Consider the following 72,089-nt stretch of genomic DNA (forward strand, 5'->3'; position numbering starts at 1 on the left):
TTTGATGGATTTCATGTCATGCCATCAGATATAGAAACCAAAGTAAAAGAAACCTGTCCTACATAAGCTTTGCCCTCATTCTAGTGTAAATAATGCACTAAGATGGATTTGTACAAAATTTATCAAAAATGAGGGGAAAAAAATCCTCCTCCTAATTCTATCTACAAATCGGATTAGAAACCTAGCATAAGAATTATCATGTATCTCAAAATATGAAACAATTGCAATGTTTCAAAACTTACATTTAGCAACATTTTTGGAAAACATACTGTGTGCCTTTAGTTATAGGTATCTTTGGAATGAGGAGTGTACAGAATTATGTAGATAATTTAAAAAGCTGAAGTCAGTCTTTAGCTCTAAAACACCCACAAATTGCCCCCTTCATAGTTAAGTATGCATCATCTCTCAAAAATGACTCCCTGAATTCATTAAACTAAGGTGATATGACAGATCACGATTTTGCAGCCCCTATTTCACCCAGCATGTGATGATCCCCACTAATTACCTGAGAAAATATGAGTCAGGCATGCAACTTATCAAAATGCTTTTATACCATGAAATTTTTTCCTTGGGTTAGAAGGAGATGAAATTAAATTTCACAATTGAAATTAATCACAATTAAAAATGAACTTTACTGCTTCATGCTCATTGTTAAACTATGACATTCAGTATGAAATATCTAGACATTTATATATATATATATATATATATAGTTTTTATGTAAGTAGATCCCTAAAGGTTTAATCACTTTGCTAAATAATAATTGCTGTTGTAACACAGAATAGTACAAAAATGTATAATTTCCTAGCACTCCTGCATTACAGTATAATTTTAGAGGTTGTCTATTTAGAAATAATTCAAGTGGTTTAATCATGCAGTAATTAATTACAATTAGTGGATTTCTCAGGCACCTTCTACTTAAGTGCACAGCCCATAAACATATATTTCCACATGAGTAACAATATCAACCTCAAAAGTTTTAAATTTACATTTTTAAAATGTAATGGATGTAAAGGAGTCATACTTCTCATAGAGGAGTGTTAAAATACTATGGATCAGAGAAGGTATGCATTTGGTGTATATTAAATGTATCGTGATGTGATCTCAATCTGAAACTTAAGAGTACAGAGGGTGAGGGTCAGTGAAGGGTGCATTCCAGAGAAAGAGATGAGATGCAGATGAAGAGTGAGAGGTACATCCTATCTAACTCCAAAAGATTCTTCAAAGTGTGTTTTGGAGGAATAACTGAATTAGTCAATGTCCTAACCCACATATCCTAAAAAGTCATTACCAAGGAGTCCACGGTTGTCACATGGTTCAGTTAAGGTTGTTGAAAGAGTGGTACATATAGAGTTAAACAACTGGATTTCATTCTAGACCCTACCATTTCCCATCTTTGTATTCTTCAGGTTAGCTATCAAAGTGCTTGTTTTTTGTTATTGTTTTTGTTTTCATTTTTTACATAGAATAATAATACTTAAACTCCTAGCTGGTATTTTTCTAAATCACAGGAGACAACATAGTGAATTATAATATGAATAATATAAAAAAGAATGATGAACAATAATTACAATAATAATAGCAATAAGGTTTTTTTAGCACTCATTGAGTTGGCCTGCTAAGCACTGTTCATGTATTTCGCTCTTTACATTACCAAAACTATCTGAGATAATAACTGTTACCATCTTCAGGTTAGAAGGAAAGAGAGAAAGATTAAATTATGTCCCCAGATCACAGGGTTAGTAAGGTAGGCATATTCAGGTCTGTCCAAGTCCAGAATCTAAGCTGGTTACTAAATAGTCTGTGTTGCTCTCCCCACTCCCTGTTGGTTGGGTATTGTTTACATACTTCTAAAGATAGACCTTTAAAGAACAATGTTATTCCCTGTTTACTGTCTACTCCTAAAGGGGCTTGCCTTCTGGTTCACTGTTCAGTAAACATCAGCTGGAGTAAATGAGATGGTGAATGCTTGCAACCTAGGCAGACGTGTGGTCTGTTGTATTGAACCTCTACATGGAAAATTCACACACACACACACACACACACACACACACACACACACACCAAATCTTTGTTGTTTCACATGTAAGCAGTTTATTTAACAGAAATAGTTCTTATTTTAATTTTTATATGTTAAGTGGATGGTTCTTCCTAATTTTACCTATATTAACATCTTTTTGCAATGTCTTCCAGATAGTAGCATCTAGAAAATGTATTACCATCTGGAATAATTAGGTACTAGAGGGACAAATGATGATACTTCATATGCCTCCATGATTTTAAATGATTATCAATTAAACTGAAATTTGAATTAAATGATATATTCTATGGATGATTTTTTTATTCAAATAATTTACCAAAGAGATCTGCCCTATGCCCAAAGTAATACCATCAGTATGATCAGAAGAAAGCCAATATTAGGAGCCAATATATTAGGAGAATTTAGTGTGATGGATAATCCACATACAGAATGACCCCTGGTCGTCTTTTTTACTAGAGATTCTTGGAAAGGACAAATCCAAGGTTTTATAGTGTTAAAACTCTATATGGTGAGAGAATATAACATTAAATTTCTTAAAATGCATTTTCTTTTAGAGGAAGAAAAGAAGCAGAAGATTTTTTTGTTGTATGCAAAATTCCTAATTCTTTTTTTCATAAATGCAAGATTTCATTCTGGTAGGAAAATGTACGTGCATAATAATTCCAATTCACCAGTTTTCCAATTTTATTTACCAATAAATCTATTCTGGTTTCCTAAAATTATACCTAGTAGTTTTTGGTTAAAAGAATGATGACATCATTGCATTCATTTAGGAAATGAATTATTGTCATATGCTTTTAGTATGCCTTGAGGCATGTATTTTAAGACACTGTAGTTATGGATTTTCATTGTAACACATAGCTCGCTATTACTGTGAATATGCCTTGTCTGATTGCCCTATGGATAACCTCAAATATACTTCCATAAACTTGGAAGTTTAACAGAGATATATTGATTTCTTAATTTAATGGAAAATGTCTGTGTAATATAAAATAATGGATTCATTTAATGTAGTTACATCTAAGAATACAGATCTCTAAAACTCATGCCTTACATGTACTTAAAGTGATTAATAATCAGAAGAGAGGTAGCAAGAACCTGCCCATGGTAAGACTAAAAGAATTAGCTCTTAACATTTGGAATTCCTAACTACTGAAACTATGCATTTTTATTGACCTTGCCTTCTTCATTTGAAAATTTCTAATTCTAAACAAGTTCAAATGCTAGAAAAAATATGTTTGGTTTTTACTTGTGAATTACCTCCTTGTGTTACTAAACAATAGAAGCAAATGTTTTTAAGGTGACTGCAAAGTATGTTTTCTGGTTTAATTTTAGAGCTTTCTTTCAATACTACATAGAATGGCATGTTTTGAGTGACTTCAGAGGATAGAACTAATGTTCACATCATACATCATCTATTTCATTCTTTATGAATCATTGCTTCATGTGATCTATAAAAGTGGGGAGTGCAGATCATTAATTTGCTTTAATCTTTAAAAAGCAAAAAAAATACTTTTAATCTTAGACAATTTTATCATTTTATTAGTTATATAATGTCATTAAGGTTATTATTTCTGTAGATTTGACAGTAGCGCTAACAGATTTGTTAAACTATTTGGCAGCATTTCATTGCTAAAAGCAATCCCAAGAAAATGCCTGTGCATAGAAGTTGCTTGTATGCACGTTAAAGAGTTTAGCATCTAAGAAACTTATTTAATATTGTTTTCTTTTATAATAAATGTTGTTTTGTTAACACCAAGGGTATCCATTAAGATTGGTTCAGGATTAAAGACCAATACCCAATGATTGTGGCTTACTGAAGAAACAGCCGTGCAGAGGTGTTCGCAGGAATGAAGGGGGAATTTTACAGGCAGCCATTGGGAGGGATTGGTTCAGGCACAACATCAGCAGGTGCTCTTGGGGACCTCTTCATATTACTCTCTCTCTTCTTGTCTGTGGCTCCATTGAAGCTTCCACAGTCTCTGATTAGCCTAGCTTGAGACAGGGGTCTAAACAGTTGGCTCAGGAGTCTGTGGTTAGGGGACATAGTCAGGACCATCAATAAAACCAATCTATAAATCAATATAAATCTGTCACTCAGTCTAATTTAAATTTGCATCTGCCATCAGCCGCTCAACTCAGATGCCATTTAGGCATTTTATTTGGTCAGTGGTTCTATTTTTTTTTTAAAGATTTTATTTATTTATTTGACAGAGAGAGAGAGACAGCCAGCGAGAGAGGGAACACAGGCAGGGGGAGTGGGAGAGGAAGAAGCAGGCTTATAGCGGAGGAGCCTGATGTGGGGCTCGATCCCATAACGCTGGGATCACGCCCTGAGCCGAAGGCAGACGCCCAACTGCTGTGCCACCCAGGCGCCCCAGTGGTTCTATTTTTAATCAGCGTGCTGAGGTACCTCAAAATTATTAACGTAGAAGAAATTTTTGATTATTTAATTTCTAATCTTTATCAAGATATCGGATAGGTTATATAGATGCATCTGTTATGGATGAGTCTATTCTCTCAATGAGAGAACTATTATTATTATTATTATTATTATTATTATTATTATTATTATTTATAGTTTAAAAGAAGTAAAATATACACCTAACTAATAATACAATTTGAGAGTTTTTTTTTGACTCCCCAGAAAATATTAAATCCGACAGTTACCCTTGTGATATGCATTTAGCTATTATGGAACTTACAACGCTGTGAATGTTTATGGGGCTTGCTTACCCCTTAGAGTCTAGCCCAGCATCTCAACTTGAATCAGTTTGTATTACTTCTTTATATTTTTAGTACTTGGCAGAGGGCTTGATGATATGGTAGCAGCGCATCCCCTGTTAAAAGGTTTGTGTTCAAAATGGTTCTTTATCTGGCTGGAATCATCACTGAGTAGGATTATTCTTTATTTACTAAACATGTTCTGAGCGTGGAGTCTATGAACAGCCCCGTGGGAGTGGTGGGGATACAGTGATAAAGCCTATGCAGGTGGCCCATACCCTTAAGTCTGGGGGTGGGGGAATATAGACAGTCACAAAGCCCTACAAATAAGTGGAAAATTAGTTACATATACTCTGACAAAAAGTTATCATGATGTGAGCATTCATGAAGGGGTCTTCATAGTTCTTATCTAATAATTCTTGACAACAGTAAATAAATTGCTTTAGTACCTTAATTTTCTGATGGCTTTTAGCTCCATAAGATGTACTCACTGTTTCACATTGTCTTATTTATCCCATATTATAAAAATTTGAACACCTTATGTTTCAACAACAAAGCCAACAGTACTGGGAGCACATTTATGAGTGTGTGAATTTGGGGGAAACAATTGCCAGTTTAAAAGTTGGTATAAAATATAATTTATGAAGATAGTGCTATCTCTAAATATATTTTATTCAATGGTCATGTTATCTTATACTGCTTCGCTGCTTTCAGTGTCCTTTAATGGATCTGAAGATCCTGCTTTAATAATAAAGCAGTGAAATGCAAAATTTAGTAAAATTATAATAATTTAATCTCAATGTCCCCAAAGCATATAAACTTGCTTGCTTGAATTTTAGCATTGTTTGATTACAAGGAAACAAGCTTTTAATAGTCTACAGGTATTTATGTCTCCATGTTCATGGAACCACACAAAATTGTTCTATTTTGCTAGTGCCTCTACAAGGAGAAAACTTGTCAAAACTGTTTTCTGCTACATAGACATGGTCTCATAGACCTGACATTATTGGATAAGGAGATTCTGGTCTAACGGATCTTCCGTTTTTCTTTATTTTCTATGAACTTGCTTACTTAAGTGCATTGTTTAGAAGTATCCGTAAAATATTTGATGTTTTTAATATTAGTTTCAGAGTGTGAATATGGGATAACTCTTTTTCCTAGTAACATTAATCTTTAAAAGGACCTTTACAGCTAGTGGTCAAGTTCATTGATGGAGAGGTGATGAAAGAACTCTGGAGACTGAGTTCATATTCACTTACATAAATAATTTCTAAAGGTACCATTAATAGGTATACTTAATTATCTATGGTTTGGTGGCATCTGGTGAACTTAGGTAAATTAGATACCCAGGTCACCTACACATCTCATTTTTCCTTATAGTTAAAAGTAAGCTCCCTAGCAAAAACTCTGCAAGGTCTATTATTTGCAGTAAAATCCATTGCATCAAAAGTACATTAATATGAAATCTGTGTTAAAATTGCTCCTGGATACAAAATTTACCATTACTCAGTGAAGAAATAAAAAAGATACAAAGTTAATATTAATCAGGTAAGCAATAGTGTAGGAAGTATATTTACCAAGGGCAGCCTTTTTAAGACTATAGTCTTTTAAAAAACCAACAAAATAAAAATGAAGTGCAAGTACTTTATATTCATTAAGGATTCCAGGAAGAACCTTCATGTTGACAAAAATTGTTACTGTGCTTAAAATTACCATAGGTGTGTGGAAACAATATAATTGTATTTGTTTAAAAAGAAATAATCAAGTTTGTGTTTAGTGAAAACACTATGAAATATTCTTAAGAAGTAATTATCCAATTGACAGTATACAATCAAATTCTGTGTTGCATAATTTACACCTAAGGACAATTATGATTGAAGGAGAACTGGAGGCAGCACAAAGAGCTGGACTATTGACAATTGGCTTATATAAAGAATGTATGAAATATGAAAGACTGCTTTATAATGAAGATTATATCAGTCCAAGGAGGAAAGTGAAACAATTTCCAGAGTCAAAAATTACGAAGACTGTAGCTATTTTGGAGAGAAATTGGTAGTGAGAGAGTGGGTTTTAGGCAGTGCTCAGAAATGGCATTAGGTATGGAATATAATGCAACATTTTGGAGTACTTTGAGAATTAGGGAAATACATTCAGACTTTATTCATATGACTAAAATTATGTTTTAGTAAGCAGTCATGGAATGTGGCAAAATTCAGACCCCCACAGATTTAAACTGGACATTGATCCAGTCATTCTCAATCTATTATGTCTGCCCTGCAACACCGGCTTGAGAGGATTTATCTACCTTTATTGACTAGAGAATCTGTGGTTATGATAACATGTACTATCATAGATGGTAAAACACAATTAAAAATCTATAGTAACTACTTGTCTAGCTTCCTTTGTTGCAGAAAGAAGGGGTGGCTCTTCCATATACATATATAAAAATTGTTTCAGTGAAGGTATAAGATGCAGGAAGCTTCCTAGATGAAACCTGTTAGGGGGTAGAGGCAGTGAATGTGGCAAAATAGACACGTAGCAGAGGATAGGATTTTTTTTCCCCTAAAAAACGCCAACGTGTATCCCAAAAAGAAAAGTAAAAGGGGAAAATGAAGGCATTGTGTAACAGTCACAGAGACTTATTGTTACTGACCAAACATTTTCCTCTACTTCCTTGACTCACAGGGAGCTTGCCTTTCTTTGAGGTCTTTCTGAGAATGTTGACTCCTAGCTGAATTTTAGCTGGTGAAATGTAAGAATGGTAAGCACTATTTCTGAGCTTCGATCATAAACATCCTCCTCTATTCGAGTGCTTCTCAACCTGGGGAGATTTTGCTCCCTAAGGGACATGTGGCAATATCCAGAGGCATTTTTTTAATTGCATCTGATCTGTAGAGGTTAGGGATGCTGTTCAAACCCTACAATACAAAGGACAGTCCTCACAACAGGGGCAATCTGATCCTAAATGCCAGCAGTCCTGAGGCTGAAGAACACTGCTCTGTTTGATTTTCCCTATTGCCTCCGATGTATCTCATGTCTAGAACAAACTTGAAAACCAGATATTCAGAAAGTTGAGAAAAAGGTAAATTTCTGTCATTACACTTCTTAAAAATATTTTAATTACAGTAGTGATCTTAATTGAAAGAGAAATCGATTGACTTATTGATATGCACATGAGTATCATAAGGAACTTCCTCCAGTGGAAGGTGGCTGGAGGAACAACACAAAGCGAAGATTCCACTTGATCTAAAACATTGACCATTTTAATTCTGAATGATATTTAGGGTACTGTCATGAGAAGTGGAAAGAAATAAACACTCACATTACTGAGATGAGTGCAAATTAGAATAAAAAGTCTATAGGTTATTTTAAAAATATATCAAAACTTGAAAAGATGTGTAGTCTAGTCGGAATTCGTATCGAGGAAAGATTTATGATCTATGTCTTAGTAATATTTGTCATAGGGAATACCTGTAAAACACCACAATTTCTGAAAATAAGATAGCTTAATAACCCTGTGTGGAATATATCAATATGAGGAAATATTTTCAACTATTAGATATCATCGGTATTTAAAAATGTCATCTCAAATTATATAGAAATATATACATGTCAACTAAAAAGGATTTATAACCCAAAAGGAGAGCAGTGGTTATGTCTGGGTGATAGAATAGTGAGGTCTTTTTTTTTTTTTAATTCTTCTGTATTATAAATGTTATGAAATTTATTATTTTGGTAATTATAAAATCTTACTCTAGAAAGGAGCCTTTAAAAAGCTGCTGAGTCTACATCCTGCTCTAAGTATGAGGCCTCAGAAAAGCACTGCAGATTCCTGGGTGGCTCAGCCAGTTAAGCGTCTGCCTTCAGCTCAGGTCATGATCCCAGGGTCCTGGGATCGAGTCCCGCATTGGGCTCCCTGCTCTGCTGGGAGCCTGCTTCTTCCTCTCCCACTCGCCCTGCTTATGTTCCCCCTCTCACTGGCTGTCTCTCTCTCTCTGTGTCAAATAAATAAATAAAATCTTCTTAAAAAAAGAAAAGGAAAGCACTGCAGGATTTTGCTTGTAGTGCCCCTCACCCGCTATTTACTTACTAACTTATTTTTGGAACTTTGTCCTGCATTTCACCCTTGCTTAACTCCTGTCACAAGCACTATGGCCAATGGTCACATTAAAAGGCCAAGAAAAATGGCTTAATCAATAGTGAAAATCAATGCATGGAAGAATTGGAGAGGTGATACAACCAAATATATAATGTACACTCTCCTACACTTCATAATCCTGACCTCTTTCTGCACCATTATTAAATTAGTGTATATTGGAAATAAGTTTAGTGTTCCTAACGCATGACCCAAATCACAGTGGCTCACATAATAGAGAATGTTATTTTGCTCATATAAGAAGATATCTTGTTCTTCCATGTTGTCACAAATGGCAGGATGTCCTTTTAAAAAGCTAAATAATAGTCCACTGCACAATACTACATTTTCTTTATCCATTCATCTGCTCATGGACACTTGGATTGTTTCCATATATTGGCTATTGTGAGTAACGCTGCAATGAACATGAGGGTGCATGTTTATCTTCAAGATCATGTCTCTCTCTAGATCTATCTATCCATCTACCCATCCGTCCATCCATCTATCTATCTTCAATTTTTTTGGATATATACCCACAAGGAGAATTGTTGGATCATATGGTAGTTCTATTTTAATTTTATTTTAGGAACTTCCACACTGTTTTTCATAGCTGTTGCACCATTTCACATTCCACCGACAGGACACAAAGGTTCCAGTTTCTCCATATCCTCATGAACACTTACTATGCTAAATGGAATAAGCCAGTCACGGAATGACAGATATGGCCTGATTCCACTTACATGAGATACCTAAAATAGTCAAACTCATAGAAGCAGAGAATATAGTAGTGTTTGCCAGGGGGCAGGGGGAAATGGAGAGTTGCCATCCACGGGCATATACAATTTCTATTATGCTACTTGACAAAGTTCTAGAGAACTATACAACATGCATTTGCAGTTAGCAATATGGTATTGTGCCCCTTGAAATTTGTTAAGAGGGTAAATCTCATCTTCAGTGTTCTTACTATGTGCAAAGAAAAACCCAACAACTCAAGAAATTAAAAACAGGGGGCATAAGGACACAGTAGGAGGTGCTTATATATTTATTATGATGGCAGTGATAGCATATGTGTTTGCATATGTCCAAGCTCATCAATTTGTACACCTTAAATATGTGCAGTTTTTTTGTGTATCAATTACATCTCGATATAGCTGTTAAAAAAAAAAAAGAGGAGGAGGACAATGAGGAAGAGGAGAAAGAATAATCTGGGATGTGTTGAACCAGTTTTGGTTCTGGGCTGCATGTTGAAATGAAAGACCAGCAATATCTACCATGTTTTTACCATTATAGTAAATTATACAGTATCAGCTCTTCCTTTGCATTCAGTCTGCAGGCGATAAGGGAAAGACAAAAGGCAAATGATTCTGTGCCTTTTAGAAAAGTTTTACTGGGAATCAGCAAGACCCTGTTTACATTTCATGGTAATACTTGAGTCACATGGCCATCTTTAGTTGCAAGAAAGACCAGGCTTTTTCTTGCATGTATTGTCACCCCTTAATTTCCTTAGGAAGGAAGAAGGGGTGAGTATATTTTGGGTGGGCCACAAGCTGTGTCTGCCCCAAATGCACATCCTCTGAATCTCTAAGGCCTCCTCTTTTCTCAGCACTCTTCTCCCTCTGTCCTTACAGAAGGTGTCTCCAGTTAACCATTTTTTTTTAAAGATTTGATTTATTTATTCGACAGAGATAGAGACAGCCAGCGAGAGAGGGAACACAAGCAGGGGGAGTGGGAGAGGAAGAAGCAGGTTCATAGCGGAGGAGCCTGATGTGGGGCTCGATCCCATAACACCGGGATCACGCCCTGAGCCAAAGGCAGATGCTTAACCGCTGTGCCACCCAGGCGCCCCTCCAGTTAACCATTTAAAACTATTACTGTTTCCTTCAGTTTTGAATGAGCGAGTTTGCCTAGTACTAGTTCCTAAGTTGTAGCTTCGTCTTACAGGTTACATAAATTACTATATTTTCACCAATCCACAGATCTGTTTAAGGAGAAAATATATTAGTATGCTGTGTTTGAGAATGTGTTCTTAATGAAAAATGGCTAAAGGGGAAAATGCAATTTTATTTTCATCAGCTAGAGGAAAAAAAGCAAGTGTTATGATAACATATTTGAAGACCTATACCAGTAATGAATCCTGGCGCCTCAAGTTAAACTATAAATGCTGGCATGATTAAAAATATTGAGGTACCTAAAAAACGTGAATACAGAATCAAACCCTGTGTGTGCGTGTGCATGTGTGTGTGTGTGTGAGAGAGAGAGAGAGGGAGGGAGGGAGGAAGGAAGAGGGAATGAAGAAGAGAGGAGGGAGAGAACAGCACAGATGATAGAAAAATAGAGAAATAAAGTTAAAAAGATTATATAAGTTTTATTTTTTCTATAATTAAAAGCTAATAATAAAATAAATTAGACTAAACAGCAGAACTGAAATGAGGGGCAAAGGGAGAGAATGTAGCATTTTTATGGAAAAAAATGACAAAGTAGTGTTTCCATATTTTTGCTGAACCATTATGGATTTTTAAAACCCTGCCTGATTTAAGCAACTAGAATGTTTTGTTCTTAATATAGTCTAAATATTCTCTTTTCTTAAAATACACAGAATGAAATAATCATTTTGATGTTAAGTACATTTCTTTCTAATTTCTTGATACTACCTAAAGGTACATTTATGAATGGGAAATGAAGTAAAAGCAAATGAAGTAAATTGCTGGCAGTGTTTATTATCAATATTTACATCAAGCCCGGGACATATTTATCTTTGGAGTACACTTCAGACCTTCAGAGCAAATAGGTACATAGTTTCTTAAATTTCTAGGAAGCTTTTCATCATTAAGTTAGAGGCGTTGAGAGAAGTCAGTTCATTCTGGACATGCTGGCACTCATCCAGCTCAGAACGTAACTGTTCATGGTCACCTAATTATAAAGTATCACTTAGATCCTTAGAGCAGAAACCATAGTCATGCGGATCAGATCATTCTGAACACACAGCCTCAAGTTTCAGAAAGTGGACGGAAAGAGCCCTAAGCCCAATGGGGCTAAAACATATCAACATCAGGCTGCTTATTCCTAACTATGGGTGGTGAAAACTGTTGCCAAAAATCTCACATTAATCCCATTGCCTAAGGCAGCTGGCTACTTAGAATAAAATTCCAGTGTGTCTTCATATCAATATATATGTCCAACTCACACACATACACAAAGATTAGAATACAGAAATGGAAGAGGAAATGGGAGGCTGATAATTCATTGAGAATTCATGAAAGGAAATCAGAGGTAACACAGCGGAAACCCTACTAAAGGGAATTTGGTCCTAAATAAAATGCCAAGATATATGATTCTTTTCTTTAGAGAGACACAAAATCCTCCTTGAAGTGCTATAGAAAGCAGAGAAAGTGCCTGTATTTAATTCTGAAGTTTCTGCTGCACATTCTGTGTAGAAGGGCCATGAGTGCCAGCTTCCTTACAGGAGGGGTGAGCGGAAGAGGGCATGACATGGCCGGTGCATGGACGGGACGATTAGCCGAAGTGCAGGGTGAGGCAGGGAGTCGGGGAACAGCATCTGCAAGGTCTTATAGGCCATATTAAGCATTTTGTTGTTTACCTTGAAGAGCTACAGGAAACCACTAACTTTCTGTAACTTTAATAAAATGTTATATATTCAGTGTGCATGTGCGTGTATAACTATATTACATGCATTAATTATTTTATTTGCCATTGAAGTGTTTTAGATAGTTTGTATGGCCAAATTTTTGTTTTGAAAATAGCACACTTGGTGATGTTTGTAGAATATAGTGAAGGCAAGGGGCGCCTGGGTGGCTCAGCCGTTAAGCATCTGCCGTCCGCTCAGGTCATGATCCCAGCGTTCTGGGATCCAGCCCCGCATTGGGCTCCCTGCTCAGCGGGAAGCCTGCTTCTCCCTCTCCCAGTCCCCCTGCTTGTGTTCGCTCTCTTGCTGACTTTCTCTCTGTCAAATAAATAAATAAAATCTTAAAAAAAAAAAAAAAGAACATAGTGAAGGCAAGAAGGCATCAATTTTTAAAAAGGATCAATTAGGTGACTTTTGCAGTAGCCTAGATGAAACTATTCTAATGGTTGAGGCTAGCCAGGGATGGGAACAGAAGGAGGGTATAGAAAGCAAATAATATTACACGAAAAAAAAGCCCCAAAGTGATTTGCATATAGGCTAAACATGAGTGGTGACAGAAGGAGGCATTCAGAATTAGTCCCAAGTGTGTGACCTGTACAATCACATTTGTATTGGTTTCGTTTTCTGAGTGAGAAATGTAAAAGGGAAAACAAGATGTAAAGGAATACCGTATTTGGGAGGTTTGAGAGGGGATTAGTCCTTGAGATGCTGATTTTGAGGTTCCTATCAGGCATCTGAGTAGAGATAGGTAATATGTAATTGAAGGATGAGTCAGAAGACATCTGGGCAGGATGTTTATTTATTAATTTTTTAAAAGATTTATTTATTTTAGGGAAAGAGAGAGAGTGGGGAGGGGGGCAGAGGGAGATCTCCAGCAGATACCCTGCTGAGTGTGGAGCCCGATATGGGGCTTGATCTCACCACTGGACAGGAGGTTTAAAATGAAGTCAATTTCTGATGATGATGAGATTGTCTAAGGAGACTGTCCCTGACAAAAGAGAACTAGCTTAAAGATAAAGTAGGCAGAATTCTCAGCTTTTTATACCTGCCTGAAAGAAAAAGAGCAAAGGTCGAAAAAAGGCTCACTGAGGGCTAGAGGAAAACAGAAATATTGGGCCAAGGAGAAATACTTTGCAAGAAAAGGAGATGGTTCAGATGGTCAATGGCCACCAGAAGGAGCAGAAAGATGAGTGAGGAAAAAATATCAATTTCATGCAATTTAGCAAAATGAGATAACTAGTTGTCTTCGTGTGCCGAAGCCTTTATAAAGTGGACAGAGTATGTCTAACTGACAAAGCTCTATCAGTTCAGATGTCCCCTAAGTGATGTTTTTATTTAGGGATCTGGAGAGGAGGGAGACAGATGTATCTGAAAAGGGAATATTTGTTTAAGGAATTTTCCACTAAGATGAGGCTGAACTAAACATTAGAAATACCGGCAGGAATCATCCTGTGAGCGGAAGAAGTGGGACATACATGAGAAAAAGGTAACAATCCCAGAGCCTAATGTTGGTGAGAAGATGGGAAGCCAAAGCACAAAGGAATGAGAAACATCTCCTTCCAGATACCATTACTTGTGTAAACAGATTTCAAAGTAAAAACCAAATAAAACACAAAAACAACAGTATTCATATGGTGTATTCTGAAGATCTTCAGAGTGCCTTAACCCTAAGGCCTAGAGTCTTTCTGAAATTTCTGTGTTAATATTTTTGTTATTGTTATTAAATTAAATCTGTTTAGAGCATATATAAATAATTAATACAATTTAGTATAATATGTATAATAGCTATACATATTTAAGCTGCATAGTTTTTTAAAGATAACCGGATATCGAATGAATCACTCAAATAGTATAGAAATCAAGTCAAACAGGGGTAGCTGGGTGGCTCAGTCAGTTAAGTGTCTGCCTTTGGCTCAGTCCCTGATCCCAGGGTCCTGGGATTGAGCCCCACATGAGGCTCCATGCTCAGCGGTGGCTCTATTTCTCCCTCTCCCTCTGCCCCTCTGCTGGCTTGTGCCCTCTCTTGCATGTGCTCTCTCTCTCTTTCAAATAAGTAAATAAAATATTTTTTAAAGAAATTAAATCAATCAGTTTTAAGCAATTATTTGACCTATATAGTATAAAAACACCCCTTTTCTCACATCTAAAATTTGTGACCTACATTGAGCTAAATTCTTTTTTATTTTTCAAGTAATGTAAAATGACTTCTAAGAGCATTTTTCCTTATTTCCTTTAGGCAAAATTACATATAAACCCAGGTTGAATTTCTCTGGGTTCAGTGTGTAACGCAGACACCAGTATCATCCGGGGTATCCTTGACCCCTGTGTCTGTTAACCTTAAAGATAACTCAACATTCCCCACATGCATTGGGATACAACTCCTCTTGTATTAAAAGCAGGGAAAGCACTGCTGATTTCTCTTTTGACAATTTGAAGAAGAGAAAAAGTATGTGAAGTATATTTCCTGACACATGACAGCTGTAAATCTCATTAGACATTTCTTTCTGTTCATTTCTAATCTAGCTTTCATTCTCTGATAGTTGTGCCATCTTCTGGCCCTACTCTTTATACGACTTTCTTCTCTGCTTGTTTGCACTGCTTTCTCTTACATCTTTCTCCCATAGACTTTGGGGAATAAATTTTTCAGCCAGAAAAATTGCTTTTCCCTATAAGAAGCTGGAACAAGATAAACTTACACAGTCGACATGTTGAGGAGGATTTAGAAAGACATCCTCTTGGTGGGCTAATCGTGGGGACAGGAGCTATGATTGTGATGATTATGATGGGAAGCGAGCCATGGTTTATTTCTCTCTGTGCTGTATTATCACCCATAGTTTCTTGGAAAGGTTGTGAGTTTAAAAAACAAAAACAAAAAAGCTGTTCTGTGAGTAATATTGTCCTATCATGTAGACATGTAGCTACATTGAAAATAAATCCATTTAAATGAAACCTAAACTGTTCTTACTAACTTCATAGCATAGCAAACCTAAGCTGTTCTTACTAAATTCATAGCAAATAACATAGCAGGCTAAAATGCTTATTTGAACTACCTAGGTTTGCAACCTGCTTATATAACCTTAGACAGATTGGCTAACCTGTCTATTGCTTGATTTTCTCACAAGTAGAATGGAGACCACAATGTTACACAGTTGTTAGGGGTTAAAGGAGACAAATGTGTGAGGAACATAGTAAATATTCAATTAATGTTATTATTACTATTGTTGAGAATATAGTGTAACCATATATATAAGGCACTTAATAATAGCAGAAATCAGTGCTTATAAGCAAATGCTCAGATCATGCTCTATATGTTAGAGATGAAATGAATTCAAAACTCAGAATTTACTGTTGAAGTATGAAAATCCATTAAATATTTCAATTGTATTTTAATGCCTTTTAATACTATGTTAATGTATGCTAATCAACATATTTAAGAAGATTTTTATATCTTACAGTTCTACCTTCTTCAAAAATTAAGACACTGAAACTCAGGTCCCTTATGTGACTTATAAGAAAAGCTCACAAAGCTGTGATAAAAATTGTCTAGGTTAAGAAAAATGTAGCAAGTTTTAAAATAGTGAAAAATGACCAAAATGAGTAATTTTTTGATTAGTTTGGGGTTTATATGTAATTATGTTACTTGAACAAATATTAAATGATAAAAATTCTATACCAAAAAAATTGAATGTGATAAATTTGACTTTTTTGTTCTGGAAATTTGCTATAATAAATAATTCTCAAAAGTCAAAAACTTCAAATAATAGGAACAAATAACAATTCTCTTTTGGTAACATTTTATGTGCCTAGTTCACTTCACTGTGTATGCTTTACATGTGTTATAGCTGATGCCCTGGTCTCACTGTTGAAATTGAATTTAGTTTTTCTCTCTCTTACTCTCCCCTACCCCCTCCTTTTTAGTAAAATATTACCCCTATCTGTCTTTGCCTTCTTTCAGCCAGGTTTCTGCAGAAAAAAATCCAAAATATTTGGGCATATCTGGTTGCAATTTGTTTAATGTTGTAACATGAAATCTTCACTGAATTAAACACAATTGTTCTTATAAGACACCATGGCTCTTTATGTATGATCCTAAAATCTATATGGATGAAATTAGGACTTCAAAAGAATACACACTAAAGTTGAAAGAAATCTGTGGAGATTTAATTAAAGTAGGTAATGAACTGTCATTTTAACCAAATATTCTGAATCAGCAAATGTTATGAACAGGAAATAAGGCATTATTACAGTAAGCACTCTTATGAGGCACCAAACTTACTTTCGTAATAAGTACTTTTACTTGTGAGCAGTAGTTTGCTTTAGAGAATGTAGATTATTTACTATTCTTCATAGTAGGCTTTGGCAATGTAAAGGAGAAATTTCTGATAAAAAAACAATATTCAGTGATGAAAAAAGTAAACTAAAATTAGCGAAGTTTGGGACTTTAGGACATAGGCGGACTGTCATCGTTACCAGTTGCATGACTGTCTTCAATCATGGTGAGAACGAGCTGTCTTATTTGTAAAATGCGAAGACTAACATTCAGGAGGTTGTTGGGTGCAGTATGGGAGATTTTTATGCATGAGCTAGAATAATTGAATGAAAAGTATGGGATATGTCTGACTCTCTGAGAAATATAAAATATAAATATTTGTCAAATATATATATTTGACTAAGTTCACAGAATAAAAACCTGATCCCAGGTAGATAAATACTTTTTTCAGGATTGTTAATTTAATTATAAATTCCATGTTATTTATTAATAGGACAGGAGATTACAAATGGTCAATTATGGAACAAAGACCACATTGTTTTTTGCCATTGTTTTCCCTGACCTTGTAAAGAGATATACAATCTGTGTGTTCTCCCAGTGGGGGAAGAGTGACTATCTAGTTATAATTATGCAAATATTGGCAGCATTCAGAGTTGTTTCTCCTTTTGTGCCCAGCAGTCCGATTGCAACATATGAACAAACCCTTCCCTGTGAAAAGATATAGAATCCTGTGCCAGAACCTCATCTTTAGGGAACCGCTGACAACAAATTTCATGAACGTTTTAAAAGACATACTGCTAATTAGCAACATTAAAATAACCTGTTTATACCTTAGCTTTATGCTATTGCTATAGAAATGAAACATTCGTGTAGGTCAACTGATATTATTTATTTTCTCCTTTTCTGACAGTTTGACATTTTTTTTAATGATATCTATTTGAGAGTGAGAGAGAGAAAGGAGGAGGAGCAGAGGGAGAGGGGAAAGCAGGCTCCCCACTGAATGGGGAGCCCAACACGGGGCTCCAACCCAGGAACCTGGAGATCATGACTCCAAGCGGAAGGTAGATGCCCAACTGACTGAGCCACCAAGGCGCCCCAGTTTGACTTTTTGTTTTAACAAAATGTTGGCCAAAATATGTCATTGTTTCTTTTACAGGACTGTTGTTAAGGTGCTAATGTCCTCCTTCACTTTTATTTCATGTCCCTTGGTTATGGCTTACATTCCCACACAAATGCACTCCCTAGTTCCCCGGTTTCTGCCTGATTCTTCACATGAGGTTTTCAGGCAGCTACCCTTCTCCCCTCCCACTTCCTCTCTCTGAATTTCTCTCTCCCTCAATTAAATCTTGGTATCACATGCCTTAATCCCTTAGGGCTCTGGTCTTCCCTGACCCCAAATGACAATATCCTTCTAGGTGACGATGGTATCTCCTAAACGTAAGGTTTAAATTGTAAAGATAATCTCTCTTTTCTCAAAACAAAGGAGTAATATTGACAATTGATTTCATGTTGCTCTTCAGCTTTTTTCAGAGTCCATATTCAGAATCCAACTAAAGAAACATGTGAAGAGAAAAGAAAATTAAGAATTATAGTTTATTCTCTAGAAGTGAAAGAATAGGGGCGCCTGGGTTGCTCAGTTGGTTAAGCGTCCGCCTTCAGCTCAGGTCCTGATCCCAGGGGCCTGGGATCCCAGTCCCATGAGCTCCTTTCTCAGTGGGGAGCCTGCTTCTCCCTCTGCCTGCTGCTCCCCTGCTGTGGTTTCTCTCTCTCTCTCTCAAATGAATAAATAAAATCTTTTTAAAAAGTGTTTAAAAGTGAAAGAATATTCTTGTTAAATATTATTGTATTTAAATGTCCATTTCTTGTATAGATTGATCCAGTTTACTAATGCTAGTAATTAACTTTTGGGAAAGATATCAGGGAGAGTAAGCGTGTTGTGGAAATGAGTGCCTTGGGAGCCCAGGAATCTACATTTCTGGCCAGGGTTTTTACACTACATAGTAGAGTGACCTGATTCCGTATTCTGTTTCTTTGATCTATAAATTGAGGAATGGGTGACATGGTTTCTAAAATTATTTTAAGATCTTAAATCTACAGCTTGGGCATATTTGAAAGCAAAGTGATCTTAACTAGTTTTTAAGGTTAAAAACTAACTCTTGCATAGTTTAAAGCAATACAGTATTTCCTAAAAATATTATCTGCACTCAGAATGTACACTTGGAAATTTTCTTAAAATTCTGCATTAGAGTAGCATCAAATAGAATCATCTGTGATGAGACTTTTAAGGAAAACAAAATGGATGATTTGAAAAGAGGGACAGGTACTAATAATGAGGTTCTTGCATTCAACCCAGATCATAAAAAGACAAACAGGAAAGAAGCTAATTTTGTTCAGGATATTCACTTGGCTGCAGCTAATTCTTTGTTAAGAATTAGACTAAGTGGTGGAGTTGTAGCTCTGAAATGATCATGTATTCACATTGATTGTACCATCTCATTAGCTTTCTATTTGTATAAACAAGGTTTCTTTGCTTCCTCTAATTGCACATTAGAAGTATCAGGCTCTACTGGGAAGCAGAAATCCAAATTCTAATACAAGGTCTGCAGAGATGTAATTGCAAAGAATTTAGAAAGCTGCCCAATTCAGATTCCTCAATTCCTTAACGTAATAAAAACTTGAAGCTGGTTGTTTTTTTGTTTAGGCTGTTTTTCCTCCTGGAAAAGGAAAGAGCAGTTAATCAATGCATTTTAAACAGTTATTACTACATCAAAAATCATATTTAATTTTTAAAGGGCCACTGCAAACCAGTGGTATTATTTAAAACCTCGTATTTTAAAAATGTCTAAATGGAAACATCGTATTTAAATCTATGAGTAAATGAGGTGCAAACTATGTTTTAAAAATAAGGCAATTAATAAAGCATAAAATAAAATTAATGTGAAAGTGGTATTGAAGACTGAAGGTGAAAAATTCCCTCTCCATACTTTTTTGAGTTAGCAAACAAATTTTCTGCGTTGTCGTTGTCGTGTGTGTGTGTGTGTGTGTGTGTGTGGTTTGTAACATTATTTTCCCAAAGCAAATATTATCTTAGACCTTCTAGTGTCTTGGTAGATGGTGCTAGCACATAATTGGTTAGTATCTGTTGTAGCTAATATGTATAATTTCTAACATAGCAGACTAATGTGAGAGAATTAAAAAGTAATAATTACTGCCAGTTGGGTATCAATCTTTAAATAAGAAACCAGGTTGCAGTTTTAATGTAGTGAAGAATATGAATTCTTGTCTGTTATACATCCTGCTGTATAATTTAACTGTCAATGCACAGTAATAAATGATTGGACCAATGCCAAGCTTTATAGTTAGAGTAACCCTGAAATAGAGCAACTTTTCTAAATACATTTTGTGTGGATTTTTATTTTTAGAATATGTGTATTTGCATATAAATGTATGCTTACTTTATCCAGTTTTTATGTCAGTGATTGTGAAATGAGTTCCAAAGATCTATTTTTCAGGGCTTTTGAGAAATATATCTAATATAATCAATTATCTTTTCCTCGAAAGCATATAAGAAATGAATCCATTTAATTCTAGTGCATTTTTTTTCCCTCATTTACAGTGGATTAGATCCTGGTCAGCAGTAAATTCCTATAAAGACCATTACTGGAACACATGATAATATTTCATGATAGAAATTCAGTTTAAACTGTAATTTAGATAACAGCGTGTTTAATTTTAACATGTTAAAATTTCTGATTTGCACAATTGCACAATTGAGGTAATGTAAGGTAATATTTCTATTTTTAGAAAATCACTGAAGTATTTAAGGATAAATGTGAATGATGGCTGCAACTTAAATTTAGTAGCTCTAAAAGAGAACACATGTGTATTCATACATTAGTATATATGCATGTGTATATACAGAGACAGTATGTGTGTGTATACATACATACATACCTATCATCTGTCTGCTATCTACTACTATCTATCTACTATCTATCTACTATCGAGAGAGACAGGGATAGAGGAGAGAGGCTATGCTGCACAAAAGTTAACAGTTGGTGAAAATGCAGTGATAAAGTATATATGGGGTGTTTTTGGTTCCATTCAAGCAATGCGTCCGTTTAGTTTTGAGATTATGAATAAGTTACATATATATGAATAAATACATAAGTATATATATTTTTTATTCTGGCTCAGGTTTTCAGACAGTGTATGCATAGAACTAGAAAATCCCATTGGAACATTTTCCCAAGTACAGAATTTCTTTCCATTAAGCAAATAAAATCCACGCTATCACAGTATTCTCTAATTTGCTAAATGTCTTTCATAACAACACTGTGAGTCAGGTATTCTATCCTCTAATCATGTGTATAATCCGCACTTTGAGATGTAGGTAATTTCACCAAGTTAATAAATGGTGGAAGTAGACTTGATAGACAGTTGTAGATTCCCAAGTCCTCTTTGTGTGCTTTTCCCCATGTGTGGATAGGCTCAAACTTCTACCTCAAACAGTACAACTAAAACATGGCTGAGGTCTGTTCCATTCAACATATGGGAAAAAATTCTGTTTCATGATGAACACCGAGGAAATTAAACAGATTTAGATCTTTATTTAAATACTTCATTCCAGTTTTATTCCCATTGATGTTTTCATTCAAGGACCTAATGTGAAAATTGCCCCTTTGGGTAATAAAGAAGCTAGATAAATTCATGTTACCCTAATTGATGATTTTTTTTAATGGAGATATATTTGAACTGTTGAACTCTAAATGAAAAATATAAAATAATCGCCTCTCACAAGCCTTTGCTTTGGAGAAAATAATAGTATCAGGGAAGACCGTTTCCTCCGTTGAAATGTACCTAATTTATGGAGAAAAGCAGCTCTCACTTTTGCTACATAGCAAGTTTTTTTTTTTTTTTTTTTTTCCTGAGTCTGACTCATTCAGCAGATCTTGACAGAACTATGATATGAAGGGATTTTATTAAGGGGTTGGGCAATAAAGATTCAATAGAACTCTTGAGACATGGTGATTTTTTTTCTGATGTGGAAGGATGTCTTCTTTCTTAGAGACTCGGACCAGCTGGGATTATCCTATTTGCTGCCTTTGCATTACCTCCAAGACAAGCATAAACTAAAATGAAAGATTGGTGAGGATTGCTTTATTTCTTCCAGAATAAGAACATTTGTTTTATTATAAGTGATTTCTTATCATGCTTTCTTTTAGTCAGAATTATAAATTCTATTGAATTTAAATAGATATCTGTAATATATCAGCTTTCTACACACATGCTACAGAAGCAAATGTATAACTTTTTGCATTAAAATCACAGGCTAAAATTACATATGCAAAATGATTATACAGATAAGCTATATTTGCCCCATCTCAGTGTTTCAGAGCACCCGACTGAAGGACATAAACCCAAAGGCAGTGCCAATTAAAAAAAAAAAATGTATATATATATATATATAGAGAGAGAGAGAGAGAGAGAGGGAGAGAGAGAGAGAGAATATCATGAAATAAGCACATGCTCTCTTAGAGGGTCTCCTGCACTAAAGAACTTTCCAAAACATTACTTACTGTTGTGTTTATGTTGTTTACATGTCTGTATCTAGTCTTTTTTTTAAGCCTAATTTGGGTCTCAAGAGTGTAAAGAAACTTATCAGTCCTTGAAATTCATTATGGAGACAAAGAATATAATTTAGCATTTTTAAAGAAGAGCAAAAAGAGAATTCTATTTAAGATGAGAAAAAAAATTCCATTGTGATAGATGAACATATCCAGCCACTTATGACCGTCTATGTCCGATTCTTCTGCTTTCTTTCTGATTTCTCTAGATGAACTTTCTGAGCTCTTATCTGAGGCTGACCTCTCCATATATGTTTGAAAAGCCAACACTTCCATACTCAAGGACATTGTTTTAACATTTTTCTTCTTTCTCAATATTATTTTCCATGTGTGCTGAATGATTTCATTGACATGTTTACATGCTATTATTCACTTATTTACAAAATAAACTAAAGGTGAAATAAAATAACAAAATAACTTTTATGTCCCTACCAGATGCCACTACATTTCTTCCAACTCTCAGGAAAACACCTAAAACAGTTGCTTTTACAGATTACGGATTAGTTCTTCTCCTCTCATGCTTTTCTTTCTTTCTTTTTTTTTAACTTTTAAGAAAAGGATTTATTTATTTATTTATTTATTTATTTATTTATTTATTTATTATTTTAGAGAGAGTGAGAGTGTGTGTGTGCGCATGTGTGTGCACAAGCAGGGGGAAGGACAGAGGGAGAGAGAGAATCTCAAACAGACTCCCCACTGAATTCAGAACCCAACACAGGGCTCAATCCCAGGACCCTGAGATCATGACAAAATCAAGAATTGGATGCTTAACTGACTAAGCTGCTCAGGCACCCCTGATGTTTTTCTTTCACTGCTTTCAATCTACTTTCTTCCCCCCAATCCACTGAAATTGTTCCTTAATGGATATCATAGTTTTTCACCACCTGCTGTTATCGGTTCTCAATATTCATTCCAACTTGGCCAATGAAATAGACCATTTCTCATCCTGACTGCCAGTCTTCACTTAGCTTCTAGATCACCACAGCCTCTTGATTTCACTTCTCCTCACTTTCTGATGTTATAGTGTCTTAGGACTTGGTCCTTGGTCCTCTTTTCTATGTACACTTCCTTTATTGGTGATGTCATCCAATCTCCAGGATTTAAATACCATCTGACCTAGATGATTCCTATATAGTACATAAGAATATGTTATATTCTTATTATATATGTAGGTATATATCTCTTATATATAATATCTCTTATATATAATAAGTAAAGTAATATATATTTTGTTAATATATATATATATATCCCTGGCCAAAATATCTAACCTGAACTCGAGCCCATGCATTCAAAAGCTTATATATGCTATCACTGAGGTGTTGAAGAGACAGTTCAAAATATGTATGTGGTAGGCAAAACAATGAGCCCCAAAATGTTCACATCTTAATCCCCAGAATCTGTGGTTATGTTACCTTACATAGCAAAAAGGATTTTGCAGATGAGAAAAGCTAAGGACATTGATAGGGAGATTATTCTGGATTATTTAGATGGGTTCTATATTAAATCATATGGGTGCTTATAAGGGGAGAACATTTCCAAGCCTCATGGAGGTGTGCCTACTTATGAATGATCAGAGACGCAACTTTGTTGAATTTGGAAATAGAGGAAGGGGGCCACAAGCCAAAGGATGGAAGTGCCCTCTAAAAGTTGGGGCTAACTGAACATAATAAAAATGTGATGACTTAAAATAAAATAAAATAAAATAAAATAAAATAAAATAAAATAAAATAAAATAAGTACAAAATGAAAAAAAATTAAAAAAATAAAAGTTGGAAAAGGCTGGAAAATGGATTTTTCCTTAGAGCCTCAAAAAAAAAAAAGCAGACCTACTGACACCTTGACTTCATCTCCGCTAGTTCTGAAGGTCTTTTCCCCTCTATAGCTCTAGGATAATAAGTATGTATCACTTAAGTCATGAAGTTTGTGGCGATTTTTTATGAGAGCCTTCAAATACAAATACAATATATAAAATTAGAACATTACCTACAAATTGCTACTGGAATCAGTGACAGGTAAGATGACTAATTTGCAAATCCTATCACTACCCTGAAATATTAGGTTTTATGTTTATTCTTTTCAGATCACGAGATTTGAAATTATTTGAAGATGATGAGTTGTCTTTCAGTTTCTGAGCCATTTTGAGTCTTCATTTTTTTATTTTTCTAATTTGTAAGTGAGAAATGCTCCTCAAAATTATATTTAATCAATCTAAATGTCATTGTACTTGAAGGACAAGTTAAGAGAAAAATTGTACATAATATTTCTTGCTTTTTTTCATCAAATATTGTTACTTTCTGCATTCAAATATTATTTCTTCCTTATCTTTAATTTGCTTTATTTTGAATGAACTTAAGTTTGTACTTTAGGAGATTCTGTTATAAGGCATTATGGAATAAATTTAGATTTATAATATATTTGTTGGTGAAAACTGGCAGAAATATTTTTGTATCAACTTAGTTTAAAAATATAGACTAGCTAAAAAAAATAAATTAATTAAATTAAAAAATAAAAATATGGACTAGCTAACTAGTAATACTGTGAACAAGAAAGTAATAAAAATTCATGTATCCGTGGTAATTAACTGGGGGCCCGAGAGGGATTTAGTAGTAAGTGATATAAAATTGTGTAGAGAACCCAATGATTTCTATGCCTTAAAAAAAGAGCTTTGTTTTTATTTGTTGTTTTCTACTGTAGTAAACTACTAATGTTCACTATTATCTAGGGTTCACTTATATATAATAAAATACACAAATCCTAAGTGAGGTGTCATAACTGTTAAATGGGTAAAAACTCCAGATTATGATATGGAGCTCTGCACCCCTGAAGTACGCCGTATGGCCACTTCCAGTCAATACTTGCACACATCTCTCCATTCCGTCTAATCATTACTCTGAGTCTGTTTTTATTTTTAAAATTTCATATGGAGGTAATCCTAAGACAACATCTTTTCTCTCTGGTGCTTTTACTTAATAGTTTAATCTACATGTTTTCATCTAGAAATAGTTTATTTTAATGCTATATATAACAGAAAAATGTATTCACTCTACTGTTAATGGACACTTCTGGGTATTTCTAGTTTTGTCTATTATAAATAAAACTTTTATGAGCATTAGGATATATTTTGTGTGGGGGGGCGTATATGCACTGAATTCTCTTGATTTTAGGAATAGAATTGCTCAGTCATAGGGTAGACTTATGGTTAGCTTTGGTAGATAAGGCCAAACATTTTCTTGAAGTGATTTTTTTTTTATCACTTTACACTTCTATTAGCAATGTGTCCGAGTTTCAATTTTTCACATATTTCCTAATATTCGATATTGACAGTCTTTCTTTAAAAAAATGAATATCAGCTACTCTTATACTCATAATAATTCTTGTGTTTTAATTTTCATTTTCCTGATGATTCAGTGATTTTGGGCATATTTTCATATGCCTATTGGCCATTTGGAAATTTCTTTTGTCTATTGCCCATTCATGTGTTTTATACATTTTTAAAACAGGTGACTCATCTGGAATATACTTTTAAAAAGAAACTTCCAATTTGAACTCAGTTTTTTCCCTCCAAATATCAAGAGGTTGTTAGAATAATCACTTTTTTTTAGTTTAAAATTATGCAGAACAAATATACAGAACATAGTAGTTGGACTAATATAATAAAACTCTTGAAACATAAGTATTTAAATACAAAAAAAAAAAAGCACAGAATACAGAAGAGCCATGGAGTATAAGGAAAAATAAATCACATATACACACATACACATATTTATATCAACAGAGTCTTGAATACTAAGCTCCAACATATAAAACAAAAATAAGTTTGACTGGCTTTAGTTGAAGTCTGAGGTGATCCTGAGCAGTATTTGCTTGTCTTCTCTTCCAGAAGGGATACTTGAGAAATTTCGAAACCAGTGCTCTTTGTATTTCGGTGTATTTAAGCCATACATAAGACACATGGTTAGACTTACTTAAGATTCTGGTTCCCATATGTAGAACATCTTCAGGGATCTCTGTGTGGCTGAAGGAAGGGAATTGTGAGATGACAGGTGATACTGAGCATAAATAAAGGCAAACGACGGGTCATGTAGATCATGTAACCCATGGTTAGGACTTCCAGTATAATTCCTCAGTCCAAAATGCAAAAATAATCTCACGTGTTAGGTCCTTCCTGAAAGGTGAAGTAACATCTACAAAGACAAAATGGGTCTTGTTTGCTTAGAGAAATGCAAGTAATTCGGTATGGCAAGATATTAGTGGAATATGGAAGTTGGATTATGAGTGAAGTAATTTATGTGTTAAGTAATGAATGTTTTGAATAAACTAGCTATTCTAGGTGCCTTTAAATATTTTTAGAGGTGAGGGGAGTATAAGGAAGGATCATTGAAAGTTTTTGTAAGGATGTGACAATCTCTGCATTGCATATTAGAGTGATCACCCTGGCATGGCTTGGATCACAGCAGATTTGGACATAGCGATATTGGTGAGGAAGCTATCACCAGCATCTAAGGAGGAAGTAACATTGAATTATCCACAGTGTTGTCAGGATGGGAAAAAAAAAAATAAAGCAAATTGAGATATATTCATGAGTTAAAATTATCTAAAGATAATGAATGATTGGTTGGTTGGATAAAGTCAACTGACATAAACAGTTAATCATGGTGCTAGTAAATGAACACAAAGACTTTTTGGCAAGACAAGGGGAAGTTAGAGAGGATTAGTTAATTTTTATAAGACTTCCAGAGAAATTGCTCATTAGGAAATTGAGTATTATAATATAGAGCTTAAAAGAGAAGTATTGGATGGAAATAAAAGCTTAGAAATAACACATTGGTGATATTTCAAGCCACAAAAATGGATAAAAGCATCCAAGAGAGATTGTGTGTATTTATGTATGTATTTAATACATAATAACAAATATGGGAAGAATAAATTTAACATGTCAAAGAACAAGCAAGATCAGAATGGAATACAGTGAGTTAAGTGAGCCGGAAAAGCCCAGGTAGGTTAAAATCCAGCCTGATCACACAGCTACATGTGGACAAGGGCATAGAGTTGGGATTTTATAGAATGTTATGGGAGCTATTGAAAGGTTAGAAGCAGGGTTCTGACATCATCTAATTTGCATTTTTCAATAGCTATTTTGGCTCTGGCTGCTTTGTGGAACACTGGAGGCAATGGGCTGCGTTACACGCATCAAGCATGTTAGGAAAGTATTGCTCTAGCTGAGGTGAGGGATGACAATGGAGGACAAAAGGATTAGTGGTGGCTTGATATGAGGTTCTGTAATTATATATATATATAATTTATATATATATATATATAATTTATATATATATATATATATATATATATATATATATATTTAATTATAAAGGTAAAGCTAATAGGACTTGTTGATAGACCTGTCACCATTTATGAATTCTGGGGGTGAATTCTGGGTTTTTTTTTCTTTTTACTCAGAGTTACGACATGAATTACAGTTGCACTGGGGGGCCTTAAGAAGAGCAGGATTGTGGGAAGGTGGTGTAATTAAGAATTTAATTTTTAAATGCCTATTTTTCACCTCAGTGAAGATGTTAAAAAGGTAGTTGAATATATACAAATTTGGAACCTAATGAAGAGCTGTAGGCTGGTGATATTAATTAGAGACTACACTTAGGAGTTATTTAAAGCCATGGGTCTGGGCAAGGTGACCCACGTAATGAATATGTATAGAGATGAGAATAGGCATGCATAGCTCTGGTGAAGAGAATAATGATGGTTATGGCAATGCTATTTATTATTTATAAGCCATAGAAAAAATCTACCAATCTGAAAAAATATACCATTCTCTCTAATATCTACAAGTAAGCCTTCTTTTCTGAATATTTGTGGGTTTACAGGAAGTGAGTATAATGCAACATGTTTAGTGTACCCCTCATGAAATTTCCATCTAATATTTGGTTCCACTTTACTTTCTTGGGGGAGGGCATATAGCCATTCAGCCCCCTCTTCTATCATGAATAATATCAGTCTTAATGCTCTCACATATAGAATTTTCTAGGTAGTTCTCAGGAAGATTTAGATTCCTCACTGGTTATTCTGCAGATGATTGTCTTTTACTGTCGGACCCCCTCACCATTTCTTTTCTCACTTGAAGCAGTATATCTAATTACTTCTTGCAAACACATACATTTTTGAGGAATGCTTGTGTATTTTCAGACATATATTTCGACAAAATATGTGATTTTCATTCTAATTTGTGCTTGTGAAATCCTGTGTTTGATATAGCTGTGTGATTGACATACAAAGTTTAAAAATTAAATCTAATAAAATTTAATTTCATCTACACTGTTTACTGCATCTGAGGAGTTACTGCAAGATGAAATTATAGAAAATGGTGAGGGAAGAGAAGTAAGAGGTAGGGCAGATTTTATGGAATTACTTAGGAGTTGATCTAAAATGCAGCTACTCAAAATACTGTCTCATAATTCAAGAACCAGTTGTAGGGTGTATAATTCAGTTTGACTGATAGTTCTGGTGATATGCCTCACTTACTCTTTGATAACAGTGAGCTAAAGAGTGTCAAGAAGGAGGCTCCCTTTTTCATACATCATATGTAATTCTAACTCTGGAAAACATTGGTGTTGATTACCGTTGTACCGTTGGATGTTATTATTATGTCATCTCTTAAGTGCAGTGCAGGGGACCATTTGCATAATGAACTTACTCATCTACTCACTCTAAATCCTCACTGTATTGTTACATTGTTACTCTCTTATCTCAGAATATCTGTTACATCCTGTCTTTATTACCTTGGCCATACTTCGCATTTTAAGCTTTCTCTATTTCATGGTTTCTATGTATATGAATTGCATCCTGGAAGTATTCAGCAATCATTCGGAGCCTAGAGTTTAATCATCTACCATTTTCGGACTGTATCTTACTTTCACTGTTGTAGCTCTGCTTGATTGTTAGTTTTAAAAATTCTCGTTGCTATGGACTGAAGTTTGTGTCCCCAAAAATTTATAGGTTGAAACCCCAACCCTCAATGTGATCATATGTAGAGTGAGGACTTTGGGGGGGTGATTAGGTCCTGAGGGTGGGGCCCTCATGATGGGATTACTGTCCTTATAAGAAGAGACAGTAGAAAGCTTGCTGCTGTTCTGTCTTTCCACCATATGAGTATACAAGGAGAAACCAGGAAGAATGTCCTCACCAGACACTGGATCTGCTGGTGCTTTGATCCTGGACTTTCCTGATACCAGAACTATGAGAAAGAAATGTTTGTTGGGTAAGCCACGCAATTAATTGTATTTTGTTATAGCACTCCACACTAAGACACTGATTTCAGTGTCAGAGAGGGAACTTCCCCATGATCTTCAAAACTTGGAACTTAGACCTTGGAGAGATTTATTCCTTCATAATTTTTTAAAAGATTTTATTTATTTATTTGACAGAGATAGAGACAGCCAGCGAGAGAGGGAACACAAGCAGGGGGAGTGGGAGAGGAAGAAGCAGGCTCATAGCGGAGGAGCCTGATGTGGGGCTCGATCCCAGAACACTGGGATCACTCCCTGAGCCGAAGGAAGATGCTTAATGACTGCGCCACCCAGGCGCCCCTATTCCTTCATAATTTTTAACAGTTTTTTTTTGAGATTTTACATACCCTATGATTCATTTCAAAAATGTATGTATACCACTTAAAACTATACTACTCAATGGCACTTAGTATATTCACAAAGTTGTGCATCTGTGATCACCGTCAGTTTTAGAACATTTTATTTGCTCCCCAAGGAAACCCTGTACCACATTGGCATTGGTATTTCAACAGGAGAAAACTAAAGCAGGGAAGTAATAACAGAAGTGTGGGTTTTGAGTGGGGAAAAACAGTATGCAATTATAGAGAGAGTGGTCAGGGAAGGCTGAGAAGGTAACATTTAAGTCAAGACTTGAAAGAGTCAAGCTAGTCCTGGCTTTTATTTAGAGTGAGATGGCTTTCAAAACCCTCCTCCATAATCTTTTAAAACTATTTTGGGTGTGGTGGCACTTGAGGATATAAAGGAACTAAGTCTCTCTCTATACTCTGAAGAAGGTGTCTTATAATTGGAGTTTTCTGCTAGAAAGACTTGTCTGATAATAAATATGGAAGTCCACTAAATATAAATATTAATTGTAATAGTAACAATAAAAACACACGCTGTGGATATTGGCAGTGATCTCTCTTCACCTGTCCTTTTCAGATAGGCTAACATCACAATGCTTGTCTGCTTGTAACCTACTTGCAATGGCTGATCAGGGCCTGCCATTTCCCTTAGCAACAGGAAGGGATGGCTCATTACCCCGATCATCTCATACTTGTTATCTCTCTCTCGTGAATGGAGGGTACACAAAGAGAGAGGTTAACAGGCGCAACTGCCCTAGTGGACGTAGCTCAGTGCTTAATGAACAGAGTATCTCCTGTCCTTTAACTTCTAAATGCCTGTAGCAATTATCTTATCTTTGTAATGATTCTTCTGCACAGGTATACATATGATTTTGTGTGCAAAGAACATTTCTAAAGGAATAAGGAATTGATAAGCAGTTGCCCCTATAAATGGCACTATGATTATTAAATATGCAGTTTAAATGTCTCTAATATTCCCAAGGACTGCTTTATTGTTTGTTTATACAATGCCATCACAAAATATGCATTCAAAAACTAGATATTTTTATGTGTATCTAACAACAACAACAAAAACTTAATAAAAGGAACAAGCACATATCCAGTACCAAGCGTAAGACAGAATATAAACCCTTCCTTTGAAGACCTCTGAGAGTCCCTCACAAAGACTTTGCTTTCCTGTCCCCTCAGTGGTAGCCACTAATCCTGAGTGTGTTGTGAATCATTTTCTAGCATTTCTTTATAATGTTTACCTGAAGGTGTGACTATCACTGAGTAATGTACTTTTTACTTTTTATTTTTAATGTTTGTATACGTGGAGGCATGCTTAAAGTATTCTTTTGTGATTTAATTTTATGCACATTATCTTGATATTTATCTGTTATACAGATACACACACATATATGTGTATACGTATATATGCATATGCACTGAAATAGACTGAATGAATATAAATATAACGTTTGTATTTTGCATGTGTATACATATAACTTATTTATACATTAAAACAGTGATGCAATAAATATTCATGCATGTTCCTGGTGAGAATTGAGGTTCTCTTGGAGTGGATGTCTGGATTTTATCATATGATTCCTCTTTAGTTTGACTAGGTCATGCCAAAAATTGTTTTCCAGAGTGATTGTAGCAAACTTGTACCATTATCAATTCATGAGATATATACTCTTAATAGTTTGGCATTGTCATATTGTTTTCAAATAAACCTGTTTTTTTTTTAATGCTGTTTGTTTAAGAAAGATAATAACATGTTATGTAGTCAAATGTCAAATTACCTAAATGCCATATGGTTGTTCTTATCTGTGAGATCATAAGTTTTCACAATGCTAAATGACACAGAGATAAAACTCAGTTTTGTCTTCCTGCTATTCATTCTTTTTTTTTTTTCTGCTGTCCTATTTGGATTGTTATATAAAGAAATATGAGTTTCTTTACTCCTACTCTCACATGTATGGCAACAGAGTGCGTGGGAAGAAAATTGTCATTGGCAAAGGAAAACATCCATCTGACTCAGAGTTCTCCTACCCTTGGGCAATCACCTAACCTTTCATTGACTCAGCCAGTTCATTTATAAATGGAAAGTAACAAAGCCTATTCATAATAAGGGTTGTTGTAAATACTGGAAATATTGTATTCACAAGCCTGGCAGACTGCCTGATACATTTCCAAACAGTTAATAGAAGGTAGTTAACATTTTTATTATGAGGATTTCATGTCAAAGACCTTAGCCCTCATTTTACCTGTTAGCTTCTTTGACAGTCTCTTTTTTCCTTGCCCTTCATTGTCTGGTTTTATTTTATCCTTCTACAAATAGCTTCACAATTGGGTAAATTTTCACTTTGTTTACTTATTTTTAAAGATTTTATTAACTTATTTGAGAGAGAGAGAGAACATGAGTGGGGGGGGGCGCCAAGAGGCGGGGAGAGGAAAAGTGAGAGGGAGAAGCAGATTTCCTACTGAGCAGAGCTGAATCCCAGGACCCTGGGATCATAATCTGAGCAAAAGGCAGGGGCTTGACTGACTGAGCCACCCAGGTGCCCCAGTTTTCCATTTTAGAGATTAAAAATGTATTTTCATAATTGGGCTCCCTTCGAACTATGTATATGCAGCTTGACTCCCAATATTTTCACTTTCTCTTTCTTTTTGTGAGTCATAGATTTTTGTTGTTGTTGTTAAGCTCAAGTAATTGGCAAGAAAAGGAGTTCTCATTTTAAAGAGAAAAATATCATGGACACATTACGTAATTCTGGGCAGAGTAAAATATAGTTGTCAGAATCTCCCCTTTTATGCTGCGTAAATGGTGGACTCTGCCTTGAAATGGTAGATAAAATAGGCCCCTCAAGAAGCAACTTCAATTTATAAACATGGCTCCGAATACATTGACTATTGTGTTTGGTCAAAATCATACAGTCCGGCATGTATCAACATGAAATGAAAGCAGACTTCCAGGTTTTAGTTATAATTCAGCGTGTGTGAAAAACTAGTGGGAAAAGTTATAAAAAGGTATTGGTAGGGACCCAAGATAATACAGTCAGATTTTCCTAAACCCATAACAGTGACCTCTAGAGAGCATCAGACCCTAGTCAGTGGGGCAGCATGGAGTTGCTAGGGGTCAACTCTGTTTGGTACCCAGCTACTTTGATGCCTGTGTAGGTTGTCAGGTAACAGAGCTGAGCAAAAAATGTATAAGAAACGTATCTGTAGTAAATCCCTGTAGGAGATGTTGCCATATAGTCTTGAGCATATTAGACCTCTACTCCATGAATCAGTAGGACTGAACATGATGGTGGAAAAGCACCTGAGGAGATCACTGGGTGAAGAATTATGATATTTGAGTTAGATATGCTATACTTGGTAATGCCCAGGGGCACCTGGAGGAGGGAGGGTGTCTGGCCTTCTAAGGGACCAGAAGTTCTGAGCAGCAAGTGAATGCAATGAGCTAATTAAATTTCACTTTTGAAAATAACTACATTTATATGCATAATGGAGTCTAGGGAAATCTGTGTTAACCTGGACTATGAAGATTAGTGGCATATTATAATCAGCCAATTCATATACAATAAAAGGTCAGCTGTTACACTGCTATTTCTGACGTATAATTCCATATTTTAGGTAAACAGCTGTACTGAAAACAAAACAAAACACTTACAACAGCACTTGTCAAAATTTATCCTCTGTTTCTACATTAAGGTGGCAGGTAAAATAAGCTTCTTAAAAACCACTACAAATTATGATAAAGCAGATTACTGGCAATTCACGAATGTTTAGTTAAGAATTCAGTGTCGGAGGGGTACCTGGGTGGCTCACTCAGTTAAGCATCCAATTCTTGATTTTGGCTCAGGTCATGATCTCAGGGTAGTGGCATGGAGACCCATATAGGGCTCTGTGCTCAGCAGGGAGCCTGCTTCTCTCCCTCTTTCTCTCTCTCTCCTGCTCTGCCCCACCCAGCTCTCTAAAATAAATAAATAAATCTTAAAAAAAAAAAATCCAGTGTTGAAAGGAGCTTTCAAAATGTTGATTAATCAGAGGTTGTGATGTACTTAAACCAAAGTCTATTGTTAAACACACACATGCACACACATTAATATTGGCTCATTTTCAACTTAGAAGAAAGGAAACACTAATAAGATAATATTAAGTGAGACCTTCTGTAGAAATATGAATGCAGGGATTATCTAGGAATGAAATTTGATGGAATGTTGGTTAGAAGGAGTTGACAAGGAAATAACGGTAATTATAAAAGAAAATAGCATCAGCATTAGAAAATTTAGTAGGAACTTGATATTTACTAAAATATGTCTCTCCCAAATTCATATGTTGAAGCCGTAACTCCCAATATGACTGTCTTTGGATACAGACAGAGCCTTTAAGGAGGGATTTAAGGTTAAATGAGGCCGCAAACATAAGGATCTAATCCAACAGAACTACTGTCCTTATAAGAGGGTGAGGAATCACCAGATTCCTCCAGTGTGTGATACAGCAAGAAGGTAAGACCTGTCATCAGAAACACACTATACTGGTACCTTGATCTTGGATTTCATAGCTTCAGAGTTCTCAGAAATAAATTTCCATTGTTTAAGCCATCAAGGTTATGTTACTTTGTTATGGCAGCCCAAGCAGACTAACAGAGAACTAAATTATTATTCAAAAAAAAACAAGATTTTATTTCTTTATTTGAGAGAGAGAGAGAGAGAGCATGAGCAGGGAGAGGGGCAAAGGGAGCAGGAGAAGCAGACTCCCCACTGAGCAGGGAACCAGTTGTGGAGCCCAATGCAGGGCTTGATCCCAGGACCCTGGGATCATGACCAAGCGAAGGTAGATGCTTAACCAAGTAAACCACCCAGGCGCCCCCAGAGTACTAACTGGTTCACTTAGTTACATAGCTTATCACTGTCAGAGCATGGTTATAACTCAGAACTGTTTTAAGAACCACTCATGCGGTTCTTCTTCAGGAATTGAAATCATACCCAGTTTATGCCTGAGTGCTAACCTATCACTTAATTCTTAGGGCATGTATAAAAACTAGAAGGATTGATTGATTGATTAAGGGATTGATTTTCAGCAGTTGTATTCCCACTTATCCCTCCCTCTTCTCTGAGAAAAAAGACCAGAAAGTACATTCTAATGTGGATTTTTCCACTTCCATAATCAATATCTTTTATTTTTATCAATGGATGCATAAAAGTCATATGTGAGTCATCTCCTTGACTTTGTTACAAAATATGTCTCTCTGGGTAGAACAACCTATTCCTTTAAACCAAGAAGGGTTTTGTTTTTTGTTTTATAAGTTTGCTGAAGCTATTTCAATTCTTAGAATACTTAATGTGCTCAACTTTAAATTCTTTTGGCAAGACCTTAAAATTGACTTGTTTTTCTACATCACCAATAATGTGCTGAATAAGTTGTAGACATGATATTGCCCACAATTCTGTCCCAAATCAAACCTCCATTTCTTGTATATTCACATGTAAGTATCCAAAATTATATTTATGAAAAAAGACATTTTCTTTTCCCTTCATCCGAGCTATTTTACTGATTTATTGAAATATAGCGTTTGTAGGAAAAGGAAGCTCTCCTTTGAATCAATGATAGGTAGATCACACAAAATTCAGGAGCTCAATTAGGACCCCAAAAAAGTAAATCACGATAGCAAGTAGACATTAACGTAAAACCAGATAACTTGCCAGAGTGAATAATTGACGTTATTGCAATATAGACTTACGGGCTGAGAAAATGATTGGGAGTTGTCATTAAATGCTGGATCTACTTCATCTAGTCTTAATATTGTTAAATATTTACAGTCCGTTTCAGTCTCCCTTGCACTTTTTTTTCCCCAATGCTAGGAGAGTCAGGTATCTGTGTGACCTTACTTTAATTTGATTTAAGCGTCAATACAAAAGCTTCATAGGCACATTGTGAAGTAAAGTGATTTATTTTTCCATTATTACCTCTGGGAATTGTGGGGCATCCTGGACATAAATTCCAATGAGAGTCCCATTCACTTGCACAGTAACAAAAAGAAAAGTCAATTCTGGAGACAAAAAACTCATAATAAGGTAGGGATGAAATTGGATTGTATATAACCATTAAATTATCCCTTTTAAGGTAGAATTTTTATCTATACTTATTTTTATATAATTGTTTCAATTTAACTTTGGAAAGTTCAGTAAATAGATGTTTTCTAGTGGCCCTTAGGAAGCAATATTTTGATGATGCAAATATTAATAAATTCCATTCATTTCAAGCGTTGTTTTTAATAAAATATAACAAAATGATGAAAACTTTGACTAGCTCTTTTGATGAATTCTTTACTGCTACAACTTATATTTCTGGCATTCTTCTATATATAACTCATGCTCACAAATAAGGTGAACCATAAATATCATGAACTTTATTCTTTTACAAGTCAGCTACCTTTTTTTTTTTTTTAATACCAGAGTCATGGATTTTGCTCTTAAATCCATGTGACTTTTTTTCAAATGAATGTCATTCCAAGGTCATAGGGAAAAGAACATTTACGAAATCACAGAAAATCAGAGCAAATGAAGCAGAAAGATATAGAGATCATGCCTCCTAAAGAAGCTGCCCCAAATTCTTTATCCTCATGCCAATGAGCAAATTGTGTTATTCTAGTAGCCTAGGGACATGAAATATTTATACATCATTTAGCTCAAGAGTAAGCCATGAATGTTAAATCACTTATTTTTATGTAATATTTTATTTATTAGTGGGGGAAGGGTAAACTACAAATTATCATCTTTATTAAAAAGTATTTAAAATTATTTGCATTAGTTTACTCTGTTATTGATGTAATACTGGTGAATGCTATACTGCTTTTTCCTATTGTGAACAGTGAGTTTACTTAGATATTTTCTGACAAGTATTTGAGATCTTAAGGCATCCCAGATCCTGTGCATAAAGCTGGGCTACGAAGATGGAGGCCGCATTAGTTTCTGGTCTAGCAGGAGACAGTGCTGTATAAATAAACAACTATATCCATTCATTCACCAGAACATGTATTGAGTTCCTCCTGTGTCAGACATTCAAGGCACAGGGGATGCAGCAGTGAACAAGGCTGAGAAGGGCCTTCTGTCCTGGATTTATATTTTAGTGTGAGGAAACAGATGAACACATACAAATACATTTTAAAATATGAGAAACAAGATCATGTGGTTTTGGAAGGCATCTTTCTGGAGACAGTGCTTTGCCTGATACCTAAATGACAAAAGGAGCTAACCGTGTAACTGTCAGTGAGAAGAACATCCTAACAAATAAACAAATAACAAAAAAGAAGAGCAGCCTAGCCAAGCTTTAGTTAGTGCAAAGATCCTTCAAGAATAAGCTCAGTGTCTTTGAGGAAAGGAAACAAGTCTAGTCTGGCTGAAGCGGTACAGGGAATGGTGAAATAAAGTAGTGGGGGGCAGGTAAACAGGGAGCACATCAGAACGAGCTTTAAAATAAAAAAATTAATCCAATTTCAAGTGGAGGCGACTTAAGGACTTTAAGCCAGGAGTGAAATAATTGGTTTGCATTTTACAGAGATGACTCTAGTGGCTGGTGGAGGATGTATGAATGATGCCAAGGGAAAAAGCCAGGTGACTATTAACAGTTGTCCAAGCAAGACGTAATGGTGCTTAGATAACAGTAAAGATGAGAAGTAGATGGGTTTTGTATATTTTGCTCATTGATAAGATATGGACGTGTGAGGCAAAGGGGAAGTTAAAAAAATACATATTTTCCAGTGTTGTTGGCATAATATGGATGATCAATGTTGTGGGAGGAAAATGAAAACACTTTTCTCATAGGAAATTACAGTTGAACTATTGAAAATTCAACAACAGTATAAATAGGATATTAAACTATAGGTACAGAAATGAGCCAAGGATGGAGATATCATGGTCAGAGAATTCTGGGTACTCCAATGTGATGAGAACCAAGAAACAGAGCTGAGACAAACATTATAAAATAAGACTGTGATTAGGCCAAGAAGTTTGGACATAGCCTAAAGGAATTCAGAATATAGAGAATACATGTTTTTGAGATTATTAAAATAATACATAAAATAATATGAGCGTTTTTATAATTATTTATAATTTTCAAAGTCTTCTTACATATACTGTTCCATTGGATTATACTGTGGAGCCAGAGAAAAAAAGAAATGGCATCCTCTCTCACAAGGGATGCCAGCAAAGAGAATCTGCCATGGAAGTTGGCAAAACTATAATGAATTTCTGGGCAAAGTGTGATGGAGAGGATCCATATCAAAAGAATCAACTGCAGATATGTTTTCACTGTATGGCTGTCAGCCACAAAACAACATAGTATTAAAGAAAATTTTGTCGGAACTCCCTTTGTTGTTTATTTTCTGCCTCTGCCTCCCCCTTTCCACTAGAATAGAAACTAAAGATGGTGGGAGTTTTTGTCCATTTTGTTCACAAATGTTTCCATGCACCAAGAACAGAATCTGACATATGGTTGGGACTCTTAATATACTTGACAAATTAATTAATGTCTTTATCTGAAAAGAATGAAGAAAGAGCAGGGGAAAATGGTTTTATTTGCATAAATTAAGGAAAAGATTAACCTAAGTTAAGTCTTCTGGATTCATGGGTTGAATACCTATGAATCATTGGAGACCCTGAGATGATAGATATTTGAGGGGCTCACCCATAAAATTCTGAATCAGCTGTATTGAGGTGAATCAGAGTGAAGTGTTTCATGTCCTAGTACTGAAGCAGGTCATCATGGGCACAGAGAGCTAACCGGAATGGAGGTATTGCGTGAAGACAGAGTCAGAATACCGAGTTTAACAACTGAAAATGAGATGATGTTCACTTATAAGGATTTTAGTCTTTGGCAAGTGAAAAGCAAAAAGTTATTTCTAAATCTCATAAACTAGCATTTGCAGAACACTTGACAGCCTGGTGACAGTTTGGGTCTCTGTTCGTTGTCAAGGAAGTCCGCAGGCTGGCTCATGATGGTTGTGGGCAGTGGCAAGATGGCTACTTTCATGTGATTTGCAGTTCAATCAAGAGGAATTTCAAAGAAAGGTTTGATGTCATCTCAGAAAGAGTAAAAAATTCTCCCAACACATTAGTAATTATTGGCAATGTCAGAACTAGGACTTAGGTTATGCAACTATATATAACTCTGGGAGTATGAGTTGATACGGCTTTCACTGCCTGCACTTCTCTCTGCTTCATGTCGTGCGCTGGGTTGCTTGTAATTTCTCTCCACACACATAACACTACTGCTCAGCTTTCTACTTTGGTTCATATTATTTTCACTTCATGAAATCCCGTTCCCATAATTCTCAACTTCTTCAAAAGTAACTACTACTTGTTAGTGGACAGTTTGGCTGAGCTGTCTCCTTCTCTAGGCATCCTTACCTGACAACCATCACTCCTGATAGGGTGGGTTCTCAGTACATCTTGTGTAATTTTTCAAGCACCTCCCTAATGTCAAGATATATCTGTTTATGTATTAAGCTGTCCCACTAGATTATTTCTTCATGATTGTTGTATTGGCTATTCTTAATCGAGAATCAATATAGTTTCTGATATATAGAAATTGATCCATGATTTATCTTTATTATTATTACTATTACAATTGTGTGTGTGTGAGAGAGAGAGAGAGAATCAGTCTGATTCCTACCCTTTGGTTCTTCCATCTGGTCTTAACTTCTTAAAATATAATGTTTTCTGCCAGAGCCATTTTCAGGAAAGATAATAATAAGAACAATTTGAAGTTGAAAAAGTAGCACTATATAGAGTCTCCATTTGGTGTATATAGTTGATATGACTGTTATTTTTTTCCTCTCTGAATACCATAGTAACTGACCAAAGAGGAATGAGTTTTCATGAGTATACTCAATATGCTTTGATGATTGAGACTTTTAACCAATTACAATTAAGAAGATAAACAACTTTTATGTCAACTAGAAAGAAAGAAAACATACTAGTTTATTCATTTTTTTGCAAGAAGCTTTGATGAGACCATGCTCCTTAATCATCTGCTGATTATGAGAGAGGAAGCACAATCTGCCCCATTTTGATGTTCTGGCTCGGCAATTTACTGTACTTTATTCCCCGACTGTGAAATTCAGTACTTTCGTCCTATGCTTATGCCGCACTTTATAGCATCTGCTGCTCGTCATAGTAGATGTCTTAGTTTCCGTTTTGGTTTCCCATTCTTCTTTCTTTGAAATGATTATCACAAGTGTACGGAAGGATTTTTCAGAGTTATCATGTAACTGGTAACACGTGGTTAATAACCACCTCAACGGTGGGGAATGGTTGGTGGTGCCTGGAGATGATAAGAGCACGAAGAGTTTTCTGAGCATGTTTGGCACAGAGTGTCACTTACCAGAAACATTATTATTAATGATATCAACTTTTATAAAGACTCTTTTGAAATAATTGTGACCTTATGTTGTTTACTCAATGATAGGTAGTATGCGTCTCAATACCTCTTTTTTTGATTGAGATATAATTGACTAATAACACTGTGTTCCTTTCAGGTGCACAGCATAATGATTTGATGTTTGTATGTATTGTGAAGGTCTCACAATAAGTCTAGTTAACATCTGTTACCACCCAGAGTTACATTTTCTTTTCCCTGTGAGAACTCTTAAGATCCATTCTCTTAGCAGCTTTCAAATATACGGTACAATATATTTAACTATAGTCACCGTGCTGTGCATTACATTCCTAGGATTTATGTATTTTATAGCTGGAAGTTTGTACCTTTTGACCACCTTTCCCCATTTGATCCACTCTCCATCCCTCACCTCTGGAAACTGCCCGTCTGTTCTCTGTGTCTGTGAGTTTGATTGCTGCTGTTGTTTAGAGCCTACATATAAGTGAGATCAAAGATATTTGTCTTTCTCTGTCTGATTTATTTCACTTAGTATAATGCCCTTAAGGTCCATCCATGTTGTCGCAAATGGCAAAAGTTCCTTCTTTTTTATGGCTGAGTAATATTCCATTGTGGATACCTCTTTTTTGATATAACAAAATTATAACTTTTTGTGACTCAGATAAATACTCTGTTGATATTTTATAAGGAAAATAGAAACATAGTGTGTTATTTTAAATATTGTTAAACATCTAAAGAATGGCTGGTTTTGTGTTCATAAACTGAAATTGTACATACGCATGTAATACATTTAAAGGTTAAGTAATATATTTATTAATAGACATATGATTTTTGCCTATCTGAGTAGCATAAAGAAAGAAATATCAGTGCTATTTGGATTATTTTAGTGGCCTTCATCCACATAGCCAATTAATTAGCATTTTAGCTCTGATATTTTAGTCATTCTTTAGCGTTACCATCCGGTGTAAAACCTGCATCAACTTAACTGAAATATGCATCAGCTGCTCCCCTGTATTTCACTTGTCCCCCTCCAGAGCTCTACAAAGTACCAGTCTATTTAATTACTTTTAAAAACAGCTTTATTGAAACATAATTCATATACCATAAAGTTAAACCACTTAAAGTATACAATTTAATGATTTTTTGTCTATTCACACAGTTGTGTGGCTATCACCACAATTTACGTTAAGAGTGTTTTTATCACGTTCTCCCGAAAAATGGTAGTTGCTCTCCATCCAACCCACCCTCCCACCCTTAGCACTCACTAATTTTATATCTTTCCCTATAGATTTACTTATTCTGGACATTTAATATAAACGTATCCTTACAACAAATGACTTTTTGTGACTGGTTTCTTTCAGCATAATGTTTTTAAAGTTCATATCCACATTGTAGCATGTATTGATACTTCATTTTTATTGCTGAATAATATTCCATCATATAGATATACATCACCATATTTATCCACTCATCATTTCTTTGGACATTTGGGTAGTTTATACATCTGGGCTATTATGAATAATGTTAATGTGAACATTCATATTCAATTTTTTATTTGGACATATGTTTGCATTTCTCTTACCACATTTAGCAGTGGGATTGCTAGGTCATATGGTAATTCTGTTTAACATTTTGAGGAACTTCCAAAATGTGTTCCAAAACAGCTGCACTATTTTACTTTCCCATTCAAAATGTGTAACAGTGTCAGTTTATCCATATCCTCACCAGCACTTGTCATGATCTTTCCTTTTGATGATAGCCATGTAGTGAGTGCGAAGTGTTTTTGATTCGTGTAATGACTGATGCTGGGCATACTTTTATATGCTTATTGACAATTTGTGTATTTTCTTTAGAGAGAAGTTTATCCAAATTCTTCATCAATCTTTAATGTGTTTTCTTTTTATTATTGAAATAGAAACTTTTTTTTAATATATTTTAGATAAAATTGCCATACCAGATACATAATTTGAAAACATTTTCTCCCATTCTCTGGATTGACTTTTCACTTTATGATGTCTTTGGGTACGAAGGTTTTAATGTTGATGAAATACAAATTATCTGTTTCTTTTTTCTTTTGTTGCTTGTGTTTTGGTGTCCTATTTAAGAAACTCTTACCTAATCCAAGTGCACACCCATTTATTCCTGCCTTTTTTTTTCTATAAGTTTATTTTAGCTCATCTGTTTATGTCTGTGATCCACTTTGAGTAAATTTTTGAATATGGTTTGAAGAAGGATTCAAACTTCATTTCTTTGAATGTGGATAATTAGTTATTGCAGTATCATTTATTGAAAAAACTTCTATCCCCATGAATTGCCTTGGTATCCTTTTCAAAATCAGTTAACCATAAATATAAGGCTTTTTTCTAGACTCTGAGTTTTATTCCATTGGCCTTTATATTTATTCTTATGACGGTACCATGCTGTATTTTGTACTGCAGAGAAATGAGTTATGAAATGGGGAAATGTGAGTCCTTCAACTTTCTTCCCCCTTTTTAAGATTGTTTTGTCTATTCTGAACCCTTAGGTTTTATGATCATCTTAACAATTTCTGCAAAAAGCTGAGATTTTGGTCAGTATTTTGTTTAATGTGTAGATCAGTTCAGGGAGTATTATCATCTTCATATTAAGTCTTCTGTGAGCAAGCAATGTCTTAATTTACTTAGGTCTTCTGTAATATCTTTTAGCAATATTTTATAGTTTTCAATATATAAATTTTAAACTTCTTTTGATAAGATTATTCCCATGGACTTTATTCTTGTTGATATCATTCTAATGAAACTTTCTGATTTGTATTTTCAGACTGCACAGTTAGTGTGTAGAAATACTACTCATTTTTGTACATTGATCTGTATCCTATAAACTTATTGCATTTTTTTTATCAGTTCTGATAGGTGTGGGGGAGGAATGTGTACATGTGCATTCCTTAGGATTTTCTATATAAAAGATCATGTCTTTTGTTAATAATGGGAATTTTAAATCTTCTTTCCAATCTGAATATCTTATATTTCTTTTTCTTGACTAATTATCCTGGCTGGGACTTCCAGTACAATATTTCATAGAAGTGGTGAGAGTGAACATCTTTGTCTTATTCCTAATTTTAGGGGAAAGGTTTCAGTGTTTCACCATTAAATATAATCCTAAATGTTTGTTTGTTTTTCATAGATATCCTTTATCAGATCAAAGAGTCCCCTTATATTCCTAGTTTGTTGAGTAGTTTTATAATGAAAGGGTATTGGATTTTGTCAGATGGTTTTCTGCATCTATTGAGAGCATCATGTGTTCTTTACCCCTTTATTCTATTTAATAAAGTGTATTATGTTGATTGATTTTCAAAAAGGTGTTAAACCAAAATTGTATTCCTTAGATAAATCCCACATGGTCATGGTCTACAATCTTTTTTTATATGTTGCTAGATTTATTTTGTTAGTATTTCGTTGGTAATTTATGTATCTGTATTCAGAAGGGATATTTGTCTGTTGTTTTCTTTTTTTAGAACGCATTTGCCTGGTTTTGCAATCAAGGTAATATTGGCCTCAGAGAAGGAATTGGACAAGTTCTCTCTTACTTTTTTGAAAATTTTAAGGATTATCATTATTTCTCCTTCAAATGTTTGTTAGAATTCAATAGTGAGGGGCGCCTGGGTGGCACAGCGGTTAAAGCGTCTGCCTTCGGCTCAGGGCGTGATCCCGGCGTTCCGGGTTCGAGCCCCACGTCAGGCTCCTCCTCTATGAGCCTGCTTCTTCCTCTCCCACTCCCCCTGCTTGTGTTCCCTCTCTCGCTGGCTGTCTCTGTCTCTGTCGAATAAATAAATAAAAAATCTTTAAAAAAAAAAAAAAAAAAAAAGAATTCAATAGTGAAATGATCTAAAATTGAATTTTTATTTGTAGGAAGGATTAAAATGCTTTTATTTATAATAGGTTAATTCCTATCTTCTGTTTTACATTGAGTCAGTTTTGATAGATTACAGATTCTTATAAATTTTTTCATTTCATCTAGGTTATTTACTTTGGTGCTATACAGTTGTTTATAGAATTGTTTTGTGATCCTTTTTATTTATTTTTTAAAAGATTTTATTTGTTTATTTGAGAGCGAGAGTGAGAGAGAGAGGGGGGACAAGGGTGGGGTGGTGCAGATTGAATTATAGTTCTGGATAATAGATTTGTGTTACTTAAGCAACTAAGTTTGTTATAAGTTGTTATAGTAGCAATAACAAACTAATACAGCGCATTTTCTGCATGCAAAAAATAATGTAGTTTTACCAGTTATCACCTTTAAATATTTTGCAATATCCATTCCATCATCTTCTTTTCACCATATGATTTTACACATTTATTTTTTGTTTGATTTATTGCCCAAATAATATTTTTTTCTAATTCAATTATGATTAAATAATGGGCCTGTAAAACACTAATCTTAATGACACATGTGGCCTATTATTTGATCATTTACTATTTCATGTTTTTTTGTTTGTTTGTTTTTACTGGGAAAAAATATTTTTTTATTTAATAATATTTTTTATTATATTATGTTAGTCACCATACAGTACATCCCTAGTTTTTGATGTAAAGTTCCATGGTTCATTACTTGCGTATAACATCCAGTGCACCATGCAATACGTGCCCTCCTTAATACCCAGGAAATGGAATATTGTACTCTAAAGTAGAAAGGATACAATATTCTATAAGCTGGAAGTACACTGAGTTGTTAGTATTTTCTATTTTGCTTTGCTATATTTTTGTTGATTTTTTTTTAAATAAAGTTTGTGTTTTTGCTCAAATAATTGACAAGAGAGCACACTAAACTCCAGGTAATATAATTATTTTTGTATATGATTTTATGCTTCTGTTTATGCTCTGTTTTTAGAATAGGTTATTAAATGCATACACATTTAGAACTCTTGTTATCTTCCTAATAAATTAAAATTTTAATCATTATATATAGCCACCCTTTCTGTTTTTCACTTATTATTTTTCCTCATTACAAATCCTCATTACAGTTCTTCCTCACTGGTAAATTCAGTGATACATTTTAAAAGTATATTTCAGTACCTACTTTGTAGTTCCATGTGGAATGACCATTCTGGGTATCTATTCTTCTATGTTGATGAAATAAAAACTCTAATTTGTGACTTGCATTCTGACAGTTCAATTTCATTTCATATCTTCAAACTTAGCTATAATTAAAAGAAAATAAAACACTGGTTAATATGATATTCACCAAAATCTTGAAAGAATTTGAAATTATCATCATGAGTAACATAATTTCCTAGGTTCTCCCTACCTAAAGATAACATGTTTCTGTTCAATATCCATGTTGCAAAAATTACTATTGATAGGATTTTGCTTCTATTTTAAATGTGTACAGTAAATTAAAAAAAAAATTTACTCTGATTTTCCTGACAAAATAAGTGCTTTGCTGTTTCTAGAGCATGCCACAATGCAAACAAGGATTAATTTACAATGTTGATAACGCAATCCTGTATACATTCATTAGGGAGAAACAGAATACTAGTAAACAGAAGAGAAATTATTTGTTCAGAAAATAAGGAATTAATTTGTAGTAGGTTTCAGTGTATCAAGAGAGAGCTCACTCCATGGAGAATTAAAGACCAGGTTTCAGTGAGAAGCACAGAATAAAAGTTGAAAATTTGCTATTATATACAAGTCGAATGAGTTGAATTATATGTGTTGGTATCATAAAAGAAGTGATCAGAAAAAAAGAGGTTTAAAATACCAAAAAAGGAATTGTATAAATTCTGGTTAATTTGTATAAGTTACAAGGTATAAAATTGTTACCCAGAAATGTGTTATTCAGGATTCAGAGAGGAGATCATAAAAGTTAAATTGAAAAGCCAGATGTCCATATAGTTATGACTCTGGTCAGTATTTAATATGAAATCAGCAGGAACTGACATACTTTGGATCAAAGTAACAGAACTTGCTGTGTGGTCTAGGCAGTCTGCTCAGATAAGATCTCACAGAATTTGTGCCTCTTTTTAAAGCAGTTATGCAGAATGATTTAGTAATGTTCAACATATAAAATGCATAGCCTTTCTTCATCTGAACAGCAGCACAATATATGAAAGGCATAGAGGTAGAACAAAGAAAAAGCCCTCACTAATATAAATGAATCTTCTCTGAGTCTACCATTAGAAATCTGGTTCATCCAAATAGGAAAAACAACTAATGGAAAATGTAGAGGGCTGTAGATTTCATGCTTAAGATATATTTTTAATGTACTTTGGAATAACCTACAGAAAGAAGTACGTATCAGCAAGCATCCTCACTTACTGACCCCTTAGACTTAGATATTCAAGAAATGTGAGATTTTTTTCAATACGTAGGGTAATATTCAGACAGCAAACGACTCAGTTACTGAGTCCTGCCACCAGTTGGGCAGCACACAATTCAAAGTTCAGGCACGGTGGGACAAGAGCTTTCTGAAAGATGCCCTGGGTATTGACAGAAGCTCCCTAGAGCTCCCCAATGTAAATCCAGAATGATGTCTACCAGTTGCCATCATAAGCACATCCCTGACTGAGGCGGCTGTGGGTCTCAGCAATGTAGATAATAGAGGATTCCTAACCCTGGATCCCAGGCCTCTGGAAACAAGCTGATAAAGGTCCACAATAGCCTAAGGATATAGCTATTCTCAACTTGCAATTGTAACAGAAAAAAAGTAAAATGCTGTATAATCTAGTGGATTTATCTATGTTCTGGAAATCATATTACAATCATTATTCTAATGGAAAATGATATATTATTCTGAGTTTTGTAAACTAAATTTTTTTAACTTAAAATAGAATCTGAGATGTAAAAAAAAAGTACTTTAATTTTAGGGGCAGAGGAAGCTGAAATAAAAAAAAAGTAAAAACAAAATAAACAAACCAAAAAACAGCTCAGATACCTTTTAGAAAATTGACCTTTTTTTAGGCAAGTTAGTTAACATCTGATTCTGGCTTCTGCATCTGTGATACGGGCATAATTTATCTCCTACATTCAGCTTAGCATCGATAACATATTGAGTACTTACGAATAGTATTAGCTGTTGTTATCACCATTAGGTTCTACTTTTGGCAGTTTATGGGAACAGTGACAGTAATTTCCTGTAGTTGTAAAACGTAGTATTAGGCCAAAGCCTGTGCTTTAGAAAACACAGATTACCACTGAAATTGCAAGTTATCCTGTAATTGGGTTATGGATAAACTACTTCTCTCCGCTGCTCTCCTTGCGTGAAATAAATTAGGTTCTATGTTCAGACAGAAATAACAAGGGTAAAGTCTATTTAGTGGGCATTGTTCATGCAGAATCTGGATATCAGTCAATATCAGGTTGAGAAATTGAAACGGGAGGTTCTGAAAATAGTATCTGGTGCTGCTAAGATATAAGGAGATTGGGCAAAGAGTCAAACCATAGGTACGAAGCAGAAATGTGGTAATCGGCAGACCTCAGATGCAAAGATGCTTGCAACCTATGGACCAAAGCCTTAGGAAAAATGATAGGCATTATAAAGCAATGTAAAGTTTTCCTAAAGATATGCTCTTCCCTTTCTTTACATTCCTTCCTTTTCTCCTTTCCTTCTTTTTGTCATACCAATAAGAAGTAGTTATTATTGATATTAATGATATTCTTTGATTTCTCTATTTTTGTTTTGTTTTGTTTTGTTTTGGAAAACCTCAAACATACAGAAGAGTAAAGAGAAAATATTTTAAAAATTCATAAAATTATTATCAAATGTCAGCTAGATATGCTTCACTGATTTTCCTAAAGAATTTTAAATATAATCATAAGCATCTTGATTTTGCACCTTTAAACACTTCAGTATTCACCTCTAAAATATAAGGATGGCCTCGTACATTTCACAATTACATTTTACACTAATTTCTTAATGCCATCTAATTCATTGTTCATATTCAAACATCCCCTATCTTTTCTAAAATATCTTTTATACATTTTTGTTTAAAACAGACACATGGGGCACCTGGGTGGCATAGTTAATTAAGCATCTGACTCTTGGTTTCAGCTCAGGTTGTGATCTCAGGGTTGTAGGATCGAGCCCCAAGTCAGGCTCTGTGCTCAGCGTGGAGTCTGCTGAAGATTCTCTCTCCTTCTCCCTCTGCCCCTCCTCCCCATGTTTGCATGCCCTCTCTCTCTCTAAAAGAAATAAATCTTAAAAAAATTAAAAGAAGACACAAAAAAGGATTACAGATTATATTTTGTTGCTATGATTCGTAATTCTCTTTCTCCATTTTTTTCTATAACACTGAACTACTGAAGAGAGCACTTTAGTTGACATGTAGATGTTTACCCAGTACAGTTTAAATATCTTTGACACTCATACTTCACAAGTGATACTGTGCCCCATCTATTATTTCAAATTACAAGGCATCCAAATCTCTAGTCATCCCACCCATAATGCTCCCAACACTAATCATCAGTCGAGGTAGTGGCAACCAGATCCCTACGAAGCCTCACCTTTCAAAAAACATATATAGATAGCGTGCGAATATCTAGTTCTCCATTAATGCTTTCCCTAAAGATTTCTGTATGTGTGGATGATCTAATGCCTCAGAAGCTGAAAATGAGTTTCGACCTTGCTACTCACCATACATACATCCATTAGCTGGTGTTCTTCTATAAAGAACTTTTCTTCATCAGTTAAGCTGTTTGGTTAATTTGAAATTTAACTTGTATAGGAAAGGCAGGATAAATATTTCTTTCCATTTACAAATTTTTAGAGTGAAAAAATGAGTATAATAGTCATCTTTAATTGTGTGGTTTGGGGTTTTTTTGCTGGTTTATTTATTTTATATTGTTTGTTTTGCTTTTCTTTGTTTTTATTTGGTTGGTTACGTCTTTCCCTTTAATCCTTAGAAGGACATAAGTTTTTTTGTTTGTTTGTTTTTAAGATTTTATTTATTTATTTGTCAGAGAGCGAGAGGGAGAGCAACAGGCAGAGGGAGAGCAACAGGCAGAGGGAGAAGCAGGCTACCCACTAAGCAAGGAGCCCGATGTGGGACTTGATCCCAGGATGCTGAGATAAAGACTTGAGCCAAAGGCAGACACATAACTGACTGAGCCACCCAGGCATCTCAGGATATAAGTTTTGTTCAACAGGGAACTCAAGAGTAGCATAAGCATTCTTTTGTGAAATCTCTGCTACTACCTAACATTTCCAAAGAACTGGAAAAACTTTGTTTTCCCAATATTTCCAAATATAAAAGTAAGAAAGATTTTGGCAGGTTTTTTTTTTTTTTTCTATGCACAATGAGTGATTATTTCCTTTAGGTAGATAGGTAGATACAGAAACAATTTAGCATCACAGAGAAGCATTTTACCTGAGCCTAAGACAAGTAGTGAAGCAAAAATATGTTGTCAGTGATTAATTATGATTAAAAAAGAAAAACCCAAAGCTGTGATTAGCTAATTTGAGATACATCGAACACTTTAATGTAAGGACCTAATCAAATAAAAGTGATGAGAGAGTCATCGAATTTTTGTTATTGCACATGACTAGAGTCTTGGTTTTACATTGTATCTAAATGAAAGTCTATCATAGATTAGCCAGGAAAGAAGGTGCAGATGTCAAAAGTGTCTTCTGCTGCATGATCTGGTCTTTTCCTATATCTCTGTCAACTCCTTTTCATAACTCTCTCTTCCACACTTAAAACATACTGACATGTTTTAGATTTTCTTAAATTAACTAGAGTCATCCCAATTGGATTTTCACAAATTAATTTCTCTCTTTGCAACTTCAGAGCCTTTGCAATGCTATTCCCCCCCTTAGGTAATGTTTCCACAGTTCCCTTTCCCATTGTCTTCTTCTTACAGTTGATCTCATCCATAATGGCTCTGGTCAGAATTAATAGCCTGCTGTTCTCCTGTATGGCCTCTACCCAGAACAGCCAATCACATAGTTGTTAGTGCGTTCAAATAATGTGTGCCGGCCTCTCCCAGTCCACAGAGGGCAGGAAAGGTGCCAATTTCACCACTGTTTTGCAGGAAGCCTAAAAGAGAGCCCAGTGTATCACAGACGTGGAGTAAATGTGGGTTGAACACATCAGTGGAAACCAGATCTTCCATCTCTATTAGTAGCATCTATATTAACTCCTACTTTATAGTTTACACTTTACAAACTGTGTGAAGAGCAAGATAAGAGAGGAGACAGACTCTCACTTCCTCTACGTCTGCTTTAGACGTTTTTAAATCGAGAAGTATATTCTGTTTTGTAATTAAAATGTAAAATAAATCTAATAAAAGATGTTGAACTAAAGTTTTGTAGCTATACTCTAACATTCTGGGAGTCTATTTATTTCCACACATGTGATGCATACCATCCCCAGTGAATTAAAAGAAGATATTTAGCCAAAATATGCCTCTACCCTTAATCAAAGCAATCGCCTCTCTATATCACTCAGCATTGCATTCACACTCATCCATGCCAAGTTATATTTTATTTTGTCATGTATGTATTTTGATCACATTTAATCCTTTCTGGAACAAGTCAAGACATGCATAAATACATACATAACACTTTGGAAACAGCATGTAAAGATGTTTTGGCAATTGCAGATCTATATTGAATATTTTCAAATATATAGGTTAAAGCACTGGTTTATTTACTATGTACTGAAAGAGACTGATGTCGCATAAATCATTCCAACCTTGTCAGAGAGCTTGAGCATTTTGACTTTCAATGTAGCTGTGAAAGCCTGCAGGGGATGCCAGCTGTGTGGCTGTACAGGGTCACAATTATCTAAAAATAATATTTACATATATTTCTGTATACATCATAAGATTCAATAAAGCATTAAAGTCAGTATCAATATTTACATTCACTGTATTTAAAAAAAGTTATCATCCCTTTATCTGATGATTCAATTTGGAACTTAACCAAAACTTATTTTGGTTTGAAATCTTCACATTTCAATCAGTCAAGGGTCAAGAGTGATAGATGTTTCAGGCTTTCCACTTCTGTCTCCTATTTACAGAGGTTCATAATTCAAACGGAAAATTAGCTCTTGGATGAAATGTGACATGTAGATTTTATGGATGCCATCAGATTAAGATGCTCATCACCGACTTGTCCCTTTTTACCTCACCTAAACCTGAAAGAATATAAATGGTATGGAAGAGTCTACAGATAAATTGAATTAGGAAAGTTATGTCCTGCTATATTCAGTTTTCATTATCTGTAGCTTTTTGTAATTTAATTTTGTCCAAATTATTTCTGTCTTAAACTGGCCAATATTTTCATCATCTAACCTTTAAATAAAGCCTTTTGGTAGTATGTCAGGCTTGAGGAGTACATTTTTTTTTTTTTTTTGCCTTGATTGCTTCCAGAAAAGTCTATGGATATTATTGAGTTGCACTGGAAAATCTCACACAGAAACGGGGGAGAAGGGCAAAAAAGGACAGAGATCTAGTTAGATAATATAGTGTAGTGGAGAACACACCAGATAGTCAGAAATACTCAATTATAATCTTGAATCAAATACTCATATATGTGTGACATTAAACATGTGACTTAAATTTACAGCACCTTAACTTTATGAAACAAAGCGGGAGGCTCAACCGGTGAAGTTTATATTTGTATATTTGTACAGAAGGGATGAATTTTAAGGAGGTTTTATACATTACTAAATATTTTGTAGCTATCTAGGGATTCCATTCAGAATTTAATGTCATGAAGAATAAAAATCAGATTTCCCATTTTGAAAGAATACATGGATTTTAACTCAGAGTGGAAATTAGGAGGTAGGGCAGAAGTTAGGAACAGAGATGAGAACCCATCAAAGACACATCTTCATTCGCCCCTCCAGATCCACTCCTCAGCATTCTGTGTCTTAATCTTTTCCCTAGAAGTCTGAGTTAAATGTATTGCATTCTGTGGCCTTTTAATTTCCAATTAGATTCTGGATTCAGCCAGTTAGAAGTAGTGGTAGGAGATTTGGCAATAGACATGGAGTCAGCTAAAAATAATGATTTATTTGGCTGTATCCCTCCTGGGTTATTTCCTTCCAAAAGACCACTTCTGTTAAGCCACCCTCTGTGTATTAATAGCCTCTCGTTTCTGGTAAGTGCTCTCTCCTCTCTCTTTCAAGCTGGCTAGTGGTAAGGGCTACTCCGATGTTAATAGTCTGGGGTGCTGCATTGTCTCTGCTGACTTTCCTAAATCCTGCCCTAAAAATAGTTCCCATATTAAATATTCCAGATCTAGCAGATTTAGTGATCTACCTGTTTCCCACTGGCACCTGACTCACACAGAGATCACGATGCAAGGGCAACACCAAGAAGGATTTCAGCACCAGCGTTGGCAGAACTTGCTACTTACCAAATAGGTGGCGTGAAATAGGTACATGAGTTGAGGGTGATTTTCAAGTTTGTGAATGGTTTTTCAGTTGACTCAGAATTAAAGATAGAAGGAGTAGAAAATTTAAGTGTGTATAAAATGGATTTGGTTTTGGGTTAAGTTTGTGGTGCCACAGTAGCTTCCATATCTCAATGTCTAGGAGACAGAAACATGGATCTGAAAAACATGAGATATTTAAGATAAAAATACGTATTTTCACGTTATTAAAATATAGCATGTAAATTTAGGATAGCAATGACTTTCTCAACAATAATGAGCACAATATAGTAGTTGAAGATACTGAAGAGATTGATAGTAATACAGCTTAAATTAAAGAGTTTGGGTATAGGGGCGCCTGGGTGGCACAGCGGTTAAGCGTCTGCCTTCAGCTCAGGGCGTGATCCCGGCATTATGGGATCGAGCCCCATGTCAGGCTCTTCCGCTATGAGCCTGCTTCTTCCTCTCCCACTCCCCCTGCTTGTGTTCCCTCTCTCGCTGGCTGTCTCCATCTCTGTCGAATAAATAAATAAAATCTTAAAAAAAAAGAGCTTGGGTATAGAGTATATCCTATATACCCTCACCTCTCAAACGGATTAGAGAATTGCAATAATATTAATATAATGTAATGCATATACAATCACTTGCCACAGTATCGGAATCACTGTAAGTGTTCAAAAAAACTATTTTTCTTCTCTTCATGTTGAGGGAGAATTGGGTCTGATTATTAATGGAGTTTATTAAGAGCATATTCAATATATTAGCATAGTAAACCTTAAGAGAAAAACTACAATGAAAGTTAAAATAAAACATTAAAACCCAAAATTAAAACACCCAATGTTTCATTGAGCTGATTGCAATGATAATTATGATGAAAACTTTAATTAATTAATTAATTAGATTTATTTATTTGAGAGGGAGAGAGAGAGCACACGAGCGGGGGGAGGGGCAGAGCGAAAGGGAAAGAATCTCAAGTAGGCTCTCTGCAGAGTGTGGAGCCCACAGCAGGGCTCTATCAACAACCCTAAGACCCTGACCTGAGCCAAAATCAAAAGTCACTGCTGAACCAGCTTAGCCGCCCAGGTACCCCGAAGACTTTAATTTCTTCACTAACAATAGTACATAGGAGACCTTATTCTCTCTTAAGGGAAAAAAAAAAAAAAAAAGGAAGATTTATTTATTTGAGAGAGTGTGGGCAAGCAGGGGGAGGGGCAAAAGGGGAGAGAGAGAGAGAGAGAGAACCAGACTCCCCACTGAGCATGCAGCCCAATGTGGGGTGATCCCAGGACCCTGAAATCATGACCTGAGCTGAAACCAAGAGCCAGCCACTTAACCCTTCCCTAAATCCTGGGAACCCCAGAGACCTTATTCTATTTCCTTAAATGAACATGTAGCAGATTTCTTGAGATTGCATAAAGCATAAAGTAAGATCACTTGAGAACTATTGGCATAAGTAGAATGTAGAGTAGTATTAAAACTGCATTGTGGTTACATCTGTAGGAACTGGATGGGTTTGTTTTTTTTTAATCAAGCATTTTCCTTATACGCAATATTGAAATCGTGCATATTTGCTAACCTCCCTTAAGATTCTAAATGCATGATGATCCAGATGGAATAAAAAGTTACTTCTTGCTTACCTGAGATCTAAAATAAACAAACTGAGGGCTTCAGAGGGGAGGAGGGTGGGGGAATGGGGTAGGCTGGTGATGGGTATTAAGGAGGGCACATATTGCATGGTGCACTGGGTGTTGTACGCAAGTAATGAATCATGGAACTTTACATAAAAAACTAGGGATGTACTGTATGGTGACTAACATAATATAATAAAAATATTATAAAATTAATATATATATATATATTTATATACCTAAAAAAATAAAATAAAATAGGTGTTCAATTTGATGGGAGGGTGTTCTTCAAGATAAGGTGGAAGAACTCACTTCCCTTCCTTCTCCTAGCAATATGGTCTTTTCCTTCCAATCCTCAGCATCACACCTTGCATTCAAAAGATGTTTTCTGAAACAAGGGCTGTTCTCTTCTTAGAAGGAATTCTGATTTTATTTGCTTAAATTTTAGCATTCATTGCCACTGTATCTGTGTGGCTACTTATATTTCTGCACATGTAGAATTTTGCAGGCATGTTTGAACTTTTACATTCTGAGCAGTGAGCTAAGAATTGAAAATATAAGGATACATAATATATAACAGCTATTCTTAGAGTCTAGTGGAGAAGGCAAACACTCAGGCCAGAAACTTTAGTAAATATTACAAGTGCTACAACAGAAGTGTCTTATGAGTGCTATGAGAATACAAAGAGGGAACTTATATATTAGTAGTGATTCCCCAGGATGCCAAGAGGAAGAAAAGATTTCCTAGCTTAAGAAGTGACACGAATGAAGCACTGAAATAGTTTATGTACGTAAGTATGAGCAAGTGGTTAGAAGGACCTCCATTATCTTGGGGTGCACGGCTGAGATGAGACCCTAAAGACTGTAATAAAAAAGAGAAGATACTGATACTTTGGAGAGAATAAGGACTGGGTACATCTTCAGAGCTGAGGGACAGGTGGCCACTACCCCCATCTTGGTGGTTCTTCTTGGATGGGGACAGATCGGATATCTGTCTTGATCCTGTGGCTGTGCCCCTTCTGGCCTTCTTGCTGTTCTCTGCTTTGGGAAGGCGTGCCATGGCTGAGAGAGCATTGGAGCTCACCCAGATGCAGCAGGGTGTGGAAACTACATGTGCATTGAGCTCCTGGCATCTCCCAGTGCTTCAAGCAGTACCCCCAGCCAGCTCAGGAGCACCTGAGTGCTACAAGTCCAACCAGAAGAACCACAGGTCTTGTTCCTAAATTCCATGCTGATGACCTGCCAAAGAGCAGCCATCTCCAGTGACTGCTGAAGAACTCTTTGGGGGTGGGTGCAAGATTCAACTCACCTGGTGGCTAATGAGCTGAGCCCAGGGCTGGGAGGCCGTCTTGCATTTCCAGAACACCGAGATTCCCTTCTATCCTGGAATACCATGGAGAAGGCATCCAACAAATGCACATGCGGGAAATCTCAACTGGATCCGCCATACTCTGAGGCCCCTCTCAGCAGACATGACCTTCACCTGTGGACTCCAGCACCTGCCAACAGCTGCCCCTTTGGCGTTGTGGCTCTTGCTGGTCAGCCTGTTGGTCAAGGGCATGGCCATGATGGAGTAGAAATGCAATCTGCCACTGATGTCAGCTTGGTGGGAAACAAGAATGAGCCCGGCCTTGCTAAGCTCATGCTGGGACCCAGCCCACTGCACATGGACTTGGTGGCCTGGTCCCTTGGCCATAGCGTGCCCAAGAATAAAAAGGAAGAACAGCTCCAGGCTTCTCTTTACACCCATCATTCCTGCAGGGAGGAGGGGAAGAACCACCAGTTCTCCCTGGCCAGGCCTCAGCCCTGCCTGGGGTGGGGGACACACGTGAGATCTATCCACTTCCTGTGAGGCCTTCACCTTGGCCTTCACACCTCCCCTTCAAGGGTGGAGATTGGAGAGAGAGTACTTTTCAGGGGACCCCCTTTTGGCTTTGTGTTCTGGAGAGACAGCTCGGGGAATGGAGTTGTGCGGTCCTTGAGAATACTGTAGTAGGCTAGAGGCCTTGGATTCCCTTTGCCACCTCAGTAGAGGGAGACAAAGGGTCCTTGAGCTTCCTGTGAGGAAAAACACAGCCTGACCAGTGTTCAAGGAGCCCAGAAGAGAGAGGGATGTCCTCACCTCCAGCCACTCTCCTGGGAGCTGGCCGCCAAAGCTGATAGTGGAGGAAAGTGAGCCAGGGTCAGTGGCCACACTAGGTACACTGGGGCCCTCAGATGTAAAGGGTATTTCATCTGATGTTATGTTTGAACTTGTGCAGCAAGATGGGTAAGCACAGGAAGGTACCTCACTGCCACATGGTCCCCCAAAGCACTACAGGACGAGCTGCCAGATCCCTTGGTCTATATCATAAGAGCATCTTGACAGTTTTACCTTTTTTTATTTTTTTTTTAAGTAGGTTCCATGTTCAATGTGGGGCTTGAACTCATGACCCTGAGATCAAGAGTCAAGTGCTCTACCCACTGAGCCAGCCAGGTGCCCTAACAGTTTTACTGTTTTTGAAGGTCTTTAAAAATGCAACATTTTTACTTAATACTTACTTAAAACATATGTAACATTTTGGTTTTAATGATACTGGTTTCAGTATTTGTATTTTTTTTTGGTAATGCCTTTCCCTTTTAAAGTGTACTTTGCTGATTGTTCTTGTGGGGAAAGGAAGCAACAGTCACTTCTGAAGGATCAGATTTCTTTGTAGGTTCATGGGTGGCTCAGGACAGTTCAGTGTGTTAATTCTGGGTTAAGGAGTGGGTGGCATTAGGAATCATAGCAGCTTTGTGAAAATGGACAGAGCCTTCCAGCTCTGGTTTTCATAGCCACAGTGCTGGGCACAAGGGAACCCATTATTTGATGGGTTTAAATTGGTTTAATGCTACTTAGCATATGCATTTTAAAAAGCTGATATTCACCACCTGTAAAAACTTACTGTATATCAGTAATTTCATAGTTGTTATCTGTCTTCCTCACAGTCATTGGGTAGATGCCTCCTATGTGTCTAGTCCAAGTACTCTGAATTTCTTATATTCTAGGCCATGGCCGCCATATGCTGCCTTCCATCCCACGGCTGTAGTGAATCACCTGTGTTCCCTGGTGAGGCCAGACTCTTCAGCTGTGAACTAGATTCTCTTGCCTCTTACCTACTCCAGGACCTCTCCTGGCATCCTCCCTTTCTCTTGCCTCACCCCTATCACCCTCTATGACCTTTTCCATTAGCATAAAACCCCTCTCCGAAGGCTATTTCCATTTAACCTGTGAGTTCATTTCTTGCTCCTCTTTACAGGAGAGCTCCTTTGAAGTGTCTCTAATATCTAACATTGTTCATCTCCCATTCTCTTTGGAAACCCATAAGATCATGCTTTCATACCCACAATTTCACCAAACCTGTTGTCATTAGAGTTGCACTGTGGAGTCACAAGGTCAGTTCTGTGATCCCTTCATTTGGCTCCCAGCAGCATTTTAACCGCTACATCACTCCCTCCTCCTTGGGGCATTTCTTCCCTTGGCTTCTGGGTCAGCGGTCACCTCACTTCCCACCGTGCCTCAGTTTTTATTGATGATACATCTGATCTCCCTGACATTCACTCTCCGAAAGTGCTGGCACTCCGTCGTTAAGCCTTCTCGTCTGTAGCCGTGTGTGTGGTATACATGCTTATTTCCACCTCAACACTCAGTAACTTTTTTTTATTCTTTTGCCACTGGGCATTTTTACTTGGATGTTTCCTTGGTATCTCAAACTTAACATTTCCAAAACTGAACATCTCACTTGTACCAACATCTTAGCGGTGATTATTTTAGTGCAGTAAAATACTTATTTGTGTGAATATGTCCTTTTTTGAAATAGTTTTTTTTTTTTTTTTCTTGGCCACCACACTCCATTCCTGCCTTTTTCTATGAGAGAACCCTGGCTCTTTGTATGTTACATGCCCTGCTTCTGTGTCAGCTTTGTATTTGACAAAATTTTTCTGCTTCTAAAGTGGACCAAATGATCTATAATCCTTTGATTCGCAGGCAGACAGGATTTTCACTCAAGTCAATAGGAGCTGTGCTTGAGTAAGGAGAAAGTGATCAGACTCTTACATCTAACCTTTGTTTTCGAAGTTGAGCATATGTTTCTTCCGGAGGTGGTATTATGTCAATGAAAAACTCAGAGTCAATTATCTTCAAACAAGATCCTTTCTCCAATCAATAAAGAACATTTTCCTGTTTCGATTGGCAGACATGAGTTAAATGTTGGCACAGCATTCAAATACTTATCACTCTGTTAATGAGGGTATTATTTTTTTTTTTTGTAATCCCACCGGAACTGGCATCACACAATGCCAGATATAATGTAGTGTATTATGAGTGACCAGAGATTTTAGCTAGCAGTAATTGAAATGCACGGTTATTGACATGAGAATATATTACCTGTCATCTCATAAGGAACAATATATTTTGGAAAAAATGCAGTATTCCGGTTAATTCCTATTTGATCATTTTATTCATAATATCTTCATACCTGGCATTTTTTTTTTTTTGAATCTTCTGCATGACTTTTATGGTTTCGTTCCATGCAAGGCTTGATTATTACATTAGGAAGACAATGAGTAGCTGATAAGTTGACCTTGAATCTGGAGCAAGTAATGAAACAAGAAACAAGATTCATTTTGCTTTCCTTTTGTTCAGTACTCGTTTTAGTTATTTGTGGGGTAATGATACTTTTCCTTAATTGTTGAATTATTCTGACATGCTGGGTTCATTTTATTTCACATGGTTAATCTTAGTAGAATAGCAAGATTAAGCAGGACACTGAGTCCGTCATCCTGATAGTTATAAGAGACATAAATTCTTGGTTGAATGGAAATGTCTGGCACTTATTGAATCAACAAAATCAAAGCAGGTCATAGGTGAGAGAAGTTTTGCTATTTTAAAGAATAACACAAGCTTTTCTGCTTTCTGACAGCTAATTAGTTTGACATACATCAGTAAATTATGAATTCTTTAATAGCTGGAAGTAATTAGAAGTTATTTTCAATGACCATCTTATTCAAATGCTAATATTAAAAGGAAAATACATACTTTGAATTTTTACTTAATGGTTGATTTGCATGAATGGTTATTACCCTTTGAATGTTCTTAGAGATCTTGCATACTGATTGTCCAATTGTACGGTTGTCATACACACACACACACACACACTTTTTGTTTGTTTGAGAAGACCTCTAATAATAGGGCAATGGACTTCAGATTAGTAGCTCACTTTCTCCTTTAAAAGGTAAAAACATTACTTTGGAGTAAGGTTTACTTGCATTTTAACCTCATCTCTGTCCCTTAATAACAACCCATTTGAGATGCAAATTTGGAGTCTCCAGCAACAGCTGTTGCATGTACTAAGGATACCTCTGTGAGGTATAAGGATTAAATGCGATCACACGTATATAGAAAATATCCAATAAAGTGACTTACAAACAAATGGCTTGCAAAAGATAATAATTTTCTTTTAAAATAGGGGAAAATTTCTCCCCAAATGAGTTACATCTTTTGGTTAGTAAAGCCTTACTGATGTGTGTTTAGCTCAGTTTCTTGGCATATCAGGAAACATTGTTTCTAATAATTCATATTTTTTTACATTTATACTTGAGTATCACTTCTTAGTTTACCACTTTATTTGCCCTGTACACCCCCATGTCAGAACCTCCAAGCACAGTAAGTCTTCTTTCTCTTAAATTTATGTTTATTTTTTTCTTAGGGTTGGTCTGAATGTGGTCAGTGTGCCAATAGAAGTACTTAAAAACTTGAAAAAAATGCTCAACAAAGTTCTTGTTATGGTGCAGGTTCATAATAAAAATTCTTCAGTGACCATATCTACCCTGATAATAGCTTCCATTTTCAAATGTTAAATATAAATGTGTCATGTTGCATGTATTAACAACACTACATGGTATGTATTATCAAAGGGAAGACTTTATGAACCCATTAGACGTATAATTTTGTCGCTATTAAACCTACTGGAATTGGAATATTTGAAAGCCCAAATGTTTGAAGTAGATGTGAATCCTGCATATTATAGGCTGTGTTTTCTAAACATACCAAGCAAAAATGGACCTCTAGCTTAGTCCACTAAACTATAAAATTATGTAAAGGATGTAATTGAAAAGTGAAAACAAATCCATAAGAATCATCAAAGGGAAGCTAGCATTGTTTTTTTAAAGATTTTATTTGTTTATTTGAGAGAAAAAGAGAGCATGAGCGGGTTAGGGTGGGGGCAGAGGGAGAAACAGACTCCCTGCTGAGTAGAGAGCCCCACTGCACCATGAGCCCCACTGCACAGGACCTGGAGATCAGGACTTAGAGATAACAATCTGAGTGGAAGGCAGATTCTTAATCGACTAAGCCACCCAGGCACCCGAAAGCTAACATGGCTAATAATTATTTTTAAAATAGTAATAAAACCAAATGTATATTCTTAAGAGAAGAGAACATTAATTTATACTATAGTGACACATCAAGTAATATAAAAATATAAAATGTGAAAATGAATAAACTGCATCAACACTATAAATAATGTTAAAAGTATTGAGTAGCAAAAATGTTACACAAACTACATACAGTAATGCACCATTTTAAAGAACTCAAATGTGAAAAAAAATACCCAAGTATACACATACCTATTAAACCTGGAGATACGTGCAAATCTGCTAAGACTATAAAAATGAAGATAAAATTAGAAACAGCTTTTATTACAGTCATCACTCCTAAGAGTGGAGGGGAGCCAGTGATTGAGATAGGAGAAAAGTAGAGAAGTACTCTGCAGCCAGAGCAACTCATTTCACGCTCATAACCATCTCACACAACAGGTGCCGCTGTCACCCCCATCATACAGATGACTCAAGTCAAAGAGTCTGCCCAACGGTACACAGCTATTATCGCAGAACCCAGATTTAACCCAGAATATCTGGGTCCAGGAGCTATGTTTTTTATTACTGGGACAAAGTCTGAAATCCATATGAAGTTCAAGTTACTTTTATTATTATGCTAGTTTAAAAATAAAATGGGTTAAAGTCAGAATCAAAATGTAATATGTGGCTGGAAGCTGCCAAAATCCATAAGAATCATGGCAATGACCTTTTTCCAAAGTGGTGTTTTTTTGAGAAAAGAATGTACAACAGACAATTCTATTGGGGTCTCTCTGTTTACTTGTTAAGAGCAAAAGACAGAGTGCACTATAAATATCCTAATGAAAATAAAATAATATACATATTTGATACTTATATACAGATACTTACTTAGGTTCTAATGAACTAATGTTCATCTTGACCAAATTTTATGCTTTCTTTTTGGATAGTTCTATCAATATTTCATATAATCCCAGTGGTGTTTGATTCTAAATTTTTTTACAGTATTTAAATAATCCAGAAGTAGTTTATAGAGTTGGCACAAATGAAAATACCTTCTCTATCCAAGACCATAAAATTCCAATGATTATGTAAGCAAAATCCAAAAAAGGGAGGATATAATTTTACTGTCACTTAACAAAATATACTATAAGAATTTATTGGGAGAATGGCCAGAAGGGATCATTCTGAGGTAGAAATCAAATAACAAATATTTGATCAAAATTTTTTATTTCTTTGGTGCTTCATAGTATGTTTTTATTTTGTAAAGTTACTCTTATGAAAGAGGTAATTCCCTGTAAGTTACAGGAAAATGCCTAATTTTCTATCCAGTGATATTAAAGTTACCCATACTAGAAATTCTCAAAAAGAAAAACGGTCAATTAGGAACAGAGGGACACTTAGTGTCTTTCCTTTTGTTTTATTTTCCACTTGCTTTGGTAGTCTTTATCAATTTTGCCCATTATCAAATCTTATCAGTATCCTTTCCTCTACCCAAGATTGATTGGGTAGTACAAAGATGACGGTCAAGTTTTAGCACAGGCACCTGGATAATGAACAGTGTCATTTGCTGTGAGGGAATATGTTTAAACTGTTTAGGAATATGTTCAGAAATGTACGTAGCTATAGGATAACCAATTGATAATATCCAGTAGGCTATTGAATATGTGGGTCTGCATCTTATGAGTGATCTTATGAGAGACATTCTAAATTTTGACATTCAAATATAAGAACAAATGAGGGCAGATAAAGCATAATTGGGCTGCAGACAGATCCAGCACAAAGGAGGAAATAGCACTGATATTATTAGTTAGAATATTGACTTAGTAAAAGAAAGGTCAATGACTGCCATCTGTGTACATTTTAGTGAATCACTTAAGCTCTCTAAACATCAATTACCTTTCTGTGGGGGATGCAGAGGTGAGGAGGGGAAATGGAAGGGTGATACCATCTCTGATTATACATAGGGCCATGTATATATATATATATATATATATATATATATACACACACACACATATATACATATATATATATACATATATATATATATATGTATAGTTGCGAGGGTCAGTTAAGATAATGTAGGTGAAAGTTCCTTGTAAATTACTAAATAATTACTAAATAATGTGTAAATTATACTTAAAGTATTATATACAAATGAGATTTTACTATAGTTGTCATGAAATATAGATTATTGGCAAGCTTTATCTACTTTGCAAAAAAACTCTGGAATTTATAAATTCACTGAACAATACATATTTGTCATTATATTCACAGGGATGGGCCAGAATTATCTTTTCTTCCCGAAGTCCATTTCATTCATAGAAGCTTAATCTGAAGTAGAACTTCAGGGTGACATCATCCAAGCCCTTAACTGTATACACACAAAAAACAGAGATTTAATTTAGGTTATCAATACAATTAGAATTCAGGTCTCCTAATCTGAAGTTCAGTGCTCAAATTTACACAGTGTGAAAATGGTCAATTGATTGGGAGGAGAGCCAGCTTTTCCGAACCTTCTCCATTCCTAATCACTTCATTCACTTAACTCAATCTAGTATTTTCTATTTTTTTATTCTTTGTAGTATATTTTATTTTGTGAAGTTACTCTTATGAAAGAAACAGTTCCCTATGTATCATAAATGCCAACTATAGCTGAAAGACTATACATGGAAATATTTGCATGGTATTATGGAAATCTGCATTAGTTACTAAGAGATTGGCAAAACATAAGTTAAAATAAAATACATGAGGAAAGCTCTCAACATAATCTGTTGAGCCAAGTCTTGAATGATGAGTCAGCCATGGAATGATCTGGTGGGTGTGGGGGTGGGGTGACTCCAGGCATAGGGACCAGAGGTACAAAGGCATAGTATGTGCAGTTGAAGAGTGAGACCACTGCACCTACTGTAAAAACAAAACAAAGCAAAGAACAAAACACAAAAACCAAAAAAATGAGCTATTGAAATACAATCTTCTCATCTCTGTAAACAATATGAAGAGCCTGGTTAGTTAGAAAGGTGTGGCTTACTTTGCCCATAAATTGTATGATTTACTAAGCTTAAATTTAGCTAATTTAAGCTGAGTTTCTTAAAAGAGGTGTGTTTTTTATTTTTTTTAATACATACTATTTAAGCTATGTTGATACAGAATATAACGTGTAATATAAGGAGGGAGAAAATGTGTTAAATATGGGACAGGGTTGTTTGACCCGAAAGAGTGATTTTGATTTCTGGATATGTAAGTTTCTAGAACAAAGAATGCATGTTGCGGCGGGCGGGGGGAGGGGACTCTTTTTTTGTTTGTTTTTGTTTTTGTTGTTTTGTTTTGTTTTATTATTATTGTTTAATTCCATATTAATGGAAAGACTAATTCAACAATCATTCAACTTTGGTGTGGATCAGAATCACTCAGGCAAGGTCTGTAAAAATAGAGGCCTAGCCTTTATCACAGTTCACCAGGCTGGGCCCCTGGATTCTTTCTATTCATTTCAGGGTGATTTTAATTGCACCAAAGTTTGGCAACCACTTGATGACTATATTGTCAGATGAAACATGGTGACAATTATTATAGAAAATACAAATTGCAGGTTGTCTGATCTCCAGTTTGGGGAGTAGAAGACACACTAATGAAAGAGGATTTTCAAGATACAAGTAGCTGTTGAAACAGAAACCTGTTAGTAAATTCCACATTCTGCTAATACCAAATCTTAGGTTTAAAATAGGTAACACTGTGTGTTATGATATCAAATAAAAAAAAGTCATGAAAGCCATGACTCACATTTTCCTGAGTATGAAGTAAGTATACTTAGATAACTCCCATTTACCCCCTGCTTATATAGGTTTTTTTTTTCTTCAATGAGTAGATGGATAATTGACAAATGACTGTGTAGATTAAATTGGTGTTAGGCTCATCATGACCTGGCATATCGGTTTTTGCAATAGAATTTCTATTGCAATTCCAGACATTTTTCCTTGAGATCATCTGCCAAAATGTCTGTGTACCTGTGTTTTGACTTGGATATGACCTACAGACAGATGCTCAAGATTTGTCAGATAAGCTTTTAGTGTTTTCTGAGACCATACTGAAGTTCTATATTCAATTCTATATCCCACATTGATCAAACCGTAAAGATGAATTTCCTGCAACAGAGAGAACCAACCTCATATAAAATATAGATTTATGAAAAAAAGCATAATTGTATTTAACCATATTTATAAAGTGGATTAATGTGTTTTGCAACAGTTTTTAATGTCAGGTTTTTTTTGCATAGACTTTTCATTAAAAATACACTGGCCTCTTTTGTTTCATTAGTTGAGTCTCAGTTAAAATTGGGGGTAGAGGGCATAGCTAGCTGTGCAAAATATCGTGGGAAAGATTATTTTATCTTTAGGAAAATTACTGTGCTCTGGATAGCTGAAAACCGTACCAAACTGTTACAATGAGTTGCCAATTCAAGGTAGCTATGGATCATTAACCTAGGGAATGCTGATGGAAACACTTTACACTAAATTTTAGAAGCATTCAGAGAGAATAGAGAACATCCAGTCCTTATTCTCTCCCCCACCAATGTGTTCCTAAAGTACACTTCAAATATCAAAATGCAATAAATCATTTTTGACCCTATAAAAATTAGTTCCATATAAAAACATGATTGTCCCCCCACCCCGGCCATTTGCATCAATAAATTAAAATGCTCATTTCAACTACTTCCCTGCATAGGTTCAGCTGCTGAGACTTGAGTTAACAAATATTTACTGAGCTCATATTCTGTGCCAGGAATTCCTCCAGGCACACTCTTCTCAGCATTATGCCCAATGCTGAACACATAAAAGCAAGGAATGTATAGTCTTTACTTCAAGGAGCCAGGAGTCCCAGTGTGGCTGGGACTGAGTTGAAATGCAAAGGCAAGCTGGACAGTGTGTGGAGGGCTTTGAATGCCATACTCAGGAATTCGGGCTGTATTTGTAAGTATCAGATTTGTATGTTAGACAAATGAAATAAGTATACTTACATAGCTCCCAGTTAACCCCCTACTTATCTAGGTGTTTTTTTCAATGAGTAGATGGATAATTGAAAAATGACTATGCAGATTAAATTGGTCTTAGGCTCGTCATGACCTGGCATATCAAACATTTTCGTCTTTGGGTATCAGGCCCTCTTTATTCACAGTCCTTTTACATTGAATAGGTATTAACACACACCTCACGATAGGATGGACGTGAGCTGCAGACTTGGCCAATTCAAGCGCACCTTCCTCTGGTCTTTCTAATGAGACACATAACAAATCAAATATTTATAGATAACCAGTTACTTGGGACTATCAGATAATAGGCATTCCATCAATATGTTGATCAATTACTAAATTGATAAAATGTACCTGAGAGCACCACTATGAGAACAAACAGAAAGGGGTAAATACAACGAAAACATTTGAGGGACAAATGATGGATGATGTCTGCTTACCTGGATCCAGTCATGCCTGAGGCTGGAATTTCTTCTGAACTCACTCGACCCAACAAATTCCTTTTTTGTTGTTGTTCATTTAAACTAATTGGAATTAACTGTTTGCCATAATAATCCTATGAAGAGAAATAATGACAATGTAATTTTTAAACCTGAAAAGGGGGGACTTGAACTAAGAGAATAAATAAAAGCAAGCAGAGAGTTTTGACACAAAATTGGAAGGATGTGATGATTAAATTTGAAGATAAGAAAAAGAGAAAAGTAATTATTACTTCAAAGATAGTAACTGAAAGAGGGAAAACAGAAGAAAGAAGGGGCGGCTTCTGGGTAGTTAAGGAGTGAGGAGTTTGTTTCAGGAACGTGGTGTTTTGGTTATCTATTTGAAGTGTATGTGGGATTTTAGAAAGTATTATTAATATAGTTCCAATACGAAGGAGAAATATTAGCCACAAATAAACACATTTAGGATTTGTTTACATAGTTGACAAAATGAATGCTAAGAAGCAAGTCAAATATATTAGTGTCTCAGATGCTGAGGAAGGAGGGAGTCCCACAGAAAAAGGTTGAAATCCTGTAAACTTAGTAATACAGTTTAAGCAAAATGAATGTTGGTAAAAAAAAAAATGCTGGATCTTGCCTGTTAAATGTCATCAACATTATTTTCAATAGTAACTATAAAATGGGAAGAATAATCATCAAATTGCAGAAGATTTTGAGAAGAATAGGGACTAAAAATGAAGTCAGCAAAGGAAAATCATCTTTTTAAACAAATCTGGCAATGGAAGGAAAATATTATATAGGGTGATACTTGAAGGCATGTCAGAAAAAGTTTTAAGAAATATTAAAAAACACAGATTGTTGTTCTGAATTTATGGAAGTAAGAGAAGGAGGAAGTGAAGGAAGAGGAAAGATGATAAAAGATTAAAGCCACAGCAGAAAAGGAGGTTAAATTTTCCATGAGTTTGGAGAAGGCAGAAAGTTTCAACCTTGGGAGAAGATGGGAGATAGTTTCACCTGCGCCTGGAGGGAAGACAAAGTGAAGATGAAAATTTGTTCTGAGATAGAAGATGGGGAAGAAGAAAAAGTACTTTTTACTTTGGTGAGGAGGAGGCTAGCTGATAAATTGAAAATAAGGCTGGTGGGATTCAGGGCTTGAGGTTTCAAAACAGCCATGGTGGAAAATAGGAAAAGGTCTAGATGAGTTGACCAAAGGTAATTAAAAACAAAACAAAACAAAAACTAATCCACGAATGTAACTGAGTTTCCACAGAGAGCTAGGACCTTTGTATTTGTAACTGAAACTCTCTATGACTATTTCTCTTATGACTACATGATTCTGGTAGAAAATTAGAGTAGCAAATAATCTAAAGTTAATGGATAAAGGTGAAGTTGAGTGGTTGGCATTATGCACAAGATTCAAGCTGAAAAGCTTATGAAGGGAAAATAGCAAGGGAGTGACACACTGGGAGAGCGATTCTTCAAAGGACAGGGTTAGGTAGGAGAGAAATCTAGGTCAGTGTGTGATACCATCGTCCAGTTCTTAAAATCTGGATATCCAGGGTGATGACAAGGTCTAGGATGTATCTATAGATAAATAATACTATGCAATATCTATAATCCTGTGGATATTATAGAAAACTTGAATACAACTGAAATTCATTCTCATGATGGGGAGTAGTATTCTGGAAACTAGGGTATCACATGAGTTAAAAATGTGTATATTAAAAAAAGGGTGTATTATGAGGTATTTTGGAAGTTGGAAAATAAAAACTTAAGAAAATGAGAGGATATGAAGAACAGAAACTTTTCACAGATTGGCTACATTCAGGAGAATGTGTATTAAAAAGAATTTTACCGCATATTCATAGTAATAAATACATTTACAAGCTAGTAATATATTTTCAACTATATAATGAGGAGTATGTCATTTTTTAATATTGTCTAGGACATAACATCTGTGATATTACTTCCTACAGGTCTTTGTTTCATTGAGAAATCTACGCACATGATTTTTAAAGCCAAGTTTATTTTAGCTCTACTCCTCTTTTTCAGCTAACTATGCTTCAATATTATATTTTACATACTGTGAGGGTATGGCAACCAAAAAAGAAGTAGTAATACTCCACCTCTCAAGAAAGGCAGTTGATTTTATATGACTTTGTGGTATACAATTTGAAAAAATGATCTCCATGCAAAGCATTTGTGAGAGATGGCAGGTGGGTAAGGGGGAGGTTAGAGATTATACACAAAAGTACATTAACACAGGACTGGCATCACTTAGAAAAGGAAAGCAATAGATCAAGTTTAAATGGGCAACATTAACGCGAGTTATAGGCACACATCTCAAAATGAATATACCCCAAAGAATTTATAGAACACCTCTCATAATTGGAAAAAGACAGATTTTACAATTATCCTCAGGACAAGCCGCCAATAGAATAAAGTACGTAGCTTTAGTGTCAAGAGAAATGTATGAGACTTAGTTGAAATTGAAAGGAAGAAAAGAGGAAGAAACATGGAAACACAAATGCAATAGAACAGAACTGCAAATAGGCCCTCACTGGAGTGGGGTATATTGAAAACATGTAGATGCTGGACTATAAAAAATGCTTAATTGCTTTTAAAGTAAGTATTTTTTTCTAGAATAAAACACAATAAGCATTCTTGTCACAAAAGTAAATATATTAGATTTTGGGGATTCTTACTATTCTGAATACATTATAAAGATTAATCTTTACCTTTGCTTGTCTTGGATTTGTTAAAAATCACTAAAGAATACTTGGTGAGGAAAACATTCTCTATAAAGCAGTGTTTAGCAATTTCAACTTTGTAATCAGTTTTATATTAAATATTTGCATAATTTGTGGAAGGGAATTATAATCTTTAAAAGATCTAAATTTTGGATTTTTTTTTAAATCACAGGATATATCAAGTGATAATTTCATGCACCATTGTGTAATTCATACTTATTTGGGTGTATCAGATGTATGAGGAGTTTATTTTTTTTTTATTTTCTTCCCTTTTTCTGCTTTTATTTTATGAGGCTTACGATCTTCAGATTCAGTCATTTAAAACAGAAAAAGCTACATATTCCTACCTTAAAACTGATGTAACTGCATTCACTGCTAGTGTTAAATCAAATATCACTTAAATGCCTTAAGGAAGAAGAGTCTCATTTTCTTAAAGTTTTTATCTTGTAATAGTCTTAGATTTATGGCAAGTTGAAAAGGTAGTACAGAGCGTTCCTCTATATGGCAACCTCAGTTTCCTCTGTATCAGACTCTTATGTTAGTATGGTGCATTTGTCCTGATTAATGAATGTCATGGTGAATTCGAGATGCCTGTTAGAATCTCCACTAAGTGGGCTAATAGTGAGTCAGAACCCAAAAGAGAGATGTGGGATAGATCTATACATTTGGCAGTCATTATCAAAATGATGGTAGGCAATATCATGAGATAAGGTAAAATAATCAAGGGTGTGAGTTTTATAGAGAAGAAAAATGTGAATGTATATATGGGGGTGGGGAGAAAGGGATTGAGAACCAAATTTTGAGTACCCAACACTGAGATGCCAGGAAGAGGAGGAAGGAGAATGAAGGTTAGTGCTGGTGAAGCAGGAGAACAACAGTAAGTAGAAGAATGTCCTGGAATCCAACGTCTCCCTTCAGAGGGGAATAGGCAACTCTGTTAAATGCATTGGAAGAGGGCTGCTGATCAACCATCAGATTTGTCAAGATAGTGGTCCTTAATGACCTGTACATGAGTAGTTTCATAAAATAGTATAATTTGTAAGAAAAAAGGAAAGCGAAGAAGTGAGAGCAAGAACAGAGAACAAAGTAACTGGTTTAACTTGGGGAGTAACATACCTCCAAAGCCTGCTGGATTACCATACCAACCATTTATTTTTATGTCTACATAATGGTGGTCTCTGGCCAATGTGTGCGGGGTTAGTTCAATATCTATATCCGTCCTATTCTTGACCTGGTAAGACTCCAGGCTTCCAGATAGGTTCAGCTTTGTTTTGCACATCTTCATTCTAGGGCACAGGCCGAAGGTCCAGCATTTAAAAATCTCATGTGCTTCTCGGGTAACCTCATAGGAATTCAAGGGAGCAAGCAGAATGACAGAAGAGATTTTAAAGCTTCTGCTTATGTCATGTCCATTAGCATTCCATTAGGCAAAGCAGTGTGTCCAAACAGAATATGAACAGGGATGGGAAATGTGTGAAAGCAAATACTAAGGATTCATATAAAAAAATACAATGAAATCTACCACAGAACTATTCTAGCAAGTAAACATTTTTTTTTTTCCTCTTTGAAACTGGAGTGTGATGGCATGACTGTGTCCTAATGAGAATGATTCTATAGAGAAGGGGCAATGTTACAGAGCAGGAGCAGGGTTTGTTAAAGGAAGTAAGTAGGGTTGTAATCCAATGCAAAAATTAAAGGGCTGGGCCTGAGTGGGAGCAGGGGCGGTAACACACTGTGGTAAGAGAGAAGACAAAGAATAGGATTAAGATCTGGGCAGACTAGTAGATTGGTGGTCAGCTGACAAGATAGTTCTTTTACAATTAAATCTCTTCTACTCTTTCTTGCCCATATTACTGTTTGGCTATTATTCCTTCTGCTCCTGCATAGTCATGTTTTCCGAAAATATGTCTTTGTGGTCTTTCTGTTACCAGGGTATTGTCCTGCTGTAATTTATGTCATAACTTTAATCATTCATCTATGCAAATTAAACCCATATCAGGGGGGTGCCTGGGTGGCTCAGTTGGTTAAGCGTCTGCCTTTGGTTCAGGTCCTGATCCCAGGGTCCTGAGATCGAGTCCCACATCGGACTTCCTACCCAGCAGAGAGCCTGCTCCTCCCTCTCCCTCTGTAGCTACCCCTGCTTGTGCTCTCTTTCTCTCTCAAATAAATAAATAAAAATCTTAAAAAACAAAGAAACAAACCCCAAATCAGTACCTCAAGCCTAGATCTCCCTCATGTATTCTCAACCTTTGCAGGTCATATTGCTAGACAGCTTCAGTGGCAAATTATGTTGACTCCTCAAAGAGCATATAAAAATGAGCTAAGAAATATTTCTATTATATTTTCTCTTCATATTTCTTAGTAGTACTCTGAATTTACCATTCTGTATGGCCTGAAACCTCAATTTATATTATCATGACAATTATTTCGTATGACATTTAATAAGTGATCTAGATTTGCTGATTTAACATGTTCATGATTTTAACATATTCATGTTAAATACTATAATATCCTGTCTATTGCATTTCTGTACTTTAGTTTGGAAATGTAACATAAGTATGCACATGTATAGCTTAACCTAATTAAATGAGAGTTCCCCCAAATGAAATATTATATATTATTTAATAGTGTGTCATTATAACACTATTAATATATAATATACTTATATAAAGTAATCTTGTAGAATATTATATATTATATGTGCTGTATTGTTATATGATATATAGTGAAATTTATCATGTATTATTATATATTATATGCAATACATAATGAAATATATATTATGTATTTTTAAGATTTATTTATTTATTTGAGTGGGGAAGGGGCAGAGGCAGAGGGAGAGAGAGAATCCCTCAATCCCAGGACCCTGAGATCATGACCTGAACCAAAATCAAGAGCTGGCCGCTTAACCAGCTGAGCCACCCAGGTACTCCTATTATGTATTTTATATATATGTATATATATCCAAAGACAACAGATCTCTCTAAAATGTTTTGACAATAGGTATTATGTTTTGATAATAGCTATTGAATATTGATTATTAGAAAA

The sequence above is a fragment of the Ursus americanus genome, chromosome 15 (genome assembly GCF_024610735.1).
Source record: "Ursus americanus isolate L20-20 chromosome 15, mUrsAme1.1.p, whole genome shotgun sequence".
Lineage (NCBI taxonomy): Eukaryota > Metazoa > Chordata > Mammalia > Carnivora > Ursidae > Ursus > Ursus americanus.